Source organism: Rhinichthys klamathensis, unplaced genomic scaffold (assembly GCF_029890125.1).
Source record: "Rhinichthys klamathensis goyatoka isolate OS25496 unplaced genomic scaffold, OSU_Roscu_1.1 h1tg000090l_1, whole genome shotgun sequence".
Lineage (NCBI taxonomy): Eukaryota > Metazoa > Chordata > Actinopteri > Cypriniformes > Leuciscidae > Rhinichthys > Rhinichthys klamathensis.
In genome coordinates, this window is record NW_026606629.1 from 5,599,961 (window position 1) to 5,671,194 (window position 71,234).

The 71,234-nt window shown below is 40.3% G+C and overlaps 5 protein-coding genes and 1 non-coding gene across 10 annotated transcripts; 3 read left to right on the plus strand and 3 right to left on the minus strand.

The window, feature by feature from the left end:
* Positions 1-777: 777 nt before the first annotated feature.
* hecw2a (HECT, C2 and WW domain containing E3 ubiquitin protein ligase 2a) lies at positions 778-28,873 on the plus strand. Of its 4 annotated transcripts, none has more exons than XM_056251993.1 (30): positions 778-1,288; positions 4,435-5,206; positions 7,402-7,509; positions 7,752-7,846; positions 9,366-9,435; positions 9,563-9,732; positions 9,844-9,986; positions 10,519-10,619; positions 10,711-11,468; positions 12,493-12,820; positions 12,934-13,038; positions 13,224-13,374; positions 17,338-17,441; positions 17,593-17,717; positions 18,719-18,904; positions 19,189-19,332; positions 20,229-20,313; positions 20,401-20,497; positions 20,657-20,740; positions 21,451-21,539; positions 21,821-21,941; positions 23,439-23,552; positions 23,817-23,969; positions 24,062-24,160; positions 24,321-24,450; positions 25,437-25,583; positions 25,662-25,776; positions 25,907-25,992; positions 26,492-26,604; positions 26,722-28,873. In XM_056251993.1, the coding sequence occupies exons 2-30, from the start codon at positions 4,900-4,902 to the stop codon at positions 26,831-26,833; spliced, it is 4,440 nt and encodes a 1,479-aa protein (XP_056107968.1). In that variant the 5' UTR covers positions 778-1,288; positions 4,435-4,899; the 3' UTR covers positions 26,834-28,873. The 4 variants fall into 4 exon arrangements, with proteins under 4 accessions (XP_056107968.1, XP_056107971.1, XP_056107970.1 ...); XM_056251996.1 differs by having other exon boundaries at positions 19,189-19,323; XM_056251995.1 differs by having other exon boundaries at positions 12,934-13,032.
* A 1,155-nt stretch (positions 28,874-30,028) lies between these two features.
* stk17b (serine/threonine kinase 17b (apoptosis-inducing)) lies at positions 30,029-36,199 on the plus strand. Its single transcript, XM_056252000.1, has 7 exons — positions 30,029-30,802; positions 33,265-33,477; positions 33,577-33,715; positions 33,882-34,008; positions 34,139-34,187; positions 34,907-35,086; positions 35,694-36,199. Exons 1-7 carry the CDS (start codon positions 30,684-30,686, stop codon positions 35,929-35,931), a joined length of 1,065 nt encoding a protein of 354 aa, XP_056107975.1. The 5' UTR covers positions 30,029-30,683; the 3' UTR covers positions 35,932-36,199.
* A 3,453-nt stretch (positions 36,200-39,652) lies between these two features.
* Positions 39,653-42,169, minus strand: cunh2orf69 (chromosome unknown C2orf69 homolog). Its single transcript, XM_056252001.1, is given in 3 exon segments — positions 39,653-40,889; positions 41,841-42,119; positions 42,122-42,169. Coding segments are annotated over 3 exon segments (1,044 nt in total). The 3' UTR covers positions 39,653-40,172.
* On the plus strand, positions 42,122-45,794 carry ftcdnl1 (formiminotransferase cyclodeaminase N-terminal like 1). The gene is made up of 6 exons (XM_056252002.1): positions 42,122-42,216; positions 43,482-43,598; positions 43,764-43,859; positions 43,977-44,132; positions 44,407-44,595; positions 45,237-45,794. Exons 2-6 carry the CDS (start codon positions 43,484-43,486, stop codon positions 45,674-45,676), a joined length of 996 nt encoding a protein of 331 aa, XP_056107977.1. The 5' UTR covers positions 42,122-42,216; positions 43,482-43,483; the 3' UTR covers positions 45,677-45,794.
* Positions 45,795-65,970: 20,176 nt separating this feature from the next.
* nabp1a (nucleic acid binding protein 1a) lies at positions 65,971-69,494 on the minus strand. Of its 2 annotated transcripts, none has more exons than XM_056252005.1 (6): positions 68,536-69,494; positions 68,157-68,295; positions 67,746-67,817; positions 66,877-66,965; positions 66,523-66,558; positions 65,971-66,201 (listed from the first exon to the last, which is right to left on the minus strand). In XM_056252005.1, exons 1-6 carry the CDS (start codon positions 68,627-68,629, stop codon positions 65,999-66,001), a joined length of 633 nt encoding a protein of 210 aa, XP_056107980.1. In that variant the 5' UTR covers positions 68,630-69,494; the 3' UTR covers positions 65,971-65,998. The 2 variants fall into 2 exon arrangements, with proteins under 2 accessions (XP_056107980.1, XP_056107979.1); XM_056252004.1 differs by having other exon boundaries at positions 66,505-66,558.
* Positions 69,495-70,227: 733 nt separating this feature from the next.
* trnas-cga (transfer RNA serine (anticodon CGA)) lies at positions 70,228-70,313 on the minus strand. The gene has a single exon. It is a non-coding gene; the product is annotated as a tRNA-Ser (tRNA).
* Positions 70,314-71,234: the final 921 nt, after the last annotated feature.

Sequence of the window (71,234 nt, forward strand, 5' to 3'; positions counted from 1 at the left end):
GCCCATACAGCTCATTTACGGCACAGAATTAATGTGAACACACGAGTTTGGAGTGAGAACAAGTGAGAGGGTCTTTGAGTGTTCAGAATAAACCACAGGATATGAATACAAATGCTATCCTCAACAGAGCAGAGTCAAGTGTGCTACAGTCACATCAAACAGAAGATTTATGGAATGGAAATGTGTCTCTAATGCTCCATACCATGGTTTCAGTTTCATGAGTTTTGTCCAATGTAAACCTTTAAAGAATGCATATTTTAAACATTTTTATTAGCATTATTAATGCTAACAATTTGTACAAATGACCATTTATTAATCTTAATTATTAAATACTAAAAATACATTTATTATTATTAGTATTTATACATTAAATAAATACATGAATTAATAAATACTAGCTCATTGTTAAATGTTTATTCAGAATGCATTTACAATTAACTAATGTGCATTATAGTAATATTAGTATTCATTCAATTCAGTACAATTAAAACAAAATGTTATTGCATGCATTAACCAGTTGAACCCTATTGCAAAGTGTTATTGAAATCTTAAATGCCTGATGCAGAGCTACAGTCTTACACAGGAAAAAGAGAACATGTTTGAAAGTAAGTATTTTTATTTCAGTTTGTTTCTTTAATGTTTATGCATTAAATGTGTTCGATATTATAATATATATATATACATATTTTTTTTCCTGGGACAGACACACACACACACAATTCTTTTACATTATTCTTCAAATCAACTGCATAAAGTCTGGATTGATCAATCCATACAAATGTAATCTGAAGACGGTTGTAACCTTTAGCCTGTTCTTTGTCCAAGAGCTCCTGTGTCTGCAGGACAGATGTATTCGCCACTCTCACACTGCCTCCAGCTCTGGAGCGCCTTATAACTGCTTTATTACCACCGCTGCATGCGCTGCGGGGACTGACATGAAGACGGACCGAGCCGGGTGGTCACGACCACAGGGAAACCGAACGCCGTTTTCTGCTATAGCCTAATTACACAGATCTTCAGGATCAGATAGATCGGGCTGTTATCCAGGATGTTATAGCTCATCTGTCAACCTGTGCAGAAGGGAACTGTCCCCTCAGTCGTGATTTCTGGTTCGGGTAAGCGACAAAATCGCGCTTCATTGGATGAAGAGGCCCTGAGTGGATCGACGCCTCGCTGTCAAGGCGAATCTGAGGAAATAGCTATAAAATAGTATTATTAAAGCACGTTACTCGCTTTTGCGCCTCGGATTATGTTGGCGTTTCCATGGACACATCGCGTTGATGCGCAGGTACGCGGTTACACAATCATGTACGGTGTTTTGATGCATGCTGTTGGCTATGCAACCGATATTTTAACACAAAATGTTTTATGATTCAGCAGTTCTAACGCACCACTGCATCTTGTGATTGAGTTTATTTTGAATATCACGCATTTTAGCGCGAAAATATTTTTCTAGATGTCATAAAGGTGCATTATTAGCGGGGCTGACTCGGTGGTTTAGAAATACATATCTGCTGATGAGCGGTTGCGTTAATGCAGCATTGCTGAATATCTGCAGATCATGATGTGAGAATACATGACGAAGGGAATTCCCCGTGTTATCCGATAGCGCTGCTGCATGCTGTCGTGAGGATACAGTCACGGCTCTGTGGAGCTTGTGTGCGCGCATGGGCTTCACCTGCTGATTAATTCATGATAATAACACCTTTATGTGATAAATAGGTTGCATCGCACAAGAAATCATGACGTAATACACACTTGCTGAGTAATAAAAATATATTACACATTAGGCTATTTATTTCATTTAGCCTATTTATTAAATTTTTTCCGACAGCATATCTAGACCAATGTTCAAATTTACATCGATAAACAGATTGGTAAAATGAAATTGGATGGACGATTCAATAAAACACGGAAATTCCTCATTCCCTGATCCAGTGCAAGTGTCTTACGTGTTCTTTTTGCATAAAATTAAACGACATAGGCTACGTTTCAATCAGATTTTTAGTAGCTTTAAAAGTTATTACTAAGTTAGTTAGTGTGTCTTTATAGCAAATAAACCCTAACTGAATTCGCGTTCGCGTGAGGAGGTAACCATAGCAACAGAACGCCGATCTCGATTTTTCTTTTTGAGATCAGTATCAGGCGGTATATTTGGGTTATTATATTGGGTTATACATTTGGATTAGTTATAATATATATATATATATATATATATATATATATATATAGGCTATATATCTTACATAGGCTATATTTAAAAATATATTACATAATTGGCATACATTTAGCTAAATGTGCTAAAGTAGTTGCACAAGAATTTGTGTAAAAAAAAAACTAAAAAAAAAAACCTATAGATATCCCTCAAAAAGTAAACCCTCTGAAAGCCGCTGCATAATTTGCTCCTGATTTTGATATCTTTATTGCTGATGCTGAAGTACTCCCCCTGTCATTCTACATTCATAATGCTGCATCACATTTTCAGATGCAATTGGTGGCAGAGTGAATGTTTGACTGTATTTAAACATTATCTGTGACAAATGAGAAAGACCCCTGTAGTTTATTGCCTACAACCAGTTGCAAGAAACCACTTAGGGTAAAATTAAATAAATAAAAAGTTTTTAATACATTTATGGCATTTGTTAAAAATGGGTACTGATCCATAGAAGAAAATGTTAATCAATCTTTCCAGAAGAAGCTGGGACTTCGGTGATGAGCCCGAAAGTAGCAGACTTCTGTTCAGTTATGAATTGTGCCTTAAATGCTTGCAAGATGCAAGACAAGGCCTGTTACACTGACTGGCAGTAGTGTGCAGTTGCATGTTTGTGTGTGTGAATGTGTTTGTTATATAGAGAGTGGAACAGTAACACTCCTGTGCCATTCTCTGTGCCAGCTCCCCAAGGTGCCCGTTATGTCAAGTAGCAAAGACTGCAGTAACCTCCGCTATAGTGCACAGAGGGGTTCCTGTAGTGATAGCAAACACTGAATTCATGCATAGGTGAACACAGACCTCATTTACTATTTAATGGACTGTAGATCAGGTGTCATCCGCATGCAAACACTGCAGAAACTCTCTGTGCTGACATCACCTCCTGTAATTCGCTCATACACACATGCACGCTCACTCAAGCATTTTTCAGACATGCAATACATTGTCATTCTGCAGTGTAAGACTTCTAATTCAAAGTGTGGCAAACGGCCACTGCACGTATTGCACGCACAATGCAGCGATCCACATTATATGTGGGACTTTTGGAATTCTTCTTGTTTGGTCAGATTTGTTGAATAAATAAGTTCACATTATGTTAGAGAGTGTGGAGTTTGAATGTTTTTATAACCAGCAGAAATATATTATTTAGTTTCTACAATAATACAATAAAACAATACATAATACATGATCAAACATTATAATGCTCAAAAAAATGATCTCCTTTCATCAATTTTATTAGTCTTTTTAGTAACACTATTTTGAAATCTGGAAAAGTTTTATGACATTAATTTTCCCAACTGCCCATGTCTGTGATTTATGAGGTATAAGGAGGATGGCTGAGCTGGAATGTTTTGAAAAACCAAAGATGCTGCTGAGTGCAAAGAAATGACATCCACTAATCCTCCCATTGGTCCTATTTTTACCTGAGGTGCCTTTGGAACTGAAGACCTGTCAAATGATCATAAGAGAGTGTATTTGTGGGGCACACTTTAATAAAAAATTCAAAACTGCATGGTGTCTAGACCATTATTTGGTTAGTGTCTTCATTGGTGCATCGTACTATGGTAGTTAATAAACGAGTTATATCGTTGTATGGGGAACGCATCTCAGTGTACTGCAACCAGTTCAATTCAAACTTCAATTTATGAACAAATGACTCCTATGAACTGGTTCTGTTGAATTCAGATGTTACTGGAATTTTGATGAATCCTTCACTGAATTAACCAGTGTTGTTATTGTTAACTTAATTGAAATAAAGCCGTAATAAAATACAAAATAAATATTAGATGAAAAACCTAAACTAAACATTTAAAAAAAAGAAAATTAGAAATGTTCATTGGCTGATATATTAAAGCAATATAGAAACAAAATTTGGTAGTAGAAATCACAAAAATTACTAAAATGAAAATATAAAAATATAAGCTGATTAAAAATAAAATACTCTAAATATATAATAATAAATACATAAATAATACAAAAATGACACTGGAATTAACTCTCTGAATCGGCCTGAATACTGAACTCAAAATGTAGCAAGTTATATTTACTTAAGGCTCATGAAACTTATGTCTGTGATATTAATGACTGTACATATGAAACTGTTTAGGACTGTAAAAACTTTCTCTTTACTGACATTTCTCTTTCTTTGTTCCTCTCTCTGTCTCTTTGTCATTTTCCTTTCCATTTCCCACATCACTTTCCTATTCCTCACACTTATTTCTTAGCTTATAAAGACTCTTAGATACTCTTCTTGTGTGTTTATCGATAACAATATAAGATTGTTTTGACGATATTCTCTTAGAAGCTGAGGAGTATTGTGTTTGCTAGCTGGAACCCATTGGCTAATCAATTGAAATAACTAAGCTCTTTTAGATTCATTAAAGATTAATTAAATACCTTATTCTCAAACCGTTAAGGTCAATATCCATTATCATAGCCTAGTGCTCTAACAGACGACAGGCCAGAAGAGTTCCCATCTGGTCCTTGACCTATATGTCCAGACAATTACATTTCAGGCCAGGTCTTATCCAGGATTCAGGTCAAGGTTCTCGATCATTCCGGCCTTTTCCTCAAATCCCCATTCAAACACATCCAGTCCATAGACGTGCTTCCACACAGTTGCCACCATTCGCCCCTCTCTCGCCACAGCAGTTCTCCCGTCCAGGCCCCGCTCCAACCCGGCGTCAGGCATGGCGCCTCAGGGGCGGGATCACCTGGCCACACGGGAGACTGCAGGTCGTAGACGGAGCCCAAATGTGCGGCACACACTCAGCCCGGACAACCTTCGGAGCTTAGCTGAGCGTGGTGGGGCCGAGCAGGCTGGAGTTGGACTCCTCCGAGCCAACAGTGATACAGACCTGGTCAGTTCTCAAGGGCGATCCTCACTCACAGCTTCTACTTTAGAGTTCACTATGGGCCGTGGCCAGAACTTGGTCATCTCATGGGATATCAAGGAAGAGGTGGATGCCACAGACTGGATTGGCCTGTACCACATAGGTAAGGCTTGGTGTTATTGTGATCTAAATTCCAGTAGTTCTGGGTTTTGCGATATGAACCAGTCTGTTTGCTCTACCTTACACAAATAAAAACTTTTATGTGCAATTAACTAATAGTTTTCAAATGAGTTTGAATCGATTTAATCCAGTCATGTTGTATGAATTTAAATTAATTTTGTCATGTTTAGATATCTAAGTCCTCATTTTATTTAGTCATGAATTTATCAGTTTTTATATTTGTATTTTTGTTGCTTGTGATAATGTGCCAAGCTGTGGGTTTGTAGTCTCAAAAGGAGACGACATCTTGTAACATGCAGATGGCTTTCAAAACGAGATTTGGGGTCCTTTTATCATGAGGGTGACACTCAATAGCCACATATTTAGAGAAAGAGATGTTAACTACACATGATGCCACATAACTCAAAAGGGGTGACAAACAACACCACCAGTGATATTTTGTCAGGCCAGCACACATACTGGGAACCAGTTAATAAAAAATATTTAGTACATTTTTAAATAATCAAAATAAAACTCGCACAAAAAGTATTCTCGTCGCTTCATAACATTAAGGTTATGAAGGTCATAAAGTTGCAGTCTATGTGGAGGTAAGAAGGCAAAAATATCTTAATTTGTGTTCCAAAGATGAACGAAGGTCTTATGGGTTTGGAACGACATGAGGGTCAGTAATTAATGACAGAAATATCATACTTGGGTGAATTAACCCTTTAATATCTTTGTTAAGGTGTGATACAAAGTTTAAAAATTGCTCACAAAAGTACAGACTACAACAGAGAAACACAATATAGTACAAGTAGAATTTAAATTAAAAGCAGCAGGACTCCACCAGACATGCTGTTAGGCATGTTTACTAGATGATGGCAGACAGATCCAATCACCCTCTGTGCCCTTCAGTCCTCATCCTCAAACACTAAGATCACAATTCTCACTGTCATGTAAAAATATGAGACCGGAGCAAAGCGATACATCTGGGCACAAAGCCACTAACCATCGACTTGAAGGCCAGCAAAACTTCTTTACCTGCACAAGGGTCTTATCTCTTGGGGGCTCCAGGTTTCAACGACTAAGCAAACATTCAGTAATGGCCTCAATGTAATCTCTCCCACTGGTTCATTAGTAGATGACTAATGCTGTGCAATGTAATTTACAGAGCCACTGTATATTATATTCTGCTTGTAAAATTTGTCATCCTTGTGAGGCACTGTTCTGCTAATTTGGTTTATTCTCCTGTGCAGAGGTGGTGGACAAAGTACACAACTTCCTTACTTGAGTGAAAGTACAGATAGGCCTACTGGTCAAATATTACTCTGTTACAAGTAAAAGTTCTAAAGACATATTTTTACTTAAGTAAAAGTACAGACGTACTTCTTTTTAATAGTAGCCTACTTAAGTATCAAAAGTAAATGTCAAAGCATTGTTTTATTATTGTTGCATTGTGTAATACTTACAGTACCTATGCCTCTGATTCTTTGCCTGCCTACCCTCATATCAATATCAAATGTATTTCTAGAACACAGTTCCAGTAGTGGGATTGAATGTGAGATTGAATAAGTACACTCAAAATCGTCCACAATGGTTTCGGACACCTACATGGCTGTTCCCTCAAATAGTGCCCTATTTAAACTTTTTTGGCTTTTAGTATGAATATAGCCTTATAAGTGTGCTCCAAAACAATGACAAAATTCCCATTTAGAAGACCAAACCCAACGTTGAAAATGAAAATGAGGTTGATGTCAGAATCCAACGCCAGATTGAAATTACTCTCCAACATTGGACAGACGTTGTATTGTGGTTGAAAATGAGAATCGGGTTGACGTCAGAAACCAACATCAGTCGGGTTCTGACGTCAACCCGACTTTCATTTCCAACCAAAATGCAACCCCTGCTGTCAAATCATCCCCTGACTGACGTTACTATACCTTCTACTCAAGGACCTTGACAGAATTGTAGTGGAGTAAAAAGTAGCCTACCATATTTGTCTTTCAAATGTAGTGAAGTTAAAGTAAAAAGTTTTCCAGAAAAAATAATAAAGTAAAGTACAGATACTCAAAAAGCGTACCTAAGTACAGTATTCAAGTAAATGCACTTTGTTACTGTCCACCTCTGCTCCTGTGCCACCCATCTGCCACCTTTAAAATGTCCAAAACAGATTCTATAAACCGTTAGACATTTTTTCAGATGAGACCTGTCCATCAAACATGTGGGACTGCAAGAACCGTGGGGTTAACGGTACACAGTGTGGTCACATTGTCTGGAGGCTGGAGGCAGGGTCGTACTTCCTTGAAGGTGAGTGACACAACTTGATGTTATAAAATATTTCATGGACTAGGAGGTTAGACAAAAGTAGAGATACATACTTTTGTAATGGCATGCACTTGTTTTACATTCTTGATGCTCAGACATGTTAGAAATTACTACGGTTATAAATATGAAATGTAATTTTCTTTTTGTTATAAAATATCATGCTGACTCTACAAATATGCTGGGCAGATTTGTTATGCTGGCACTCTTCTGGTTATCTCTTCTAGCTGAGACAAGGATCTGTTTTAAATACTACCATGGAGTCAGTGGTGCGCTGAGAGCCACAACTCCCTGCATCACAGTCAAGAACCCCAGAGCCTCGGTCAGTGTGTGTGTGTGTCAACAGCAGATATTATTCCTGTGTAAATAGACAGCATTATAGCTCACAAAAACACATGGTGTGATAAAGTGCTTGGCTTTTTTTAATCCAATTTAGTGTAAAACAGTTGTTAGTCTGATCAAATATTAAATCATACAAGATATAATAAAACACTTCTGGTGATTCATTACTGGAAATGGAAGGTCAAGCACATGGCATTGTGGGATGAGGTAAACAACACAATGTGCTGTGGTTTTACAGATAATTTCCATTATACAATGCATCATACCATCATACACATGACGTGAACACAGCATGGAACAATACCATTCAAATTTTTGGGTCAGTAAGATTTTTTTTTTTTTTTTTATAAATTATGTTGCACTAAATTGATCAAAATGATAGAAAATGTATTTATAATGTTATAAATATTTTCATTTTAAATAAATGCTGTTCTTTTGAACTTTATTTTCATCAAAGAATCTATATATATATATATATATATAGAGGCCTATATATATATATAAATATTATAATAGAAAAGAGTTTCACAATATTACTATTTTTAAGGCCCGTTCACACCAAGGACGATAAAGATATCGTTCTAAAAATCATTCTAAATAGAATAGTCCACACGATAATGGTAACAATATTGTTGGAATCACTTTTTCAAAACTATTTTTTCCAACTAATAAATTATAAAAACAAGACAGCCAATCAGAATCCATCCTGCTTTAAAGAGCTCGAGCATTTAAAGTGACAAAACTGCAGCATGGAATATCGCCCGTTGGTGTGGGCACTAATATAATAGTTAGTATAGTTAGTTATTTTTTAGTGTTTTTATATGTTATTTTGATCAAATAAATGCAGCCGAGGAGAGCATATTCTAAAATCTTGCCGACCCCAAGCTTTTAAATAACGTTAGTGTTTTGGTAACGTTAGTTTTTTTTATTTCAAACATAGTTTTCACTGTTTTTAATTCAAAAACAATTGTCGTAATTATACTGTCTTTACTGGCTCACAATATCTGTGGAATATTGAACATGTTTACTAGCAGATGATATTATAAACAGTACTACTGTAGCTGTCTTGTTCACTACAGGTCAGATTGGTAAAGGTTACACAGTCTATGAGGTGCTAAGTGCTAAATGGCTATTTGACTGCAGCCTCACATCATGTATGTTTGGAGGTCGGATATTTCTCAGTTCCCATAAGTGCAGGCCATTTATCATGTCGTTGGATGGATGTAGAGGAATCAGTCATATGGGAACTCTCTCCTCAACACCTGCCTTCCTGTAGAGTTTCTACTCTATTGAAACACACTTGAGCCAGATAATCACTCTTGGACAGTATATTTCTGTGTCAAACCTGAGGATACAGGATGACTACAGTGAGGAATTATTAATGATAAACTATTAAGATACTAAGTTATTATTAATTATTATTTATCACTGTAAGTCTATGTTCAGAAGAAGGCTATAGGTGTATGTAGCCACTCATATGTCAACGATATCTTCTATAGGTCGACGGTCAAGATGAAGGACAACAAGCTTCAGAGAGCAGTCGAAAATTGGTCAGCTTTACCCTATCAGGTGTGTAAGAGACAAAGAGGATTTAACTAAATGTCAATGACTTATGACGTTATCCTACTCCATAGATGTATCCGTGCGGTTTACTAATTACTGCAGTTATTACTAATTAGACTGTTGTTTGTTTTAGATATCCGGGCTGTGGGGCTGAAGAAGGGGATGTTTTTTAACCCAGACCCTTATTTGAAAATGAGCATTCATCCAGGCAAGAGAAGTTGCTTTCCGACCTTTTCCCATCATGGCCAAGAGAGACGATCCGGCATTACAACTAACACTACTAATCCTGTGTGGCATGGAGAGGTGACACACACACACACACACACACACAAGAGACACATTCTTGTTCACAGTCATGAACTGAAAGTTGATGATGTGTTTGTTTTCAAATTCTCTCTTTGCTTTTCCATGTAGAAACACACTTTTGTGGCTCTTATGACAGACGTATTAGTGATTGAGATTAAAGACAAGTTTGCTAAAAGTCGACCAATTATTAAACGCTTCCTGGGTCAGTTGAACATTCCGGTGCAGATGCTGCTGGAGAGACATGCGTCAGGGTGAGTGTCATAGTGATCGTCACCACACCACAATGTGTGATCAGTAATACACACTTTGGGGTTAGTAAGATTTTTTTTAAAGAAGTTATTACTTTTATTCAGCAAGGATGCATTAAATTGATCAATAGTGACAGAAAAAGCCATTAATAATGTTACAAAAGATTTATCTTTCAAATAAATAACTGTTTTCAACGTTGATAATAAAAAGAAGTGTTTCTTGAGCACCAAATCAGCATATTAGAATGATTTCTGAAGGATCATGTGACACTGAAGACTGGAGTAATGATGCTGAAAATTCATATTCAATTATATATTAAAATATAACCATATAGAAAACAGCTATTTCAAATTGTAATAATATTTCATATACATATTTTCTACTATTTTTATTACTTTTGTACTGTATTTTTGATCAAATAAATTAAGCCTTAGTGAGCATAAGAGACTTCTTTCAAAAACATTAAACAAATCTTACTGACCCCAAACTTTTGAATGGTTGTGTGTCAATTAATACATGTTTATATGGCTACAGGAACCAATCACTGAGCTTCTCTCTATGCCGTCGTTTGCCCACTGATCATGTGAGCGGTCAAATGCACTTTAAAGTGGATATCACATCTATAGGCCAAGATGGTGAGATCACATACAAACACATTTGGTCTGGCTCAGCTTATAGCTACTAATTTAAAATGGATTTGAAATAACTTGTACCCACCTCTCATAGATGTTTCCCATGAGACGATTCTGGGGGCAACAGCCCTCAATGGAGCTCCTGGAACCCCTTCAGATGATGAAGAGCTGCCCCGTCCTCTCCAGGTCCCATCAGCAGGCCCTTCACCCACTGGCTCCCTGGGTTCCCATAGAAATGGGGAAGGCAGGAGCATACCATCCCCAGACACAGAAATGTATGGAGCCACCCTGGATGATGAGGCCCCTTCTTCTCCAGACCTGCTCCAGGGTTCCTTCAGTGAGCAGCTTGATTCCATTGAGGCCCCTAAGGGCCCGGGCGATAGGCCTTTTGGGGCAGCTTCTCCCAAACTGCGATCCAGCTTTCCCACACACACACGCCTCAGCGCTATGCTGCACATTGACTCTGATGAAGATGAAGAGAGGTCCGCTGTTACGGAAGTCACGCATCCAACATTTAATGGTGTTTCAAGGACTCAACAAACACCTCCAAAACCACCAATTACACAACCTGCATGTGAAGGATCTGTAGAGGAACCCCCAGAAGAGGCTGGGCTGGAGTCTGAAATAGAGACTCTGAATATAGAAGCAGAGGTGCCTCCTGAGCCTGAGGTCATGCCGAGTTCAGTCGCCCCTGAGGTGGAAACTGCCAGTTTGATGGAGAGGCAAGAGGAAGAGGAAGTGGAGGCAGAGGAGGAGGAAGAGGGACTGGCACCCAGTGAAGAGCTGGCAACTGAAGTTGATATTTCTTCAATGGCATCTGACTGCTGCCCGGTCCCTACATCTGCTTCTCAGGTCAGTTGAAGATTTACTGAAAGGAAAATCTGCAATTTAACTGGGTCAATGACATACAGTATAAGAGTGTCCAGATCGTTTATAAATCTAGTTTAAAGCAGTGTTGTCATTGTTAGCTAAAACTAATAAAATAGTTTTAATTCAAAAATAAAATATAAATTGATAAAATATGAAATATAAATAGATGAAATTTAAAATGACTAAAACTGAAACAAATCAAATATATCAAATTATTTAAAAAATAACGAATAAAAATTACAAAAGCACATAACAAATTACTAAAGCAAACTAAACTTAAAATGAATACTGAAAATATAAAAATAAATAAATACTATGATAGTGTATAAATAATAATAAAATTGAACTTGTTGTTAGATCTTTGTGTTCTTGTTGGAACACTTGTTCAAGAAAAAAATTCAGTTTAAAGACTCCACAACTGTCATGCTGTGTAACCATGAAGTAAAAAGTAATAACATATTTATTTACACAATGAATGTGTATTTTAAAATATATCTTATTAATTGCTCCACAAGTTGCTCCACTTGCCTTGTCATAAAAAGGACAAATTCCCTAATATTTTTTTCTGCATTTTTTGTTGGTGGCACCACATGACTTTTAAAGAAATAATAATAAAAGATTGTGACAAACTCCATAATATAGTTTGTTATTCTGAAATGTCATTCTTTTAAGGAGTATTTATTTTTGGATAAATGAGTATTTTTTTATGATATCAGGACTGCTTAACCACCTGATATTTTTTATATATGCCCTAAAAATCTAAATAAAAAAAATAAAAATCATATGATTAGAAATAGAAATCTATGAACTGCTTTGTATTGTACATTGTATTACTGTATTGTATTATATTGTATGTATTTATGATTAAATTAATTGGTAGGGAAACATAATGAGTGTCACATCATCATCAATCCAACTGGTTCTTGCACTAGACCTGAAATGTTTGCTGCTAATAAAAGCAGAGAGAGGTGAAGGTAATCTTTCTCTATGAACTTGATCTTTATAGGAGGCAGAACAGGGGGCAGAGGCAGCCATTGACCCAGGGGGAGAAGATCTTTCAGATGATCCACCCACAATTTATGAAGTTGCTGAGACTGCTGAAGAAACCCACCCAACTAATGAGCAAGTGAGGGACGCTCCAAAACCAGAACCATCAGCCAATGAGGAGGAGGAATGTGAAGATGTGACCGAGGACACAATGTCCAGAAGGTGGAGCCTGGAGGCAACAGCAGGTGTGTCACAGGAGGACGAGGAAGAGGAGGAGTTAATGCCATCAGGTGACGGAGAATCTGGGGATTCTGAGACCTTCGTTACCGAGACTGAATCAGAATCAGGTATTCACCGAACCATTGAGCTGGCCTTCGCTTGACAATTAATTTTAAATGGAAAATGAATCAAATATCAGTTTGGAAATACATCCTGATTCTGTATGTAAAATGTTGCACAGGTGTCCCTCAGATAAATGGAGACCAGCGTGTTAGTTCCCTGCCATCTGTAAGACAAGACGTCCACAGATACCAGCGTGTGGACGAGCCCTTACCTCCCAGTGAGTGTGTGTATGTGTTTCTGTACATTCGCATGTGCTTTTGCTGTTGTTTATGTGTCTGTAGATACTTTGCTTATGTGTGTTTGTTTGAAAAGGCAATTTCGCCAACTAATGTCATTTAGGCTTGATGACTCAATCAGGCACCATCACATCCTACTCTCCATTCTCATTTCCAACCTTTCTTTTCTCAGACTGGGAGGCTCGTATTGACAGCCATGGCCGTATCTTCTTTGTGGATCATGTGAACCGCACCACCACGTGGCAGAGACCCACTGGCCCACCTGCCCCACAGGGTCTGACCCGCTCCAGCTCCATACAGCAGATGGAGCAACTCAACCGCAGGTTAGAGCTCATGAATATTGAAAAAAAAATAATAAGAAGAAATATAATCATTTAAATAATAACAATTAACCTATGGCTAAGCCACGCCCCCTCCACTCACTCGGTCAAACAGTCAACATTTGGTGACAGGCGCTGTGGCAGCTGTCACAGTAGGAGACATTTCATGGCAATTGATGATTTTGGAGACAGAAAGATTATATATCATCTCAAAGTCACCAAAAGGGCCTTAACTATGCATTGGAGGGTTATATTAATATTTGTATTGTTGAGAAGGTCGATGAAAAGCTTCAGCTCCAGGCAAAAATGTACAGGTCACAGTGTAAACGTGATAAACCACATCTCGTTGCCATCACCATCTCAGACAACAAGATAGAGGATCAGCATTGTTCATGCACTGCAGTATTTACATGAATCATTCAGCACAACATTGCTAACATTTGTTATCTCGGTTATTTACATACGTTTATATACGTTAATGAAGGTGTATTCACACCTGCCTTGTTTGGTTCGATTGAATCGAACTCTAGTTCGTTTCCCCCCTTGGTGCGGACCTTTTGGGCAGGTGTGAATACAGCAATCGAACTCGGGTGCGGACCAAACAACTAGTGATGTTAGGTCTGACACCGACGCTCCGAAGCTTGCTTCAAACTCGATCGGTCCTTGCAATGAACCACTGCTTCGGAGCTTGTATCATTACGTCACTAGTCACGTGAAAATGACGTCTGAAGCAAACACACTGGTTCACTCCTGTAGTGAACCACCTGACTGCTTTGACAGCCCAATCCAGTGTTGACAGATTTGAAACCTGGCGGCTGTATTTCTTATAAAAGTGAAGCCAAACCATGGCAACACCGTGGGTTGTAGTAGTCCGTGTTTGGACTGGCGTTATTGTTGAGGAGAGTGGATTTTATTTTTTTATTATTAATTAGAGAACATATGAACATTGTTACATAAAAACATGCATCAAAGACAGAAACTTCAAAAACCCTCTGCTACATTATACAAGTACAACCAGTTACACAAGCACATCCTTTTCAACATACAAAAATAAACATTATGGAATTTTATTGGTTTTCATAGGAATGTTATTGGTTGTAATGGGAATTATAGTGGTCTCTGTGTTGGATTATATTGATAGGGGCATTAAACCCTAATGGAATATGTCCCAAACACACTACAACAAATAAATTATTTTATTTTATTCTTTTATTTATTATTTTATATTTTAATTCTATTATCATTTTAATAGAAACCATTAGAATTTCTGTGATGGTTTCCAACTTTTTTTAAGCTGGTCTGATCTTCTGTCCTTGTCTAAAGAAATAATTACACACACACATCATGCTTAATGTTTTATTCTCAAGGTGAACACATGGAATTCATCAGTATCTGTAAAATTCACCAACATAAATGAGTTTCACAGCACTAAGACTGTTTCAGCTTTAATCGCCTCGGTAAACACGTAATAAACGGGGCGTTAACATAAGCCTACTTGCATTTTATGGTTGTCAGCTTTGTTGCATTACATTTACTTCACCAGGAGATGGTGCTGCAATTTCTATCTGAATGAAGCTTCGAGTAATGAACCATTTTCGACACAATTGTATCAGAAAGCAATAATGCTTCGAAACGCTTCATTTGGCCATCACTACAAACAACCGAAACGAGACCCAGCTGAAGAGGTGGTCTCGGTACGGTTCCAAACGAACTCTGGTACGGTTCGTTTACGGTGTGAACATGAACCGACCCAATTGCAAGAAAGCACTGCGCTTTTGAGTTAACAGGCTTCCGTAGTCGGAGATTTTGGCTTAATGGTTTGTGTTATTGTTGTTCAAGTGCGAAAGAGAATTCCATTCCGGCGCGCTGTTTGGCCACACGCTGTTGCGCGTCTTTCCGCGCGTCGTGTGTGCATCATTGGAATGGAATGAATGAATGAGTGTGTGCATCAGGACATTCACATACAGAGCGTTCTCTTTAGTCTAATCGCGCATAGATGCAAAAAAAGCTTTTGCAGTTCATATAATGTAACGATAGTTACAATACAAGGATGATGCTGCGTTAAACTGGACAAACTTAATCGCAAGCGTTAACATTGACAGCACTTGTCAGCAGTATACAATAAGAATCTCATTATTTGAATGTGTGAACATAGCCCCTCTCTATGAATGAAAACTTTATACCTTATCCGTCTTCTGCGCAGTTTCTTCATATTGCGTTTGTACAGAATAACACAAAATTAGTCAAATAACAAATATTGCAGTACGAAATATCTCCATGCTGAGCCTTTTTTGCACTTCCTGATTTCCCTACTTGAGAATCCTTGTCCAATGAATGGACGGTCGTGTGGTTTTGTTTACAAATTTTGGTTCACTTGCAAAAAGAGCAGTGTGAAAGCGAACCGTACCAAGAAAAAAAAAAAAAAAATGTATTTGGTCCGGACCAAAGCAAGTGAACTATCGGACTGGTGTGAATACACATGATGTAGGCCAACAACGCAGCTAGAAGCTAACGTTACGTTAGAGGTGTTAAAGATTACGTTCAAATACGTTGTTTGTCATCCTTGTTTAAAGCTCCAGTCGGCAAGTCTGGCAGATTGAGTGGATTCAGGAAAATGTTGAATGTTTACAACTCTCATGCCCCTCCCCCACTATCAACGGATACCCTCCAATCCAGTTCATGCTCGTCAGTGCGTGTGCACCAGATTTTCAGTGAACGCCAGGGCTCTCAAGTGTCACGCATTGAGCGTGACAGTCACTCATTTCGGTCTTTTGTCACGCTCTCCCGCCACACATTGTTTTTCTCACGCTGAAAAACTATTTGAAATATATTTAATATGCCGCAGCGCCCAAAACTCTGGCCGCGCCGCTCTCACTGTGGAACCGGCATGAATCAAGCGTGTTTCCTCTGGTGTTGTTCGTCGAGCTACATAATAGCCAATCAGAAAATAGCACTATTGTATCTGGGTAAGATTTAACGCAACCAATGACAAAAATGTATCCAACCCCCCATCGGCTGGGTGTCACTCTTACCTGTCTTTAAAACTTGAGAGCCCTGGAACGCGCCCGTCTCATCAGCATCCATGGAGTATTTGGAGGTATGCTGTCCTGGCTAATCTACCGATAGATTGCAATTGCTAACGTCATTTATACTCTAAATGAGCGTACTTGATTTTCCGCCATCACTCTTCGTTACTGCCGAACTTCCGCGAACTTCAGGCGTGTGCATGTGATTGTAACGTGCGCGAGGGGTGGCGTGTGCCCGATCTGTGATTGACAGTCAGATCTCACACCCCCCTGCGCTGATTGGACATGATGAACCGGGAGCTGTGGATTTTGCAAAACAAATAACACGCTCCAGGTGGAGTTAGAAGCTCGGGTTTTTTTCTAAAACCACTTTATTTATGTTGTTCTGTCAGATTATAGTGTCAATTTAACTGAATATGATCAAAAAAATGTTGCCGACGGCAGCTTTAATTGTTGAGGTTGAGATGTTTGGGAAAGGGTAAAAAATACACACCGTCGCCCAGCCTCTCGGGATAGCTACCGAGTGTCGGAGTTGCATGTACCCCATGCACACCGTTTGACCATTTTAAACTTAAAATGACAAGAAGAAACATATAAAAATGAATGAAAACTGACTAACTGCAATGCATTTCAATGGATGTGGAAGCAGAGAATGTCCGAGTGTATTGGGTTAGCTATGCGCACTGATTGGCTCATCGCGTTTGGGGGCGTGGCTTAGCCATAGGTCAATTGTGCACATTCACTCATTAATGAGAAGTTACTGATCAGATACAATATGGTTTTAGTTGAAAAATATTAAGTTATGACTGTTTTATAAGCTCACGTTCCACTTCCACTGGATCAAAACTAACCCTGGAATAATATGAAAGGTGTATACACTATACAGTAGGAGGGTTAATGCATTACCGAAAGTGTGATTGCTGTATTTTCTTTCTGGCAGGTATCAGAGTATTCGTAGGACAATGACCAGTGAAAGGTCTGAGGAACCGAGAGTGGATGATCCTCCTCCTGAAGAAACAGACCTGCTGTCCCACTCCATCTCTGGTAAGCTGTCAATCAAAGTAAGAACTACAGATTATAGTGTCTGGAAAAGTGAATGAATGCTCTGCTGAGATGAATGTAAGATGACTGAGGCTGGGCAGAATGAGAGGTTGTTGTTCAGTCTGTGTTTGTTGATGTGTCTGTTCTCATGTAGAATACCGGCGGGACGGCTTTATGGGTCAAGCCAGCTCACGTTCTCGTCTGGCTTTGCTGCTTCAGTCTCCTGGTGCAAAGTTCCTCTCCAGTCCAGACTTCTTCTCTGTTCTGCATTCTAATCCTGTGAGCTAAAGCACACAGAGACACAGATATCAGTGCTTACACGCACACCTGAAACTAAGTCATTGATAATGTATAGCCGGGCATTATTACAAAACTACAGAGCCCCGCACATTACATGTAGGGGAAACAACTAGATTGTGGCCAAAAAATCTCTCATTTTAGATCAAATTTGGCCAGAATATAACTAAATTAAACAGAGGGAATGAATTAGTAACTATAGTTAACTAAAACGATTTAATAAAATAATAAAATGAATTAATGAGTCATTGGAGCAAATTCTTAATTTTTTCTTTCCTGTGTCAAATGCGTGGCTCTGTACAAAACAAACCCAGATGGCAAGTGCAAAACCTAAGTAATGACGACGGACTCAACATTATCTAGCTTATTACATGGCTACTTTCCAAAAAAATACAGGGACATGAAATATTGAATTTTTAATTGAATGATGATCTTACTTGTAGATTTGCTTAAAGCTTGTGCTATAAACAAAATAGTCTATTAGAACATAACACTGCCTAGCAACAAGACGGATGCTGCAGCACTATTACAATTTTAATTTATATTATTATTATTATTAATGTTAATGTATTATTAATATCCAAGTAACAGTTTTTTCGGGACTACTTAGCAAACATATTTAGCTACATTGTAAAATGTCTTCCACTATTTTAAGATCTGTCTCACCCATGTCTTTGTCTCTTACATAGTTTTTCTGAGCAATGTTTTCATCTTATTGCTTTAAATGGGGACTCCTGAGCTTCTAGACATCTAGCAAAGGTTTTATGCTCACTGTTTATTTTCAAATACAGAAGTCCTCTCAGATAATTTTTACTGTATTCGGTAGCTGTGTTTTGCCAATTTGCTACTCCAAATTGCTATGAAATTAGCAGTGGCATTTTGCAACAGATAATGGTCAAGTATCCAATGAGAATGAAATATTCAGAGGGGCATGCAATAATTTTGACACATTTCCTGATTAGATCTCTTTATTTCACTTTCAGAGTGCCTATCGCATGTTCACTAGTAACACGTGTCTGAAGCACATGATCAGTAAAGTTCGACGGGACGCCCAACACTTCGAGCGGTACCAGCACAACCGGGACCTGGTAAACTTCCTCAATCTGTTCTCCAACAAGCAGCTGGAGCTTCCACGGGGCTGGGAGATGAAACATGACCAAACTGGAAAGGTGTGTGTGTGATTTCTCCTTCTGTAATTGTGCTCTTGTTCTGTCTTAGGGGCCTTAGACCTGCATAATAGTAGTCTGACAGAACAAACTGTACAGACAGAAACTGAAATCTGAGTTAGTATGTTCATGTAGGGCTGTCTGGTTTTCTTCTTGATGCCCAATTAGTGTTTCTGACAGGAAACAATGAACAGATTCTTTTCTTATTTATTCTTAAGGGCCCATTAGTTTTGTGTTTCATAGACAGCTGTTTGCTCAAAGCCTGTTTATGTGTTTATGCATCACAGGCCTTCTTTGTGGATCATAACTGTCGTGCCACAACGTTTATTGACCCGCGGCTGCCCTTACAGAACTCCCGGTCCAGCGGCCTGCTAGTTCACCGACAGCACCTGTCCCGACAACGCAGCCACAGTGCAGGAGAGGTAAATATGGTACATATTTCAGTAATACATTGTGCACTAACCACATACATACCAACCACTTCCATTCAAAAGTTTGGGATCAGTATGCTTTTTCTTTAAAAATAAATTGATACTATTATTAAGCTAGGAACTAAAGCGTGTCACGTTTTGTCGAGGGAACTAAACAGGAACAGCTGGACAATGATTAACTAATGAGTGACCAAGGTGGAAAACGAGGAAATCAGGAGAACAGGCAAAGTGGAAACAGAAAAAGTCACCAACAGAAACGTAAAACAGAACATGATTGTGACAGACGCATTAAAATGACAAAATTGACTGTTCTTTTGAACTGTCTGCTCATCAAAGAATCATAAAAAAAGGTTTCCACACAGTTTCTACAAAAATATTAAGCAGCACAACTGGTTTGTACAATGATACTAATAAGGAATCTTTCTTAAGCACCAATTCAGCATATTAAAATGATTTCTGAAGGATTGTGACACTGAGGATTGGAGTAATGACTGCAGAAAATTCAGCTTTGCCATTTCAGGAAAATGTTAAAAAATATATGAAAATAGAAAATATTTAGCAATATTACTGTTTTACTGTGTTTTTGATCAAATAAATACAGACTTGGTGACCATTTAAGAGACTTCTTTCAAAAACATTTCCAAACCCAAACTTTTGAACGATAGTGTAGAGTAAAATAAAGAGATACAGAAAAGAATGTTTTGTCAATTTGTCAGTTGCGTTGTTTCTATTTCTCTCCATTCGCACTGGGTAGGCCTATCTCTGCCCATCTCATTGCTCCTGCACGTCTTTTTAATGTGCTGTCTATTGTTTTCTTACATCTAATAAACTCAAATGGGGGCATTGTCGTTAGGAAATTACACTATGAAATTGTGAAACCTCCTCTGATGTTTCAGGTAGCAGATGACTCTCGCTCTCCGAGTCCTCCTGTCCGGGGCCGGTCATCAAGAAACAGTCAGTACCAGGACATGGTGCCTGTGGGTGAGTGTGTGCGCTCACATTTACACAGTGTGACACTGTCATATCATCACATGAGTACAGACACATTACACATCTGTGTTTTCACAGCTTATAATGAGAAGATTGTCGCCTTTCTGCGACAACCCAACATTTTTGAGATTCTGCAAGAAAGGCAGCCAGAGCTCGTGAGAAACCACTCCCTTAGGTACATATTTCTGCAGTTTTATGTTTCATCCACAGATGGCAACAGAGAGCCCAGAATTTCATACTGCACCTTTGAGAGATTGTGCTGTAGTTATTTATAATTTTCATGCTACAATAGCTAAATGCTAAAAGTTTTTCATATGTTTTATGGTTGTTTCAGAGAGAAGGTCCAATTCATCCGCAATGAGGGGCCAGCTGGGTTGACCCGTCTGTCTAGTGATGCAGACCTGGTTATGTTGCTCAGGTTAGTGTGTGCACCTTTTGCAACATGTTTAATTACAGCTAACCGTGTGCCTGCCTGTTTCCCTTTGCCTGAGATACGCATGCATTTGAGTGTGTATGTACAGTACACTACCATTCAAAAAAAAAAAAAAAAAGTAATACTTTTATTCCACAAAGAAGCCTTACATTGATCAAAAGCTACTGTAAAGACACTTATATTGTTACGAAAGATTTCTATTTAAAATAAATACTGTTCTTTTGATCTTTCTATTCATAAAAGAATCCTGGAAAAAAAAACGTATCACAGTTTCCACAAAAATATTAAGCAGCACAATTATTTTCAACATTGACAATAGTAAGAAATGTTCCTTGAGCACCAAATCAGCATATTAGAATTATTTCTGAAGGATCACGTGACACTGAAGACTGGAGTAATGAGTCTGGAAATTCAGCTTTGCATCACATTAATGCATTCAAATAGAAAACAGTGATTTTAAATTGTAATAATATTTTTGTTTTGTACTGTATTTTTTAATTAAATAAATGCTTCCTTGGTAAGCCTTGATTTCCAAAATACTGAACATATTTTCAGACCCCAAACTTTTAAATGGTAGTGTATATGTACAAAAAAGAGAAAAAAAAGCGGTGTACATATTTTATGATGGCCTGACTTTGTACACCTAGCTCAGGTTAGAATACACATACCTGTTACCTGGCCCTCTCTCCTTGCAGCCTGTTTGAAGAGGAAGTGATGTCGTATGTGCCGCCCAATGCCTTACTGCTCTCCAGCTACTGTCATGCCTCCCCACAGAGCTCCCCTGGTGAGAGGTCACATGACCCGGACTCGCATCTAAATACATAATTTCCTTTCCCCCCCTTTTTCCTGCCTTGTGTCCTCCATTACAAGACAAAATAATGAGAAGTGGAAGACCCTGTGGACTAATTTGAATGTTTACCTGATCACGCATGTTTAAAACAGTTATTCTGGTTATAATATATGCTTTTAAATGTTGGAAGAGCCTTGCATTGTGGATACTAGATTTGCCAAGTCTGTTTCATCTCAATTTTCGTTCCAGTTATTCACATCTTCTCTTGCTCATAGGAACTCCACGGGCCAATGCTCGAGCCCCTGCACCCTACAAGCGTGATTTTGAGGCCAAACTAAGAAACTTCTACCGCAAATTAGAAACCAAGGGCTATGGGCAGGGGCCGGGAAAAGTGAAGTAAGTTCCATTTTAATTTTTTTTGAGGAAATAGAGATAAATCTCTACTATTCTCTCTTATATTCAACAAGCAGCTAATGTTCACTTCTCATTCTATCCCTAATCTTGTGTGTGCAGTTCAGTGGTTGGTTGAAAGCATTGAAATCCTGTCTAATTGAGTTAGAGCCCAGCTAACAGGGAACATTCTCAGAACTTTGGCTAACTTTTTGGCAAGGTTCTCTCAAAGTTATGAACAAACATTCCACCAGTAACAGACTTTCTTGCAAATTCAGAGTTTATAATTCTGACTTCATTTCTTGCAATTCTGACTTTCCACAACAGAATGTTCTTTCAAAGTTATCTGATGATTTAATTATGTTCTCAAAACATGAGCACAAAAACCTTTTTTTCGTACATTATTTTCATTGAAACGTTTTAGTTGGACATTCATCTAAAAACTTGTTTTTAATACTTGTTACTTTTGAATGTTCTCTGAACAATCTGAAATGTTTCCATAATGTTTGCAAAATGATAAAATGGAATGTTCCCTTAATGTTTGCATAACCAAGAGAAAAGGTTTTAAAATAAATACTGTACCTGTCAAAATGTTTTTCAAAGAAATCTCTTATGCTCACCAAGGCTGCATTTATTAATCAAAAATACAGTAAAAAAAGGAATCTTGTGAAATATTATTACAATTTAAAATAATTGTTTTCTATTTTAATACATTTAAAAATGTAATGTATTTCAGCATCATTATTCCAGTCTTCAGTGTCACAGGATCCTTCAGAATGTTAAGCAGCACAACTGTTTTCAGCATTGGTAATAATAATAATAATAATAATAATAATCAATTTTTATTGAGCAGTAAAGCAGCATATTTGAATGATTTCTGAAGGATGATATGACACCGAAAACTGGAGTGATGATGCTGAAAATTCAGCTTTGCATTACAGGAATTAGGAATCAATTACTTAAAAATATATTCAAATAGAAAACAGTTCTTTTAATTTGTAATATTATTTCACAATATTACTGTTTTTACTGTATTTTTTAATTAAATAAATGTAGCCTTGATGAGCTTAAGAGACTTCTTTCAAAAACATTTAAAATTGTAATGTTTCCAAACTTTTGGCAGGTACTTTATATGTAAAAAAAAAAAAAAAAAAAAATGTTCAGAGAACGTTCAAAAATAACCTTTTTATAACTTAATGGGAACGTTAGCAAAACATTCTTAGAACATATTTTTGTTAGCTGGGTAATATTAAGTAAAACCTTAAGTAAAAAGAAGTAAAAACTTCTCCCAAGAAATAAAAATTGTAGATATTAAATACTTGGTTGTTTCTAAAACTCACTTGAATTTGTTTTAGATCTTTAGACGCAACAATACGGTGCGTCACAATGTCAATGCAAACTGTCAGCACTAATACAACATATGGAGGCACTTTTGTTATGATTATGTTCATCTGTACTTCTCTAGAATCTTTGTGTCCTGATATGGTTTCCATCACTTTCTAGGTTAATAATTAGAAGAGATCACCTGCTGGAGGACGCTTTCAATCAGATCATGTGTTATTCCCGCAAAGACCTCCAGAGGAGCAGGCTTTATGTCAGCTTTGTTGGAGAAGAAGGGTTGGTATACATATTTTCTATCAAAGTGAAATATGTTTCTAATTATTTTGACCTGTATATTATTGAGATCATGTCAAATCTCTACATTACAACAGGTGTCTTCATCTCATTGTAAATGGCAAACTTAATTCAAATGAAGATGCCCCTTTAGTTCTATCATTTTACATTTTGTAATTTAAACCACATCACTGTATTATTACATATATGTGTGCATTGATTTGAAATGATTAGTGCATTAAATATACATGTTTTTTTCTTCTTCAGATTGGACTATAGTGGTCCATCCAGAGAGTTCTTCTTCCTGGTTTCCCGAGAGCTGTTTAACCCATACTATGGACTATTTGAATACTCAGCTAATGACACTTACACAGTGCAGATCAGCCCCATGTCAGCCTTTGTGGACAACCATCATGAGTGGTAACCAGCCGATGGATGAATGGATGGATGGATGGATTTCATTCTCAATCAATGTCCAAAGGGCATTTTTAGACTTATGTTGTGTTTCTTAGGTTCCGGTTCAGCGGACGCATTCTGGGTCTTGCTCTAATTCATCAGTACCTGTTGGATGCGTTCTTCACCCGACCCTTCTACAAAGGCCTTCTTCGCATGTGAGTCTTCACATTGAGCACTGAAGGATGATTCATATTTGCTTCATGAAGTGTATCACAGCTTTCTCTTTTTCTTGATTGAACTACTCCAGACTTTTGATTGAAATTCCAGTTGTTGTATAATTCTGTCACATTATATGTAATGTATTTCTCTTTGTAGCCCATGTGATTTGAGCGATCTAGAGTTTCTGGATGAGGAGTTTCATCAGAGTCTGCAGTGGATGAAAGACAATGACATTGAGGATATGCTGGACCTCACCTTTACTGTCAATGAGGAAGTGTTTGGACAGGTCCGAATGGCTCATGTTTGTTTGTGTGTGTTTGTGTGGTTCAGGTAAACCCTACATTTTTTGGTCTCCAAGAGGAAAACAGATTATAAATCACACTAAGTGACGTGTTTTGAAAATGTTAAAATGCAGTAAGTTTTCTGTGGTGTTTAGGGTTAGGGGCTAGAATATACAGTTTGTACATTACAAAAATTATTATGTCTATGGAGTGTCCCCATAAAACATGAGAACACCCTACACAACGTGTGTGTGTGTGTGTGTGTGTGTGTGTGTGTGTGTGTGTGTGTGTGTGTGTGTGTTCAGTATATTTAGAGTGCTAAAATGGGATTTAGCTGATCTCTCAATATTTGATGGTAAATATTTGATCACTATTCTGTATCTAGAAAAGTCCTAAACCCTAGCAAGAGTACCATATCATCAACAATGTTAATTTTATATTGTTATAGTGTTTTTTAAATGATTAATATTAATTATTATTAATTATAATATTTTTGCATTTGTGTATGTTCAGCTTTCATTTCAGTTTCAGTAATTTTATGTGCTATTGTCATAAAAAAATATATTGTTTCTATTTAGCTTTATTTTTATTACAGTTTTAGTAATTTTAGTACAGTAACTAGTAATACAACTTTTTATTTATTTCATCTCAAAGCAACATTTCTAAAGGCCATTATTTCTAATAACAAAACTGGTCCACTGTTAGTGGTGTTTGCTAAGGCAAGCATCGTTGTTATTAGTCCTAATATTATTCCTAAAAATATCTTCATCTGAACATCATAAACACGTGAGAGTAGGGTATTTGGATGAGCAAATGTCCTAGCAACAGCTCAGAACACCTTAGCAACACCCTAACAATCACCCAAACCACGCTAACAACACCCTAGCAACCAGAAATGTAAATCAGACATGTAAAATCTATTTTAGTTTGTTAGCCTATTCATTGTAAAGTTATATAAACTTAGAGTGAACTGGAGGATTCTTTATGTCAGATTACAGAGCGTGAGCTAAAGCCGGGTGGGTCTGGCATTGCTGTGTCAGACAAGAACAAGAAAGAGTACATTGAACGCATGGTGAAGTGGAGGATTGAGAGAGGTGTGGCCCAGCAGACCGAGAGTCTTGTGCGAGGATTCTACGAGGTATGATGTTGTCTGAATCTCTGAAGATTAATGACTTCTAGTTTAACTCCGTTGATCTGAGACCATGTGATTGTGCAGGTGGTGGACGTCCGACTCGTCTCAGTGTTTGATGCCCGAGAGCTGGAGCTGGTCATTGCTGGAACAGCGGAGATTGATTTATCCGACTGGAGAAGCAATACAGAATACAGAGGAGGTATTTTTTACTGAAACAGATTCAGGTGTTGTTTCACACCAGGCAAGAATAACACAGTGACAGAATGTGTAAAAATGTTACAGCAGGATATCATAATGTGACTTTTTTTTTCTCATCTCTGCCTTTGAAGGTTATCATGACAACCACATAGTGATTCGGTGGTTCTGGGCAGCAGTGGAGCGTTTCAATAATGAACAGAGACTACGACTCCTTCAGGTACACTCAGATCTCACTATCACCATGGGTCAGATACACTACCATTCAAAAGTTTGGTGTCAGTAATTTTTTTTAATAAGAAATGATGTTTTTTTTTTTATAAGAAATGATGTATTTTTTTTATAAGAAAGTATTTTTATATAAGAGATGAATACTTTTATTCAGCAAGGATGCATTCAATTGATCAAAAGTGACTGTTGAAGAAAAAATCTATATCAAGTAAATGCTGTTCAATGCTGAGCAAGAGACTTTCAAAAACATTACCTCATAAAGCTAATGTAGCTCAAAGAGTAGAGCATGTCGCTAGCAACAGCAAAGCTGGGGGTTTGACTCCCAGGGAATGCATGAACCGATACACATTTCACTTAGTGAGTTCATACAGTGTAAAACAAAACCTCTAAAATTTGCATTCTTATCTGAGCTCCCATTTAAACCAAAGCTCTTCTCCTGGTAGATCAGTGAAATTAGCCAAGTCAAAATGTGCTCTGCTTTCCTCCAGTTTGTTACAGGCACTTCCAGCGTTCCCTATGAGGGCTTTGCCTCCCTGCGGGGCAGTAATGGCCCACGTCGATTCTGTGTGGAGAAATGGGGCAAAGTGACCTCCCTCCCACGGTATTTCTGAGCTTTTTATGTTTAGTGTCTCACACACATCTTACTGTGTCCGTTATACGTTATCCCACAACGATGTTCAATCAGCTAATGCCATGTTTTCTTTATATGTTTGTATAGGGCTCACACCTGCTTTAACCGCCTGGATCTCCCTCCTTACCCCTCTTTCTCCATGCTCTACGAGAAGATGCTCACTGCTGTGGAGGAGACCAGCACCTTTGGTCTGGAGTGAGCTCCCATCACAGCAAAAGTGCTACTGATTTTTTTTTTTGGCTCACCATACAAACTTTATTTTCATCCCTCACTCTTCACTACGACCTTGGTCATCAGACAATTACATAACCTTTTTGACAAAGTCTACGGAACTGGAATATATGCCATCAAATGACTCATTGGGCATGTGCCAACTCCTGCTCTATAGTGTATGAACTCAAAGCCTGTGATAACTGCAATCAATTCTTCACACAAAGAGACTTAAGCCCAAAGTATACTTCGGCTGTCCGCGTTTCGCGACAGTTAGCGCACTGTCCGCGTAATGTAATTTTCATCATCTGGAGGGTCCGCGTGCAGCCCAATTTTAGTGTCCATGCGAACCGTGTGCGTACAGCAGTGCATGTGCGAGTTGAGCGCTTGAAAACAGAGTCCACTAGATAGTGCGCACACGCCAAATGTGTCTTTTCGCACTCACGGCCAAAGAAGTATACTTTGAAAGGCTCTGAAGACGGAGCGGAACGCGGAAAATGAAGTATACCTGGGCCTTTACACATTCACAGAAATCAGAGCTGCAATCTTTGTTGTCTGGTTTTGGCCTTCAGATTGGTTTAGACCAGTACATTTTGATCTGGGTTTTAGGTCTTTGCCTTTTGTTCTTGACTGAGCTGCTTTTTTAAAAGTCAAAACTATATCTATGGGGTTTAAAGGAACAAAGCTGTTGATTTTTGATGCAGGTCTTTGTCATGGAAAGTTAATGTCAGTTAAAAAAGGACTTTTTTGGTTTCACTTATGGTTGGCATTCTTTGTTTTGAAGGGTCTAAATGACATTGATCTTGGCTGCAGTTCTGAAAACTCATTCTTTTTGCCATCTTTTAAGAGAATGAACCCATGAAAACAAACAGCATGCACTCTCTCTTTTATAGAGATCCTTGCACCAAATGTAGTGGTTGTAGAATAGCAACCTGAACGTCCTAGGTTCAAACCCTGAAAAGAATGACCCATGAACTAGAGTTCCTCTATCACCTCTTGTGCCCTTGAGCAAGACATTTATCACCAGACTGTTCCAGGGGACTTTAAATGTAGTAATTCACTTTGGTCGCTGGTTAACTAACAAACACTAACACTCAGTACTTTATATAATGCACACATTTTTTTAAATCCACCTCTCAACCTTTTATGCAACCCGCAAATGTAAAAAAAAAAAAAAAAACTATGAATGTATAAACACTGATCACCATGTGCAATGTGTGCAACAGATATTTGTGTATCAGGAATGGTAGATTTGTTCTTAGAGTTAATCATAAGGAGACCTATTGTTCTAAACTGTGGTGACAGACACAAACAGTGGCCTTGAAATCATCTTTATTAGTTCGGTGTAGTTAATATCATGGTGATGTGTGCAGTTCACTGGAGTAATTTAAAACCAGGGCTCCAGTGGTTAAACCAGTACAAACAGATTAACAAGTTTCTTCTGCTATGGAAAAAGAAAAGAAAAGTGAAAGAAAAAACACATTTTAGCATGTGTAGGGAGTAGCAAACCAAACTGTATCACCCTTGCACACGTGGTATGAAGTGTTTTGAAAATATGACAAAAATATGGAACAATCTCAGTGCAGGAATTTCCATTTAATGTAACTACAGATCGAAGCTAAACGTAAATAATGGATGAAAAGTTCCTTATTTTTGGGTGACAAGTTGCACCCCTCGTTTACAGACATGTCGTTTCCGTCTGTGGTCCCTCCACAAGCCCTCACAAACACACACACACACACACACACACTCAGCATTACATGGAAATCACGCATTCACACCACACAAATGCAGATCTGGCCAATGCTCAGATCCTTGGATATGGATTTGTCTTAAAACAGCTCCTTTCTCTATGTAATGGATCTTTGGATAAAATACTGCATGCAGGGTCGAAGAAGCAGTACCTGAGTTTGACCCTTAGATGGCGTTGTGTCATAGCTTGATATTGCATGCTGGAATTAGTGAAACAACAAATCCAGATTATCTGAATTTGCATGAGAAGTTGCTGTTACTAAGGGGTGGGGTGGGATGGGATGGGATTGGGGAAATAAGTAAATGAGAAAATAGAAAATATCACTTCCATACTTTTCAAACATCAGCTGTTATGTAAACTTTGTGGGTCACTGATTATGTAATATGCTGATAAAAGAGCCATCACTTGAAACCAGTTGGTGAAAATGTGAACCTGCATGAGTTCCATGATGTGTCCATTTTTGTATATAGCTGTAATATATGTATGTCAGTCAGTCTTGTCCTGTGTTTAAATTATATTTTGCACTGAATGTACCAGTATATTTGAGTGCTGTCTGGACTCTTTTGTGTTTGTCTTTGTGCTTTAACACATTCTCTTTTTATTGCAAATACTTTTTCCCTTGACACAGGACAGGCAGCTTTCTGAAGTGTTGTTAAAGCCATGATTTACATTTAATCTTTCTGCTTGGCCAATCATACTCCACCTGTCAGCTTACTCATTGAGTTTGCATTTCCATGGACTAAAGTCCAGTTGCCTACTTCAGTTCAGTTGTCTACTAGGGACAAGAAATCCAAAGCAGACCTGCAAAGTTCCAGCTCCTCTGCATTTCACATTTGATGACAGTATTATAAGCTACAAAACAGATAAGCAAACACTGAACACTTAAATGAAAGCAAGAATGATTACTGTAAAACAAAATAATTACTTTGTTTTTACCAAATGTATTAGTATAGCCTACAATCATTATTTAAAACAACCTTATTTTAAGAATGCATGATATAGACACCATATTGGATACACTTGGCTACGCGTTTTATTTTTATTTATCAGTAGCCTATCGAATATTTAAATTTTCCCACTTTATTTTAAAATTGACATACTTATCTAGCACTAATTTAAAGAGAGTGGCCTATATTAACTTTAAGTGTTTAACTTTAAGAGCGCTTACCCGAGTGAAAAGTTGTAATAGTAGGCTACCCTAATATCTCTAGCCTGCCATTTATCTCTAGCCCATTTATCGATTATCGGCCATAACATTAAGAAGCCAAATTATTGATTTCACTATCTATCTATCTATCTATCTATCTATCTATCTATCTATCTATCTATCTATCTATCTATCTATCTATCTATCTATCTATCTATCTATCGCACAATGGGCGAATTCTAACGACCGTGATGATGACGAAGGTGGTGACGTAGTGCCTCACTTCTCGTATTGGCATCAGAGCAGAATTTGAAACTGAAGAAACACCGGTGGACAAGATCTGAATCGCAGAATCCAAAACCGACTTACCTCAGCATGAACTAGCCAGACGAGCGTGTTTACTCTTCGTTCAGCTTAATTCAGGGTTTATTACCGATAGTTTGTCAGTTGAACTACAGCTGATGTTGTTCCCGTGAGAAGAGGAAGAGGGTGTCAGTTCTAACTTAGTGTCGTGATTTTGTCCTGCGTGAAAGGAAGCGCTGTCTGTTGGTCGGTTTGTATTTTGAACAAAATGAGACGAATCTCCATGTACGTTCGTCTAAATGAAGGATAGAGTTTAATCCAGGAGTTTTGCGGAATCGTTTAGGGCTAACTTAAATGAGCTAATCTGCGCTAGCTAAAGGCTCTTAGCATCAGTTGTCGTGTTCAAACTCAACTGAACTCACTTCAGTTAACGGTAAGTGAATTCATTTATTGGCAACACTTTCTGGATAACCGCGGCGCGAACTAAAGTCTCGTTCTGAAGGCGTTTCAACGTTTCAAGAGGCCGGTGGCAGTGTGTGTTTTTTTTCCTGGTGGTGACTCTGAACATGAGCAGAGTGTTGTTGAAGTGATAAAAGCAGTCTGCACTCTTCACTGGACACTCACTCGCTGGTGGTGATGGCCCGGAGGAGACTGGACAGTCGCAGTGGATCCTCGGTTCTGCTGTCAGAGATCCACACTCACATCCACACGGATCCTCTGGACACCGTTTTTGACATGAGCCACGAACTTGGCAGGTGTGTAAATATAACGTTACTCCTCATTATCTGAAGTCTGTGTCTCTTTAATTGTTTCCTTCTTAAAATGCTTTATTTGATTTTATCATAATGTCTTCATATGTTGATAAACAATACAGTGACTGCAGAACTGATGCTCAGTGCAGTAATGTAAATATGTATCGGTATGTTGTCCGTGAATGTGGTTGTTCTGTCCTATTTCTTGTAATTCTCTGATACAGAAGTGACGTTACTACTGTCAGATTACAGAACTATAGCATGTTTTTGTCCTCTTATATCCTGTTAGTCTTATCTTTGCTCTACATGTTATAATATACGTGCATGATATAGTTAGAATATTTATCATTACAGTTTAAAATAACTTTTTTTATTTTAATATATATGTTAAAATGTAACTTATTCCTGTGATGGTAAAGCTGAATTTTCAGCATCATTACTCCAGTCTTCAGTGTCACAGGATCCTTCAGAAATCATTCTAATATGCGGATTTGCTGCTCAAGAAACATTTCTTATTATCAATCTTTGAAAATAGTTGTTTTGCTTAATATATTAGTGGAAAACCTGATTCATTATTTTTCAGGATTCAACGTTGAGTAGAAAGTTCAAACCACCAGTATTTATTTGAAATCTAAATTATTGTAAATGTAAACATATTTACTGTTACTTTTGACCAATTTAATGCATCTTTGCTAAATAAAAACATTAATTTTCATGTTATTTCATCTAATTGCTAATGTGCATGTAGTTCATATATTGCCATTTTGGGAAGTATTGTGGTCCCAGATTATAAGCAGAAATATAGACTTTAGAATAGAGGTTTTCTTGGTTTATTTTGTTTGTTTAGTCTCAGGGTGAGTAGGACTGAAGGTTGTCTGCTGTATGGAGTTGGAGTCTGTCCTGCTTCTGTATTATTCAGGATTGGAAAGGCCTTGCTCACTGAACTGTGACTAATATGTGTGTGTGTGTGTGTCATTGCTAAAGCTCTACAGCAAGGCTTTGGAGCTTTTAGCAGGAAGGAAACCCATGTGGGAACCAGACCCAGTTTTGTGTTGTGCTGTAGATTGTACTGTGAATACTGAGAAAGAGGAAGTAATATTGGTCTCTTCCTCTTTCTCTCATACTATTTGCTTACAGCCATATTCGGGCTGTTTTTATGCTACCGGCTGTGCTGTTAACAGGAAATCATTTCACAGTTCACTTATATTTTAACTTGTCAGTGTGGAGGAAGGTGCAGTGGAGGAAGGCAGTTCTGTGGAAAGAAAGTTTGAATACTGTGATATTTTTTATGGGTTTTATGAAAAGATGACTTGCAAAGTTGCTCAAAGAGCAACCTGGTCCCTGAGCAAACCTTTCCCCTGGTCTGGGAAAGTCATATAAAATATTAAGAAATCATAAAAATATCAATAGTGAATATTAATTCTACTCATGGGTGGGTTTTCATTTTCTTTATCATATAGATATATACACCGTTCAAAAGTTTTGACGTTTTTTTTTTGTTTTTTTTTTTAATAAAGAAATGAATGCTTCTATCAGTAAGAAAACATTAAATTGATAAAAAGCGACTTTTTATTAAAATATTATTAAAAATAATTTTCTAGTTTAATTTCTATTTCATTCAACAAATAAATGCTGTTATTCTGAACTTTCTATTCATCAAAGAATCCTGAAGAAAATATTAAGCTGCACAACTGTTTTGAAAATTAATAATATTTGATTTGATTTTGTTTCTAAAGGATCATGTGACACTGAAGACTGGAGTAATTGCTGCTGAAAATTCAGCTTTGCCATCACAGGAATAAATTACATTTTGAAAAATATATTGAAAAAGAAAACAGTTCTTTTAAATTGTAAATAATAATATTTCACAATATTATGGTTTTTACTGTATTTTTTGTCAAATAAATGCAGGCTTTGTGAGTATGTAAAACTTTGTTAAAAAATGAGCCTAAACCATTGACCGGTAATTTGTGTATATATTGTAAATTTTACTATCTACTTTGACTTGGTTCCAAGATCTAACTCGATACAGTATGCAATATGCAGTCGGACATTAGAACAAAATGGTTTTTATAAAGGTGATGGTCTAGTGCAAAGAATTGTGGGATTGATTTTGAGTATATGCTTGCTTGTGGCCTAATGTCTCACCTGTTCATGCTGTGACAGTAATTGCAGTTTCTCAAGTAAAGACTGGCTCACATCAGTCATCTAACCTGATATTAAACGGTGAGAACATCTAATGGAGGGTTTGACTCAGTTAGTAACTATCTGTGTCAGAAAGAGCTTTGAATGAGAGAACTGCTATAGGTGTGAGTCGTGACTGAATGCGTGCACACTGTGACAGATATTAAAAATGTAGGTACTTTATTTATCTCTCAAAATGTCACATTTAGCTTCCATTGCCCTCATTTGAATCTTTCTCTACCTCTTTTATATTCTCTGTGTTCTCTGTTTGCCTCCTTCAGGGGGAAGTTTGCAGTGGTGAAGCGGTGTGTGGAAAAGGCCACAGGGAAAGTCTTTGCTGCGAAGTTCATCAAGAAGCGGCGACGAGGTCGCGACTGCAGGGCGGAGGTCGTTCATGAGATTGCCGTTCTAGAGTCAGCGAAGAACAACCCTCGTGTGGTGAACCTGTATGCTGTATATGAGACCGATCACGACCTCGTTCTAATGCTGGAATAGTGAGTGCTGTGACTAGAAGCATCAGTTGCATGTCCCTGTTCACAAAATGATCGTTGGGTTCAGTACTAAGAATAACCCTGAATGTGTGTGTGTCTTAGTGCGGCGGGTGGAGAGATATTTGATCACTGTGTGTCAGAGGAGCTGCTTCCTGAAGGTCAGATCACCCGTCTGATCAGACAGATGCTTGAGGGTGTTCATCTACTCCACCAGAGCAGCGTGGTCCACCTGGACCTGAAGGTTAGATGCACGGCTGCTTTTAACATCTTCATTGGACACATTCTGTCCTGAAATTCCAGCCCTTTAAACTATAATCTGCCTGATGCTACTCTTGTTCAATTTGATTCTGTGCATTTCTTCTTAAAAGCACTAGTTGTATTTATTAAGACTGTATTCTCTCATTCAGCCCCAGAATATTCTCTTGACCAATCTGAGCCCACTGGGGGATATAAAGATAGTGGATTTTGGGTTGGCCCGCCGGTTAGGCTCTGCTGGGGAGCTCAGAGAGATTCTGGGAACCCCTGAGTACGTAGGTAAGGTTTATTCAGTGTCATTCATCTTCAAATCCACACATATCTCTGTTCATGGTCTCATTATAGCAGAAGAGTTCATGCTCAATGAAAGTTATGCATTTGGTCGTTTTGCTTTTGATCATATATGCAGCCCCTGAGATCCTGAACTATGAACCAATCACCACAGCAACAGACCTCTGGTGAGTCTTAATCTTTTTCATCAGGTGTTTCAATATACAAGGTTCCCACTGGCTGATATCCAGACCTGGAAATGTCATGGACATTAATAAACTTGTAGAAGGTCATGGAAATTTCAATGGTCAATAGAATTTGTGGAAATTCATTTGTTGGGAGATGTGAGAATTGTTGTCTACTATATTCTGTTAAGTAAAGACAAAAATAGAACAATCTGAAAGCCATACACTACCATTCAAAAGTTTGGGAAGACTTTTTAAAATGGCTGTGAAAAGGCTCACCAAGGCTGCATTTATTTTATCAAAAAAACAAACAAACAAAAAATAAATTGTTGTTAAACGTTATTCCTGTGAAGGCAAAGCAGTCTTTTTTCAGTTTTCGGTGTCACATGATCCTTCAGAAATCATTGAGTAATATTTCAATATGCTGATTTAGTGCTCAAAAAAACATTTCTTATTATCAATGTTGAAAATATTTGTGCCACATGTTTTTTTTCTTCAGGATTCTTTGATGAGTTGAAACAACATTTGTTTGAAATATAAATCTTTTGTTACATTATAAATGTCTTTACTATCACCTTTGATCAATTGAATAATAAATCTTACATCAATTTGATACTAGAGTCAAACAACTTTGTGCTATTAAAGGAATCTCCATGTTCATAGATGTTTTTATTGACGTGTCAAAGATGGTTTTAAACTGATTGTGTATCCGTTGACTTCAGGAGTGTGGGTGTGATCGCCTATATGCTGGTGACAGGAGAGTCTCCCTTCGCTGGCGAGGATAAACAGGAGACCTTCCTAAACGTATCCCAGGTGAACGTGGACTACAGCATAGAGGCCTTTTCAAGGGTGTCTGAGCTGGCTGTAGACTTCATCCAGAAACTGCTGGTCAAAGCACCAGAGTGAGTGACTCTCATTTCAGACACTTGGAGGAAGCCAAGCTCAGTCATTGTACTGTGCAAAATGATGTACTGCTTATAAATAAAGAGTCATATAATAAGTGCTATGTAATACCCTTCCCCACTTCCAAAACAGTAATTATTCTGGGTGATATGGTTGTATTATGCATTACAAATGAAGTGTTTTAGAAATGAAGTCATTGCAAACATATAAATAGGCTTACAAATTAACTTGTCCAATGATCACTCTTTTATGGCTCAAAGTTTTCAGATATTGACTTTCTCCATTCCCATAGATTGTATAACTGTTGGTTATCACAAAGTATAAAGTCCAGGTTTCATTTTCTTTTCGTTTGTTTTCAAACATGCATTCACAATTGTAGAAAAGACAAAACAATTGAGAATAAATGAGGTCAAAATAGACTGTTTAGGATTAATGGAAAGAAAAAGGTTTGTTTCTATATAGAGTTAAGATTTTACATTTGCACTTGTTGTCATAAACTAATTGATGTACTTTGGTTTTATTGCTGTTCTTAACGATAGTTTCAGATTAGTTTCCACTTAACCACATATCAAAGTCCTGGACATGAATTCTCCCCTCCTTTTTCAGGGATCGTCCCAGTGCAGCCGACTGCATGACCCATCCCTGGCTATGGATCCACTTTCCAGGTTCTGATCCAATCCCTGTGACCCCACGCACTCCCCGGGAAAGGAGTTTCGGGGGGAAGTGGTCCGCGCCACCCGAGGATCCTGAAGACAAAGAGAACATTCTGGACTCGCCACATGCCAAGAGGTTTCGTTTTGAAGAGGACATGTCAGCCACGGCCGACAGTGACCACTTATGCTGATCCTAAAGGGAAATGCACTTGCACCGAATAGCATTATCACAATTTTGGTCCTTGAGTACATTCCCCCACAAACATGCTTCTTTTTCACCATCCTTTGGTTGACCAAAGATGATCTTTTCACAAAAGGGCCAGATCTGATGTAATATTAATACTATAGTAGTGAGAATCTAAATATCTATGTTGCTGTCCTGTCTCAAGATTTTTGTTTTTCTTGTCATATTTGGATTTTAAATTATTAATTTGAATATTTTTTTTATTTGAATCTCCATTCAGTGTCAATTTAATTATTCTGCATATTTTAGCCCATATTAATCTAGACACTAATTCCATTACTGCACTTAAAGCAACAAAAAGGTATTTAAAAAAGACACGCTTGAGAGCAGCAGGGCATTCAGCGGTTTTTAATTCTGCTTAAATGAAAGATGCGAGTGTTTAAGCAAACTAATGTCAGTCTTTGTTCTCTGTGTCTCAGTGTCAGAGGGAGTTCTGGTTGTATGATTAGACCTTGTTCATTCAAAAACACCTCGTGAGACTGTCTCTGTTGAAAAGGTTCAGTACTGGAATGCCCTCGGTGTATGGGTGTGTGTTTTGACTTACATCCTCTCCTTTCGTGTGGTATTGACACATTAGTGGACTCTTTAAAAATGTGACTCAACACACACACGTACAACACACCCTGGATTACACAAATATGTGTTTGTATTGGTCACAGAACTTCCTTCTAGAGAATGACTAAAGAAAATCAGGAAAGCACTTAAACCCTCTTTTATATGTGTTTCTGTGACAAAAATATGAGAAAATATTTGTAACAGCATTATTTAGTAAATCGAGTCTTTCTTTTGTTTTTAAAATCATTATTGTTTTAAATATTCCCTTTTCTCCTGCCAACATATTGTATAATAAACTGTTAAGTGGTACCATTCTAGCATTCTCCTATGGCAGGCGCCTAATATCTCAATGCATGTGATGGCTTATGATATACATAATTTTAAAATGACAGTTTTTATCTATGCACAAATCTGAGGTAATTCAGGGTTTTGTTACCTTTTTTGTACAGGTGTTTTTAAGCTAATGCCATTAACTGATGGAGGTTTCTGTACTCATTCATTCTGAGCCTTATTCTCAGGGTTAGCTGTAACTGCAGTTTACCGGTGTATATTTCTCGAGTGCCTTTGTGTGCATTTTTTCCCTCTATGCTTGAGCCGTACAGCCTCACTTGATCTCATGTAATACCAGTGCAGCACATTTACGTGTATGTATTATTAATGTTTGCCCTGTTTTAATTGAGATACTGGTACACCCTTTAAACTGATGGCCTAGTGTATTTAAAGTAAATTATTTGTATGGACTTAATGGGGATACATATATGCAATGCGTTTTAGAAAGGAAAACTGTGTTAAAGTTATATTTATGGTCTTTGTTTATGTAGGGCATGAAAAGATGGGTTGTTAATGTTGGCTGTTATTGTTGAAATTATATGGTTGTGTCAGATAGTGAAGCATGTTTGGTTGTAATGAAAGTACGGAGTGTGAATTCTGGAATGAAGGGCAAGTGAATGTTATTGTGATGGAAAATAGTTTGGAAGAAGATTTGTGCACATCAGAAAGTGTGCAGAAATGCAACATATGAGGGTTAGTGAAAATATAACTAGAACAGCTGAGGGTTTATTGGTTTAATATAATTGACAGCTTTTCTGAGTGGCTGTTTAACTGGAAATGTTAATATTGCAGAATTTAGTCTTGACGGTCGAGCCCTTCAGTTATTGTTCTGTTTAAAGAGGTGTGTGTGTGTTTGTGTGCTCAGGGCCTTACGGTTTCCCAGAGATGTCACCAGTCTGCAATCATAATAGAGCTATTGTCTCCGAAGACGAGAGGCTCTTGTCACGGTCGTGTGCTCACTGTATGCCGTCATCTTAAAGGAAAACACGAATCTATTCCTTGCCTGGGAAACGACCTCAATAGGGCCATGAGGTATTTGAAGCTGCAAAATAGGCCAGACTTTGGAGTGCATTTCTGAGCAGTTACTGGGGTATTTGCAGAAAGCTTGTGACAAACTTTGTAAAGTCACTTTACGGGATAACTTGGTTGATTGTCTTACTATCTTAGTGAAAACTGATAATGGAAGATGCCCACGATGAAAACTGTATTTTGAGTTATATGTACCATAATAAATGACGTTCAATTGTATTACAAATTCTAATAAAGCCATTGAGAGTCTAGAGTTGTAGAGTATGCACCCTTAATATCGATGTTTTATGACCCATAACGAAACAATTTTTTTTAATTCATCCCTCATTCTATTACATTGATTTATTGAATTAATAATAAAAGGATAGTAAAGCCGTAATCTGTGACTGAAAATCATTAAATAATCATTTTAACTTTAAACATTCTAACATACTAATTTTATATATTCCTTTTAACATCTTGAACCTTGATGCCAGCTGTGGATTTGATTGACCTTTTCCTGTTGAATCAACTTGAATTGCGTTATTTAAAGTTCACGTTTCTAATTAAACAGATCACTGAAACATTTCAACATTTTTATTGGATTACATCAGCATGGAATGACTATGAAGCAGGAAGTACATTCACTGCATTACATTGAGGATATTACAAAATCCGCATATTCATTAGTATGTGATATATTCAATACAGCACATTCCAAATAAAGTGCGCCACCTAGAGTGTAGTCTTCTGAGACTCAATACTGGAAGCGTTTTGGGTACTTACCATTACAGTCAATAAAACATTACAGAATGAGTCAGTAAATAAAATATTTTTAAAGTTTTAGGTTTTTGTTTTTCATCTAACCAAAAATATATTCTATACATTTCATTTCAATGGAAGATCCTTAGATTCTTTGATTTGATTTCCAAATAAAAGCAGTACCAGAACACAAACACAGAACACATTTGTGATATTAAACCAATGTAATCGTATATGGGACAATGCTTATGAAATACAGTTTGGAGCTGCAACTGCTCTTAAGTAAATTTGCCTGTCTGCAAGGTTTTTAATATATATTCCTTAGCAGGGCCAGGAAGTTTACAAAGTGTTTTTACATTCAAGAGTATCCATATATCATTGGGGATACAAATACTTAAAATGAAAATCCAAGCTTAATAATTTATTGTAACAACATAAAAACAAATTAATTTAATAACCACTTTCAGATAGTTAATTTTTCCTTTCTTAGGAAATGACAGCCCTTTAAACACGAAGAGATGATGGTTTTACGACGCATATCTGCATTCCAAATAAACTATGGAAAACAAGTATCCTAGTATATCGGACAATGCCTATGTAAGTAGATGCAACAGGCAAACAATAAGGCTTAATGTCAGGCAGCTAAATGTGTTACAAGTTTGGTCATTAAAGGGATAGTTCACCCCCAAAAATAAGAATTATGTCATCATTCACTCACCCTCATGTTCCAAACCCATAAGACTTCCGTTAATCTTTGAAACACAAATTAAGATATTCTTAATGAAACCTGAGAGGTTTCTCTCCCTCCATTGAAAGTCCAAGTAACCAAATCTTAGAAGATCAAAAAAGTTAATAAAGGTGCTGTAAAATGAATCCATATGAATAAAGCAGTTTAATCCAAGTCTTGCGAAGAGATATGATTGCTTTATATGATGAACAGATTAAATGGACACACATACATGAAGCACATCACAGAAGCTCAAATGTGCGTGTGTGATGCACGAGAACCAATGAGGTTTGTTCTAGCACATGATGAATGCACGTTATGCGTGCATGAGCTTCCGTGTTTACCATGTGATGTGCTCCATGTATGTGTGTGTATATGTGAATAAACGCCTAAATGAAAGCTGTTCATCATATAAAGTGGTCGTATCTTTTCACAAGGTTCAAACTGCTTGCTTCATATGGATTCATTTTACGACACCTTTATGACCTTTTTGGATCTAAGTTTTGGTCACCTGGACTTTCAATGGAGGGACAGAAAACTCTCAGCTCTCCTTAAAAATATCTTAATTTGGGTTTTAACAATCAACCAAAGTCTTACGGGCTTAGAACGACATGAGGGCGAGTAAATGATGACAGTATTTCTCTATTTCTGTGAACTATCAAGCTTCAATCTTCTCTCCTATTTATGAGTGTTGGGTAGGCAAACCCAAAGCTCTTTTTTAACTAATACATCAGTGCAATACAAAGCTGTCTGCTCTACGAAGAATACACTCCGTGTTAAGACTTGAAAGCATAGATCAAGAATAGTCAGAACTCCTGAATGACTCTGAAGTGATTCTCAATGGACGCCGGCTCCTCCTCGAAGTGCAGTTTCTGGCTCAGACAGGCACCCAGATCCTCCAGAGTCTTTATAAAGCGCTGGTGCTCTCGCCCAACCCATGCCCTCATCGGGTCCCTTACCTCATACGGAGTGACATGGGCATGGACAGCCACCCCACTGGAGGCCAGCTCATCCAGAGCACATTTATTGGTCACCCACGTCTCACTGCCTCCAGGGTGTCCTCCATCCAGCCAGTACATGTCTGAGACACTGTCCAGAAACAGCCTCAGTTCTGGATCCGCTCGAGCTCCAGCCAGCTCATACACGATTTGATTGAGAACAACACATCCTTTACTGAAGCCCACTATGGTAAGGGTGAAACCTGCAGGAAGGGGGCCAGGGGTGGCTGTACCACTAAGAGGAGGTAAAGGATTTGGGAGGCCAGCCCGCTGCATGCCATGACCCAGGAGTGCCCTCAGGTGGCGAATGCCTCCATAGTCTGGAGAGTGTTCTGGTGCTCCAAATAGGTTGCTCTCTACAAAGTTCTGATAGCAGCTGAACTTGTGTAGGTACATGCGGGATGCGCGGACTACCCAGATATGGCAGCCAGGAAACCGGTGGCCCAGGTTGAGGGCGACACGCTCCAGGCTCCAGGACTGCCATGGGGCAGCGTCAGGCTGGAGGGCCATTTCCTGCTGGAAGTTCTGGATAGTAGATGAGAATGAGAAGTTGCATTATGAAGAGAGGAAGATAGAGAAATTTAAGAAATTCAGCATATATATTTAATGAACACTAACTATCGAAAACAGGGTTCGCACACCTTTTGAGAAATGAATTTATGACTTTGTCATTTGTAATTCGTTTAATAGAGATTAAGGGAAGTTTCTCACAATGAACGATGCACATAACTCACACCTGCACAGAAACATATATTTGCTATAGTAATTTCCATGACTTGTGAAAATATTATTAATTTCTATGACTCTTACAGGCCTAGAAATCACCATTTTAAAATTCCCTGATAATTCCTAGTTTTCCATTAACATGATTCAAGTATATTCAAGCTTGAACTAATATTCTTCTAGAACAAAACAGCAGGACTAAATGTGCATGTCTTCACTTTATCTAAAAGAAAAACGCTCCATTTATTCAGACACATTCAATAGCTGTGAGGCATGCATGTACTATGGTTCAAATGTTTTATGCCAGTAATGTTTTTTAATTTTGAAAGAAATTAATATTTTTATCCAGCAAGGATGCATTTAATAGATCAAAATTGCTGCAAAACATTTCTGTTTCAAATAAATGCTGTTCTGCAGTATGATGTTAAAACGTGTCTTGGGTCTGTTTTCAATGTCTATTGAAAAACGAAATAATAGAGATTCCTTATTAGTCGCAACAGAAGCTAAACTGTATCAAATTATTTTAGTGAATAATCCTAGAGGTTCCTTACAGGGGGTTCACGGTCCCTATATAACGCGCAATAGGCATATTTAGTCTAATAAGAGGATTACATCATACACTGCATAAACAATATCTAATTCCTGACACAGGATCCTGAGAGCTTTATTAAATAACCCATTATTGTTTAGAAAGTAATTTAGGAGGGCATGCAGTCGTGGTACCATGACAAGACATTGATGACCTGCACCAACCTGAATGTCTCCAGGAAAGAAGACTACGTGATCGTTTCCATTCTGCCGGTTCTCTGTTTCGTTGTCGCATCCTCTCTGCGTTTCCGTGGCGGGTCGTAAGAGCAGAACATCGTTTACGCGGTTTTGATCATGACCGGGTACTGAAGTCAGGCGGAGCAGCCCGGGCGGAGCAGCGGATGTCCCGGGGACGCACAGCCCCGCTGCGGCGTTCATTTTCCTCGCTGTAGTGACTAGCGATAAACAAGCCACAACTGATCGGATACTTCTCATGAGCAAAAGGGATTATGTAGCGGCGACTGCACGAGCTGCAGCATTAAGATCGAAACCATCACTGCAAACCAGGCGCAAAAAGCAACGCATGATCCAGGATAATCCGGTAGGCATTCGGGCGTTAATTTTGCATGGCAGCCTCCCCATATAGAACGGTTCAGGCTAATGATATGTGTCTGGTTTATGATTTGTTTATATTAAAACGCCACCAAGTGGCGCTTTTGGGGTGCGTCATAGCTTGAAAACGATGCGCATGCGCGGAGCCAAAAAGCATTCATGAGCAGCGGTAACGTTAGTGCTGATACATAACGCATTTAGATTGACTTTGACTGCATGACTAGAACACTGTAGTGATTAATGCGGCATGACCATGTTTAATCTAATGTCCAAAATCTAAGTTTCTTTTTAAACTTCAGGGGGCGGAGTATTGTGATTTAATCATGACTCGGTTCAGTCGGTTCTTTTGAACAATTCGCGTCAAAGAACCGGTTCAAAAAAGATTTATTTACAATATGATGTCCCTAACTTTCTGACGTGGCATTTTACATGCAATAAATGTTCTATAGGCACTGTTTTGTTAACGTTTTTGTCTTACTTTATTTGTCAATTTGTTATAGCCATTTAGATCATAAAAGTTTTGAACCTAAAAACATACTTAATACTGAATTAATTGTATTATCTTTTGCTAAATAAAATTATATTTATAACCAATTGTGTAAATAAGCCTAAACAAATTTGCAATACGGTTTTTTTTTTTCGTTCAGACAGTTTTTGTGAAATGGTTTAACTGATTCATTGAGAAGTTTCGACTCAATAGAACGATTCGTTCACGAATCGGACGTTATAGCGGAAACAGCTGAGAGCATGTGTGCTTCTGGACTGAGTCTCACGCCTTCAAGTAACTTTGTGCATGAATGTGATTACAAGTCAGTCAGTTAAGAGTATTAGTAAAAAAGTATTAGTAAATAATATACGATGCCTCTTTGTTGTATCTACGAGTATGATAAACTTTGGACTGTTAGAAAGAAACTGATCAATATAAAGCTGTCGAGTGTTTACACAACTATTCAGCCTTGAAAGTTCATTCCTTTTGTGGAAAAGATTCATAAAACCTATATAACTTATATGTTCATGACTTTTCTTTCAACTAATTTTAAATGTTATATATGTTAAATATAGTGTTTAATATTACTATATTTGGTTATGTTCATGTTGTTAATGTTCTTAAGTAATGTTATTATGAAGTATTAACAAGATTCTTTTTTTTTTTTTTTTTAAATAGGCGTTCTTGAGTTGGCTGATAGTCATCATAGGTTTGGGGTCTGTGGGCCTGTAAATGTGTTTCTGTAAAAGTGTTTCTGCTCTCTTGAGGGATGTCCGGCTCTGCTCTTGGTCGACGGCTGGTTGCATGTCTCCTGAACATCTCGGAAGCTCGGAGAAGAGACCTGGTGGAGACAGTGGCAAGAGCAGCCATCACTGACACACATGGTGAGAAACTCAATGCATGGAATGGATCTATAAAATTTGCCTTTATTAATTACTTCTAAACCAAATAATATTTCAAAGTGGTCATTAAACTGTATCTGAAGACATTAGGAATATTTTTGTTGCATGTTATTGTGACAAAACTGTCCGAATCTGTCCTTTTATAAGGAAAAAAGCGTGAAGGCATCACAGTGCTGAACATCTTCAATGATGTTGACTACAATCGCTCTGTCATCACTATTGTTGCAAGCATTGACCTACTAAGTGAGTTGCCTGCTCGTCCTTCCAGTCATTCTTAATACATGTCCAGTTGCTGAGAACAATTGCTTTGTAAGTAATTGTACAAAAGAGGCCAATCTGTATTGTTGTTGTAAATTTTAGGTGAGGCTGTATTGTCGGCTTGTGAGCGTGCTTTCTCTCTGATTGACATGAATGTCCACGAGGGCACCCACCCATGCATGGGTGCAGTGGATCTGGTGCCTCTCTATCCACTGGGGGAGGAGGTGGGCCTTGAGGATTGTGGAAAAGAGGCCCAGGGTATGTGGCCATGCATGCCCAGAAGAAATGTTAAAATGCATTCTCTGAATATTCACTTTGCAAAGTACAGAAATGGTTTCAATATAGTATTAAAGTATAAATAAAATAGGAAAAAAAAGCTAATGGAGCACAAACAGCATTGAGTTTTTTTTTGGGCTCAGCATACCATTATTTAAAGGGCACTATTAGCATTCTACAGATTAAAAAAATATATTCTCAAATGTGAACTTGTCATTTTATATGCACCTCAACTGCTGTTTTCTTTCTCGTTTAGCATTAGCAACAGCTCTGACAGAACGAGTGGCAGGTACCAGTGCTTTTTTGTTCGGATGGGCTGATTCTCCTCAGCGTCGAGGTCTGGCTCAAAGGAGGAAGGAGATTGGCTGGTTCAAAAAGGTCAAAGATATGTCAAGCATTCAGCCAGATGTAGGTCCACAGGCCACAAGGAGATATGGCATTACAGGTTATTTTTCAAATCTGCATTCACAAAATATAGAAACAAAAATGAAACCGCAAGGTAGAGATTGCTTCACAATTAAGCAACAGAGCAAAATTGGGTTCCGGAAGTTCTTTATTTTTATTTTATTTTTTATTAAAGAAATTTTAATTTGAGAGTATATGCTTCTCTTGCAGTTATCAGCAATTTCAACTTTATTGTTAAAAAAAACTAAATTCTGAGGGAATTTAACTCTGTACATTTGTATATATTTGTGTATATATGTACATTTTGCAATATATTTAAAATATATATATTTGATATTGTTTGCAGTGCATCATTGTAGTTTATTCCCTCATAAAGTTGATTAGTTTGTCATAGATCTGTTTATTTAAGTTTTTTTTATATCCTTAAAGAGAAAATGAATGGGGAAAAAATAACAACACTGCTGAAAAAGTTTCTTTAAAGTTTTGGTTACCTGTACTTGCAATGTAGGGACAGAAACCTTCCAGGTTTCATGAAAAATATCTTAATGTGTTTTGAAGATTATTATAGGTTTGAAACGACATGTGGGTGAGTAAATGATGACAGATTTTTAACTTGTGCGAACTCACTATCACTATTTGAACCTCACTAAACTAAACAAATAACAGCTATTTGTTCTGCAGGTGTTGGCGCCAGCCCCTACGTCATGAACTGTAACGTGACCATCGATACCCAGGATCTGGCCCTGGGCCGGATTGTTGCTTTAGCAATCCGTGAAACCAGTTCTGGTGGAATCCCTGGAGTTCAGGTCATGGCCCTGCCACATGAAGGTGTTATGGAGATCGCTTGCAATGTGGAGAGTGTTCAGGGTGGTCCTCCATCATCTTCATCTTATAGTGTGGAACAATGGCCAAGCTTTGTCATTGGAGGGCAAAACTTTTGCCATGCTCCAGCCTCGCTAATCACAGAACGTGTAGCAGAGCTGGCTAGACACCATGGAGTGGCTATCAAGGGTACTGCCCTGGTGGGCTTTACCCCACGTGAGTGCCGGAGACTGGCAGAGGGAGCGCTCTCAAATGGCATTGGAGAGTTCTGGAAAGAGCTGCAGCGTGTACACATGTGAACAAGCCAACAACTTTCAACACTGTGTTAACTAAATTGCAAAATAATCAATTGTTAATTATAGGGAATTTGTTGAGCCACCAACAATAGATAATCAGCCCTTATTACTATATATATATATATATATATATATATTTAATTATATATATATATATATATAGATATATATATCTTTTTTTTTTTTTTTTTACAAGTACAGTCCTTAAAGGGATTGTTTACCCAAAAATATATTTTTTCTGTCATCATTCACAAACCCTCATGTTGTTTTAAACCTGTATGTCTTTTTTCTTCTGTTGAACACAAAGATAATTTAAAGACTGTTGGCAACCAAACAGTTTTGGTTACCAATAAATTCCATTGTATGGACAAAGCACAGAGACATTTCTCAAAATATCTTCTCCTGTGTTTCACAGAATAAATCCATACAAGTTTAGACTGACAGGAGGTTGAGAGTAAATGATGACAGAATTTTCATTTTTGGGTGAACTATCTCTTTGATGGTATTCATTTTGATTGCAATGTGATTTTACTGCTGCTAAGGGGTCATTAAATGTAAAAAATCGTGTAAAATTAAACATTTTGTCAAGCTATGATAATTGCCTTAATATTTTAAACAACAGAGAGGATAGTATTCAATCTACATTTTATAAAAATCACCTTTCAAGGTAATAATATATATAACAGCAGCGTATGAGAGTCAAATTGGACGACTACAGGGACTCAATTTCACTCATTTAACAGTTCATCTATTGCCACATTTATATATATATATATATATATATATATATATATATATATATCAGTCAAGAATAGAAAATTATTGAAAATGTTCAAATCGAGAGATCCTCCAGTCTCAGGAGACCATGGATCACGTCGGATGAGGATCACCAGTGCAGCTGCAGCGTCATTTGTGGTGTGGCAGTCTCTGCCGCAAAACATGCAGGTGAAATCTGAGGCAGGTTGGATAGCTTGGCTCCTCCTCGCCTTCCTCTGTTTGCTTCAGTCTGCAGATTGAAGGTTTCCTCAAAGTTGGAGAGGCCTTTCAACACAACCTGTCTCTACTGAGGTCTACTGCGGCGGTAGCTTCCCAAGAATCCGGGTTGATTCCGAGAGCCTTAAGATCTCTTTTGTAAATGTCTTTGTACCTCAGGTGGGGTCTGCCTGTTGGTCTTGTTCAGTTCGCCATACAGGAAATCCTTCAGAATGCACCCATCTTCCATTCAGACTACAACCAACATGGTTGTGATAGCCAGGGTGGTTCCCCAAGAACTAATGGTTCCCCTAGGAACGTTTCCTGTTGCATTCGCACCGCCAGTAGGAACTCTGTAAGCTGCGCTCGTTGTTGTGACTTTTATTTTGACAGCGCTGACAACGCCAGAGCCTGAGCAAACAAACAGTGCTCGCATTCTTTGTGTTCATTAGGTTATGATCTGTCTAACAGTCCTGTCTAATACGTTATTAGATAGAACTGTTATACATAGAAAGTAGACCGTATATGAAAAGTTATTAGCGTATGGCGTGTGGTTGATGTCCAGTGTTGCTAGCTGAGCAGAAATACATAATGTTTAGCTTGGTCCCTTCAAAGTTGCGTTGGATTTTCTCCTCAGCGTAAAGGTTAACAAGCCAATCTATCACTGTTTTCCATGTTCGTAGAGTTCGTTTCTGGAGTAAATTAATAGGCTATAATATGTGTGTTTACATAGCTTTTTTAAAAATGGCGGGTGCTGGTGTTTCGCATGCGTTCGGCAAATCAGCGTACACTAACATCACTGTAGTTCCTATAGTGCTGGTTTAGAACCTACTCTGAAGTAGGAGCTAATTTAGTTCCTCCAAAAGAGTTCCTATAGAACTAAAATTGTTCCTAGTTCCTGGGGTGCGAACACGCCGATATCCGGGTACTTTCGCCAATAGTTCTAGGAACTATGAAAAGGAAAAGCCCCTATAGAGGATCCCAGGTACACAAAGTCGTGTACAACCTCAAGTTTATAGTCAGAGATTGAGATGCTGGATGGATGATTTACATCTTGTCCCATGACTTGCATCTTCTTTAGGCTGATGGTGAGTCTAAATTCTTAGCATGCCTTGCTGAAGCAATTCATCAGTTGTCGCAGATCCTCAGCGGAATGTGTGGTGAGAACTGCATCATCGGCAAACAGGAGGTCCCTCAAACACTTAATTCGCACTCTGGTCTTTGCTCTTAATAAAGATATTATATATAATATGTATTACAGCAGCAAATGAAAGTCAAATTGAACGACTACAGGGACTCAAGATCACTAATTTTAACAGTTCATCTATTACCAAAATTATTAAAAAAAACAGTCAAGAAAAGAAAATTATTGAAAGTGTTCTTATCAGGAATGTCAGAATCAGAATAGCATAGTTCTTACATAAAAAAATGTCTGTCAAAACCAACACATATTGAACAATGTTCTCTAACCCGGTGAAGTTTTTCAGTTGGATTGGTGTTTATTCTCTTTAGCATGCAGTGTGAATCATTCCGATTCAATTTCAGCATGTATGCTGAACATGCTGAATGAATGTTGTTCATTCATTATGCATGTTACCGTCTCTGACAGACAGCATGTTGAAGCCACTCAGGCCACCATTCTCCCTCTTGTGATGACGCATTGAAAACATCAGGTAGTATGGGTTTTCCAGGAATGGCATGTAGGCTACTCGCTGGACCTCTGCTTCTCGTGAATACTGCCGTGTATTGTGCACGTTAATTTTTGCCAGACATTGATGTGATATTCAAATTATGTGGATTTGAAAACCGATGGATCATAAGGTAAGACTTTATTTCTTAGCCGGTGTAAGAAAAAATGATGTGGACATCGAAGATCTCAAAAATGAAGTTAATTACAGCATAGCAGTGGCAAGGTAGCCTACTCGAAGCACCTTGGGTTCACCGGTGTCAGAATGAACCCAGAACATCTAAATCTCAAACCTTTAAACCTGTTACAGTTTACACTCTTAATGTAAATTAAGTTGTTCTTGTTGTACCAGCTGTGTCTGTATGTTAATGAAGTTGAGACACCCCATTGTCTGAGAAGGTTCTCTGTGTCCCACACCCATTCCCAATTGATGATGATCATTTGCTCAGGATGTGATCAACCCAAATGGTGAAGAAACAATATAACTTCACTTCCTTCATCTCTATGATAATTAAGCCATTTTGGGGATGAGCTTATTCTAAAATATACTTTGGAGTGGAATCTGGGTCGAGGCAGACTACCATTTCTTACACCGGCAAGTATTCAGTGAAGTGATTGATGCCCATGTTGCAGTATGTTGATGTTTTTAATTCTAATATCCCAACCAACCAAAGTTTTTGACGGATGTGACGTGCGGAAGGGTTGACCTATGTTTAATTTTTGGGAAATGATCACTGACCGTTTATTTAATGGCTTTAATAAATTACGTTTCTCAGAGACATGTTTGGACCGGGTCCGTGTAACGCTTCACAATTCAATTTTCAGACCATACAATGCAAATGCAAAAATAAAACATTGAAACCAGACGTTCATTTTTCTTGTTTTTCCAGTTACGTTATAAATGGATAGTTGCCTTTTTCTCCCTTTTTTCAATTTTACTTGTGCTAAATTGTGACTTCAGAAACAAACATTTGAATAAATGAAATCGAACTGATTTTCTGTTTTTCTAATTTTCGTCTTGTAATTTGCGCCGTGGGCGGTACCATTAGCACGGGGGTGTGGCCGTGGACTAACTTTACTATCATTTCATTGATGCAACTGCTTTATTTACACTGCACTGAATGCACGTTGAGGAGAAGTTTAAAAGACGGAACACAGGACGACATTTTTCACCCGAGGTGACAGTTTTTATTGATAATAACTGCACTGTTAACCCTTGCTGTAAAAAAGGGCCAAATTCTGACAATATCAAACCATTTTCCATTAAAACAGTGTTGCTTAAATTATTTGCAAATAGTTTAAATAGATTACTTAACTACAATTAGACCTACCTTTTACCATTCTTATTCCTTTAAATCCATTTTAAAAATGTAACTCGATTGTCATTATTTTTTAAATAATAAATCCCCCACCTGTATATTAAACAGCGAAAGCTGCATAGCAACACCACATATGGTAGCAAAGCTATTAAATCATACAAAAATACTAAGACAGTCTATACAAGAAAAACAAAATGAGCCACTCAAAGTTAACAAAAAATTATAAAAATTATTATTATTAGTGCAGTAAGCCCATTTGCAAATCAGAACTTGTTTATTTTTAATGAATAGAAATACTGAAAACCATAATCAAGTAGCCTATCCGGAAATGACAATGTCAATAAAGTCAAATTAAAGTCATGTGAAATAATACTTCCTACAGTAAACTATGCCCAAAAAAGATTGAAAGTAAAAGCATTATCTTAAAGTAAAATAGTGTAATAAAAAAACTCTTTGTGATGATCACATGTAAGCTATATAGCACAAGTCTATTTGATGTGATGTTTACATCTGGAAGATGTATTTTTAAGAGTGTTTGCTCATCTGCAATACGTCTATAGGACGTTTTCTGTCAGATGTCAAATAGACGTTTAGAATATGTCTTTAAGATGTAATGATTTAGAATGCATGTTAAACTGACATCTTCTAAACGTCTATTTGATATCTGACAGGAAACGTCCGTATTGCAGATGAGCAAACACTCTTAAAAATACGTCTTCCAGATGTAAACATCACATCAAATAGACTTGTGCTATCTGGGTAGATACAACCCAGCGGGGCAGCGGGCGAAATAAGTAGCCAGGCCACCGTTTCTCCCGCTACTCCCAATGGCCAGACCTGAATTCTACATTTAGCACACTCTGTTAGACCTTACCAGATTTTTTTTACAGTAAAATACTGGCAACACTTTTTAATGGAAAATGGTTTGATATTGTCAGAATTTGGCCTTTTTTTACAGCAAGGGGTTAACAGTGCAGTTATTTTCAATAAAAACTGTCACCTCGGGTGAAAAATGTCGTCCTGTGTTCCGTCTTTTAAACTTCTCCTCAACGTGCATGCAGTGTAAATAAAGCAGTTGCATCAATGAAATGATAGTAGCTAAAGTTAGTCCACGGCCACACCCCCGTGCTAATGGTACCGCCCACGGCGCAAATTACAAGACGAAAAATAGAAAAACAGAAAATCAGTTCGATTTCATTTTTGTTTCTGAAGTCACAATTTAGCACACGGAAAATTTAAAAAAAGGGAGAAAACGGCAACTATCCATTGATAATGTAACTGGAAAAACAAGAAAAATGAATGTCTGGTTTCAATTTTTCATTTTTGCATTTGCATTGTATGGTCTGAAAATTGAATTGTGAAGCGTTACACGGACCTGTTTGGCTTGTCAATTCAGCTGTCGCAAATTCATTGACTTTTAAAAATCAAGGTCTTTTTGTAATTTTGGAGTGTAATTTTAATGCACAAAGTTGTTTTTATTTTCTTATAGAAAAATTATTATTTTCTTAAACCCAATAAATTATTGTAAATAATTCAAATCAATTTTTAAAACTGTTGTTCCATTATTACCCCCTTAGCAGATTTTGACTCAGAAACTGTGATTTTGACTGTGAATTAATAATTTATCTCAGATATTTTGTTTCTGTCAGTTAATGTTGTTGTGATGAAAAGAAAATAGGCTACATTTTGGGAATAATTACGTTTTGATAAAATAGGATGAACATACTCGCTCAACTACTGTATACTATTTTTATTTTGAGTGCATGTTTAATGGGTAATATTCAATTATGCTTGCTTCCGATATATTTTTTGTTGTTTTTGGAGCAGTTCTATAGCCTGGCTAACGCCAGACCACGTGTCATTGAGAATGATACGTGGTCTGGGTAACGTCTCGGTTACGGATGTAACCCTCGTTCCCTGAGTAGGGAACGGAGACGTTCCGTCGGATGACGACGAATGGGGTTTCGCTTAGAAAGCCAATCGACTTCGAGTACTACAAAACGAGCCAATGGCAAAGAAATGCCATGGGTCTGCGGAATTTGCATAGCGTAACTCCGCCTCACCTCGTGGGTATTTAAGGAGAACGCTGGCAGCAAATAGGCATGTTTTCTTCGCTGAGGAGCCAAGACTGAGCTCAGGCGATCCCCGCGGTACAGCGGAAGTGGCAGGCAGACGGAACGTCTCCGTTCCCTACTCAGGGAACGAGGGTTACATCCGTAACCGAGACGTTCCCTTTCGTTGTCACTCCGAGTTCCGTCGGATGACGACGAATGGGGATACCAGTCTAATCACGCCACTTCTCAGCTGTCTTCCAGTGCCCTGCGTAAATCTGAGATCCCTGTCGTGAGACTAGCACGGACGAAGGACTCCTATTTAACACAGGAATACCAAGGTACACTGGGAAGCATATCCCAGATCTTTTAGGGAAGTATGCAATTACTGCCAACCCAGAGGGGGGGGACTTAAAAATACACATATGACCCGAGGGATGCATATGGGGAATCACTGGGGTGTCCAGCCGCAGGTGGAATATTTCAACCCCAGGGGTGGCAAGGTGGCTTGCCGAGGGAAAGACACATGCTCAAAGAGGCTTACAGTGGAAATACACATGTGGGGGTAGCTCAGAGGAGGTACCATGCACACGGAAGGCACCTAGCCGACGCGCAGGCAATAGACACTGGCGCCAGCGTCAGCAGTGCTGGAGGAGCTCAGGGCTTTCGGGGAAGCTCACCTGAGGAGAATATCGCACGTATCCAGTCCGTGGAGTGGCATGGCGAGCAAGCGAAGACACCTAACGGATCCCATGTTAGCTTGAAAAAGACAGTACACGGGAGGAGACTGGCTCCACTCGAAGATTGTAAAATCTGGCGAATGTGTTAGGTGTCGCCCAGCCAGCAGCTCTGCAGATGCCCAAGAGGAAGCGACACTCCGGGTGGAGTGGGCGGTCACACCAAGGGGGCACGGTCGACCTTGCTGCTGGTATGCCAAAGCAATGGCGTCCACTATCCAGTGAGACAACCTTTGCTTGGAGAGAGCCTTCCCCTTCAGCTTCCCACCATAACAGACAAAGAGCTGGTCTGAGGTCCTGAAACACTGCGTTCTGTCTACATAGATGCGAAGAGCACGTACTGGACAGAGCAGTGCCAAGGCTGGGTCTGCCTCCTCCGGGGGCAGCGCTTGCAGGTTCACCACCTGGTCCCGGAAGGGAGTGGTAGGAACCTTGGGCACATATCCAGGCCGGGGTCTCAGGATCACGTGAGAGCCACCCGGCCCGAATTCCAAGCACGCTTCGTCAACGGAGAATGCGTGCAGGTCCCCTACCCTCTTGATGGAGGCCAATGCAGTCAGAAGCGCTGTCTTCATTGACAGGAAGTTAAGCTCGACTGACTGCAAAGGCTCAAAGGGAGCGCTACGCAGGGCAGTTAAGACCACTGCGAGGTCCCAAGAGGGTACGAGAGGAGGGCGAGGAGGATTCAGTCTCCTCGCTCCCCTCAGGAACCTGATGATCAGGTCATGCTTCCCCACCGACTTACCTTCTATCGGGTCATGATGTGTGGCAATAGCGGCGACATAGACCTTGAGGGTGGAGGGAGACAGCCTTCGCTCCAACCCTTCTTGAAGAAAGGAAAGCAGAACACTGATCGAACATCTCTGGGGGTTTTCTTGGTGAGAAGAGCACCAGTTGACGAAGAGGTTCCACTTCAACGCATAGACGTGTCTCGTGGACGACGCTCTAGCGGAAGTGATGGTAGCCACCACCGCTGGTGGTAGGGTACTCAAACCTACCTCGTCCCGTCCAGGAGCCACACGTGGAGGTTCCAAACATCGGGACAAGGGTGCCACAGGGTGCCCCGTCCCTGAGAAAGGAGGTCCTTCCTCAGAGGAATCGGCCAAGGAGGTGCTGTCGCGAGGAGTATGAGTTCGGAGAACCAGGTCCGGGTGGGCCAGTACGGCGCGACCAGAGTGACCTGCTCCTCGTCCTCCCTGACCTTGCGCAGGAATTGCGCAAGAAGGCTCACTGGGGGAAACGCATATTTGCGGCCCTGCGGCCAGCTGTGCGCCAGTGCATCCGTGCCGAGCGTGCCCTCGGTCAGGGAATAATACAGGGCGCAATGGGTCGAGTCGTGAGAGGCAAACAGATCTATCTGTGCGTCCCCGAACTGGTCCCAAATCAGCTGAACCGACTGGGGATGGAGTCGCCAATCTCCCGGGAGGGACTGAAGCCGTGAGAGCTCGTCGGCTGCACAGTTCAGGGCTCCGGGGATATAAATGGCACGAAGCGACCTCAGATGCTTCTGACTCCATAAGAGGAGGTGGCGGGCGAGTTGCGACATACGGCGGGAGCGCAGACCACCTTGACGGTTGATGTACGCTACGGTCGCGGTATTGTCTGACCTCGGGACTCGGTCGCGAAGCCAAAGCTGAAGTGGTCTCATATGAAGTAATCCGAGCGGCGTTGCCACGGCTGCGGATGCCATATGCCTGCGGACGCACACATTCGAAAACGCGTTTGGCGGTGAGCATCTTGAACGGCAGCCTGTGAAGGGAGCGGTTCAGAACGCGCAGGTCCAGGATTGGCCGTAACCCACCGGTTTTCTTCGGGACAATGAAATACGGGCTGTAGAAGCCGGTCTTCATTTCGGCTGGAGGGACAGTCTCGATCGCACCCTTCGCCAGCAGGGTGGCAACCTCCGCTCTCATGATAGGGGCATTGCCACCGACCATAGTGGAGCGGACTCCCCTGAAGCGGGGAGGAGACCGCGCGAACTGAATCGCGTAGCCGAGCCTGATCGTTCGTGCGACCCAGCGGGACAGGTTGGGAAGCTCTAGCCAGGCTCCCAAGGACTGAACCAGCGGGGTCATGCGAACCACAGACTTCCCGTCGGTGGGGCAGCGAGGCGGTATGGCTGACCCCGACGTGGTCGGCATAGCGGCCCGGTGTGGGGGTACAGCCATGGACCGCGTCCTGACAGAGGAGACCAGGGAAGGACGAACGTTCCACGGGGGTCTGCTCTGCCAGGGGTCTGGCGACAGAGGAGGATGAGAGAGGCACGGTCCGGGGACGGCGCGCACTGTCATCCGGCTCTGGGACAGAGGAGGACGAGGGGTGCACGGCCCGGGGGCGGCGCACCGTGTCGTCCGAGAACTCTGTGTGCTCAGGAACGAATGTGTCACTTCTTTCTTTAACCACATTAGGGTGCTGCCCACCCGAGGGTGAGCAGCGGGGAGTGGAGAACAAAAGATTCTCCCCCGGCCCTCCACCGGGGGAAGGAGTGGTCCTGCCACCATCTCCTGAGAAGTGCACATCATTCCTGAGCAGCCCGTCTCAGGAGCGCCGCTTGGCCCGGCGTTTAGCGGGGGGCGGGGCTGGAGAGGGCTGGGGCGCCTTCTTACGGCTTCCTCCGCGACCGGGCCCAGGTGAAGGCTGCTGCTTGGGCCGGGCGGGAGGGGCGGGAGCCGTAGGAGGGCGCCCTCGGCGGCGAACAGACTGAGTATTCTGCCCGGTCGGCTGGGTGGAGGCAGCAGCGGGCCGTCGGGGCAGAATATGCTTAATAGCCTCAGTCTGTTTCTGAGCAGTCGAGAACTGTTGGGCAAAATCCTCGACTGCACCGCCGAAAAGGCCGTCTTGTGATATGGGGGTGTCGAGCAGCCGGGACCGCTCGGCATCCTTCATATCAGCAAGATTCAGCCAGAGATGTCTCTCCTGGACCACAGCTGTGGACATCACCAAACCCAGGGAGCGTGCGGTCACCTTCGTCGCTCGGAGAGCAAGGTCGGTGGCGGCGCGCAGCTCATTGAAGAGCCCTGGGTCTGTCCTGCCCTCGTGCATGTCCCTGAGCATCTGGGCCTGGTAGACCTGCAGAATGGCCATGGCATGCAAAGAGGTGGCTGCCTGTCCCGCAGCTCTGTAGGACTTCGCCATTAGCGTAGACGAGTACCTACAGGCTTTGGATGGGTGCTTAGGCTCACCACGAGAAGAAGCGCTCTGAGGACACAGTTGCATCGCAACAGAGCGTTCAACCGGGGGGAGCCCAGTGTACCCACGGGCAGCGGCCTCATCGAGGGGAGGAAAGGCGGATGAAATCATCGAGCGGTCACGGGAAGACATGGGTGTCTTCCAGGACTTCGAGATTTCATCATGCACGTCCGGGAAGAAAGGTATCGGGGCCTGACGGGGACGGGGATCCGCAGCCCGACCCAAATACCAATCATCCAGCCGCGAGCGCTCGGGGCAGGGCGGAGGGGTCCACTCTAACCCGATGCTCGCGGCGGCTCGAGACAGCATGGCCGTCATCTCTGGATCAGACTCTGGCACAACTGTATTCACACCCGAAGGTGGCAGCTGTGATGAGTCTTCACTTCCAGAAGACTCAGACCCACCTTGTGATGCCGCGATAGACATCGCGTCCTCCTCTGGAGCGCCAAAGGAAACCCGCGGGGCACCCGAAGATGATCCCGCCGGAATCCCCTGAGCACTCACGGGTTGCAACACTGGAGAGGGTGCGGCTGGGCACGGACTGATAGTCGGCGCTTTGTTCCTAACCGTCACCCTCAGATCACCCTGGCCACCAGCCGAAGTACTAGCTCTATTTCTAGAGTCAGTAGATCGGGGTGTGGATGAGGGGGCTCTCACTCTTGCGAGATCACTGAGTCTTGATCGTAATGTTGCGATGGTCATGTTCCCGCAGAGAGAACATGAGTCATCCACGAGCGCTGCTCTAGCGTGATCAATGCCCAAACACACTATGCAACGCTCGTGCCCATCAGAGTCGGCAACGAGTCTACTGCAACCAGAAGTGCACGGGCGAGGCATCTTTAAAAAGACGTGCCGCGTGCAAGCTCTTTTGTGAGAGGAAAAGAAACTCTGACTGTGTTGAAGCGCCCGGGGAGAAACACACTCGCTGTCAAACCACAGACAGATAAGCAGGAAGTGCGCGCTCGCCGGAGATCGCCGTCACACCAACACCAGAAAATCTCGCTCGTCTTGAAGAACTGACAGTACAGGAATGGCTTGTGGAACGAAGGATCACCTTGTCTCCGAAGCGAAAACATGCCTATTTGCTGCCAGCGTTCTCCTTAAATACCCACGAGGTGAGGCGGAGTTACGCTATGCAAATTCCGCAGACCCATGGCATTTCTTTGCCATTGGCTCGTTTTGTAGTACTCGAAGTCGATTGGCTTTCTAAGCGAAACCCCATTCGTCGTCATCCGACGGAACTCGGAGTGACAACGAAAGGGAACACATGTTCATTTTCTCGTATTTGAGGCGTGGTTTACGAATGCCCAGAGCCGTTTATTGGGTGCTACGAATGTCTATCAAATGCGCCTGTACGTAGCTCATAGCCAATCTCTTCAATTATACCAGATGACGTATGTAGAGTGACAGAAATTCGACAAGGAAGACGACGATGGGTCAGAGATTTATGTGTACACGAAACTACCATGAAACTACTTAGAACACTATCTAATTAAGGCTGCATCGAAAGGTAACTTTGCGTCTGCTGCCATGTTGGATCCATAGATATAAACAATGCTTCGGTGTGTCGTCATCGTCTTGCTGCTCCCTCCCCGTTCTGTGATTGGTTCCCTTCCCTAGATGAGGCGAAAATCTGGACCATGGTATCCATACTGCTTTGCAGTGTGAATAAAATCGCGCTGCAAAGGCAGTATGGGGAAACCGTACTCGGTTACTAACGTAACCTCGGTTCTCTCTAGAGAGGGAACGAGTACTGCGTAAATAGCTTTACGCTATGGGGAAAACCTCTTTTCCACGAGATATTGAAGCCAAAAATTATCCTTAAATTTTTATTAATGTAAAACGCTTTGCAGCAGCAAGCAAACATAGGCGAGACAGCTCGCGCCCCTATTGGCTGCTCATGCGGCAAATGCAGCAGCCTATCGAGAGAGACTCTGCGTGACGTAATGACCAATGGGGGCAATTCGCGCCCATATCGTCACGTCCCGCCAGAAAAGGCGTGGTCTCGCCCTATAAATAAGCTCGGTAGGCTGGTACAAGCTGGTTTTCATCGCCGAAGCGAACCAGAGCGTATTCCAAGCACGGCAAGATACGCAGTACTCGTTTCCTCTCTAGAGAGAACCGAGGTTACGTTAGTAACCGAGTACGTTCTCTGACGAGAGTATCTCTCGTACTGCGTAAATAGCTTTACGCTATGGGGAACACAATGCAACACGCCGTGCGTACAGGGATCCAACATCAAAGTCCCAGGGGCCGAAACCCGGGGCTCATATAGTGCATAATCACCATAAACTCACATAGAGTGGAGGAAGAGAGGCTGGAAGCATCATTCCTTATAAAATAGCACCCAGAGGGGCTAATCATATGACAATAAAACGCGCAGCCAGGGTGAAAGCTTTCAGCCTGATCTGGGTGGCCATACGTGTGTCACACTCGTGGGGCTCCAGTAAACTCAGTATCTGGGCCGCACAGCGGGGCAGATAGCACTGAATTCTAGACCGCCAAAAGCTTAGCTTGTAAGGCGGGTACCTCCAGGTTATAGTATTTTACAAATGTAGACGGCGAGGCCCAGCCCGCGGCCGTACAGATATCTTGCAGGGTAATCCCGCTAGACCATGCCCACGAAGAGGCCACGCCTCTCGTGGTGTGCGCTCTGACACCCAAGGGGCACGGCAGGCCCTTTGCAGTGTAAGCGAGCGTAATGGCATCCACTATCCATCTGGATAGGCTCTGTTTTGAGGCGGCAAGTCCCTTGGAACGCCCACCAAACAAAACGAAAAGCTGCTCAGTCTGTCTGAAAACAGACGAGCGCGACACATAAGCTCTTAATGCCCTGACGGGGCAAAGGAGACTCGCGTCTTTCTCCACATTGAGAACCGGAAGGGCAGACAGGGAAATTACCTGGGCCCTAAACGGTGTATTGAGGGATTTCGGCACGTACCCGTGCTTAGGTTTGAGAATGACTTTCGAGTCATTAGGCCCAAACTCCATACATGACGCGTTTACTGAAAGCGCCTGCAAGTCCCCTATGCGCTTCACTGAAGCGAGAGCCGTGAGAAACACTGTTTTGAAAGACAGATGTTTCATGTCCGACAGCTGGATTGGCTCGAACGGGGCGCCTTTCATGGCCTCCAGGACCGTGGAAAGGTCCCACGTCGGGACTGAAGGGGGCCTGGGAGGGTTTAGCCTCCGAGCTCCCCTAAGGAAACGCACGACTAAGTCGTTCTTCCCCAGCGACTGGCCAGACACCGGTTTTGCAAACGTTGCTATGGCCGCCACGTATACTTTGAGCGTGGATGGGGTCCTGCCCTTATCCAGTAGCTCTTGAAGGAAGGAAAGCACTTCCGAAACCCCGCAGTCCACAGGTAAAAAGCTCTGGGCTTGACACCACGCAGAGAACACAGACCATTTCGAGGAGTAGAGCCGCCTGGTAGACGGAGCTCTAGCCTGCGCGATCATGTTTAACACTCCCTCTGGGAGGCTAGCGGGTACCCGTTGAGGGCCCATGCGTGCAGGGACCACAGCTCCGGGCGAGGATGCCAAATCGAGCCCTCCGCCTGAGAGAGGAGGTCTCTCCTCAATGGTACAGGCCATGGGGAAGTGCTGGTCAGCTGCATCAGGGCAGGGAACCACGTCTGGTTTGTCCAGAGCGGCGCCACGAGCAGCACTGGGCATCCGTTTTCCCTGATTCGTTCCAACACTTGAGGCAGGAGCGAGACGGGAGGAAAAGCATATAGGGGACAGCGGGGCCAAACATGAGCCAGAGCGTCCTTGCTTTTCGAGAAAAACTTCGGGCAATGAGCGTTTTCGTGGGACGCGAATAGGTCCACCTGTGCTCTGCCGAACGTTTTCCACAGCAGCTGGACCGTCTGCGGGTGCAGCGACCATTCCCCTGCTGGGACATTGTTTCTGGACAGTCTGTCTGGTCCCACATTCAGGTGACCAGGCACGTGCGCTGCTCTTAGTGAGAGCAGTTTGTGCTGAGCCCAGACCAGGAGGCGTTCCGTCAGCCTGTGAAGGTTTCGTGACCTGACGCCGCCCTGGCGATTTATGTACGCCACCACCGACATGTTGTCCGACCGGACCAAGACGTGGTGGCCTGTTACCTGGGGACAGAAGCGCCGTAGCGCTTTGTCAACTGCTATCATTTCCAAGCAGTTTATGTGAAGGAGCTTCTCCCGCCCAGCTGGAGTACAGAGGCTGCTGAGGCCATTAGACCCAGCATTTTCTGAAACCTTTTGAGCGAAACTATCGAGCCGTGGCGGAAGGATTTTGCGACGTGCTGAATATTTAGTCCGCGCTCCGGTGACAGGCGTGCCGTCATGGATAGCGAGTCTAACACTGTTCCCAGAAAGGAATTTTTCTGACTGGGAGACAGTGAGCTTTTCGCCCAATTGACTGTGAGGCCCAGCTCCTCGAGGTGCTCGAGTAATGCGGCCCTGTGTTCCATGAGCTCCGATCGTGATCGAGCTAGAATCAGCCAATCGTCCAAGTAGTTCAGGACTCGCATGCCCTGAAGTCTCAGGGGTGCGAGCGCCGCGTCCATGCACTTCGTGAATGTACGAGGTGCCAGAGACAGGCCGAACGGCAGGACTGTGTATTGATATGCCTGGCCCTCCAAGGCGAATCTCAAGAATCGCCTGTGATGGGACGCTATTTGTATTTGGAAATAGGCGTCTTTCAGATCTATTGACATAAACCAGTCCCCGTGGCGCACTTGCGCGAGGATTTTCCTGGTCGTAAGCATTCTGAACTGGCGCTTCACAAGCGCTCTGTTCAGCTGTCGCAGATCTAAAATGGGTCTGAGACCCCCATCTTTTTTCGGTAGCAGAAAATATCTGCTGTATAGGCCCCCTTCGCTCTGAGCCTGAGATAAAGGTTCTATAGCCCCTTTGCTCAGTAGTTTCGCTATCTCGGCACGAAGTAGATGAGACACTTCGTTTTTCACCGTAGTTTCGACACGCGCCGTATAACGGCGAGGGCGTCGAGCGAATTGTAGCGAATAGCCTCTCTTTATAGTGTCCAGCACCCATTCTGATACCCCGGGAAGCTTTGACCACGCATCGGCGTGAATAGCTAGAGGCAGAATGAAATCCGGGCTCTGGCCGCGGCAAAACGGCAGCTCGAGAGCCCTGGTATACTGGGAACACACCACCGTGTTTACAGTGTTTGAGGCGGGGGGGCGCGCTGATCACAGCGGGCAGCCCGGCCGCGCTCAGCTTCTCTATGGCAGATTGTGCAGAGAAAGTGAGCGGGTTCGTCGAACTCGTGGACGGACAGGGCGGCAGACGGCGGCCGTTGTCCGTCAGTGAGCGACTCGAGCGAAACCGGCGAAGCTGGCAGGCGAACCGGCGAGCTTTGGCGGGCTGGAGAGAGCTCGGGAGCGCGCTGGGCGCGGCGCTTCTTGCGGCGCGGCGCCATGGGGGGCTGTGGTGAAGGCTCGGAGAATGACGCCAGGCGAGTCCTCAGAGTCACCATAGACAGAAGCTCGCAATGAGGGCATCCGCCGTCTGTGAGCGCGATAGCCGTGTGATCCTCACCCAGGCAGGACACGCAGATGACATGACGGTCCTCGTCGCTGAGTGGGGCGCGGCACGAGCCACAGGATGGCATCTTTAAAAAGACGCAGCTCTTTTTGTGATGAGAAGTGCAAGTCGCGTCACGTAAGCGAGCTAACACTCTCACCAGAGTAAGGATACAAAGGATATAGAACGCCGGAAAGCGCAGCAGGTACGGCAGTTGAAGGCGGCGAGGCCAGCGACTCCAGAAGCTCGTCCCGCTGAAAGGCTTGCTTCGACGGCGCGGCTTCTCACTCCGGATCCAGCGATGCGTACGCTTCGCTGAAGAGATGAAAATCAGCTTGTACCAGCCTACCAAGCTTATTTATAGGGCGAGACCACGCCTTTTCTGGCGGGACGTGACGATATGGGCGCGAATTGCCCCCATTGGTCATTACGTCACGCAGAGTCTCTCTCGATAGGCTGCTGCATTTGCCGCATGAGCAGCCAATAGGCGCGCGAGCTGTCTCGCCTATGTTTGCTTGCTGCTGCAAAGCGTTTTACATTAATAAAAAATTAAGGATAATTTTTGGCTTCAATATCTCGTGGAAAAGAGGTTTTCCCCATAGCGTAAAGCTATTTACGCAGTACGAGAGATACTCTCGTAAGAGAACCAGGCTAGCAGTTCTATGTAAAAGGTAATTTAATGATTGTAAGGGATTTAATGCCATAATTTGGGTTTATACTGTGTCTTTCCTTGTTCATCACAAGTGTGATGGCGTGACGTTCTGCTCAAAGGTATTTCCCAGAATTCGGGCCTATTTCTGTCCAGAGGGCGTAATTCTATTAAAAACTAATTCAATCTAATACATTTTAGCACCACTAATTAGTATAAACAAAAACAAGCCTAGACTTATTTTATGGCTGCTCTTACTAATGATTTTAACACATTTTATTGGTGTTTTGTGGTACAATATCTGTGTTTTGGTGTTGTCCGCCACCAGAGTTTTCACTTTCACTTTTTTTTTGGTCTGAAGTCACTTAGGCTCTTAAATTACAGTAGGTTATGATCAGTGATTTGTCATCACCGCAACAAACTGTCATTACCAGAACTGCAATGTCATCACCATCACCATTACCATACATATTTTTGCCAATAAATGATGTATAAATTACAAAAACATCCTACAATTATATATTTCTGACAAAGTTGGACAGTCTAAATTATCACTGTATTAAAAAAGTTTTGATACATGGCATTCACTTAAAATAAGCTTATATTCCAAGCCAGGGTAGATTGATGAATCAGAAATGTAGACACTTAAGTGACTATAATTCATCTTGCAAGTAAAAATCAACAATCCCATTAAGTTCAAGATAAAATAGATTCCATGTGAAACCACAAAATGTTTTAAAAGCACTGATTTATCATTTAAGTTTTATTATTTTACATACATTCGATGATGTGATGGTAATGACACATTAACTTGACATAGTTACAATGGCAAAAAATCATAAATTCCCTTATCTTATGCGCTCAACCAAGCTCATAACATTGTACCTGACTTAAGGACTGATAATTTGATGTATACCAATTAGTCAAATTTGGGATTTTAATTTTCAAAATTGCAGCAACCCAATTTGGCCCTTAATCTGAGAAATGCCCAAACAAAGGTTAATCAGGCCAGTACAGTTTAACCACCCCTTGATGATGTCATTAAGAGAATTACTGATGTCAGATCTGGAACATTTAGGAGATTTAGTGTTTGAGGAAGGAACCTAGGAACCTTTAGTATGGTTTAAACATGCTAGATTACACATACTGTATATGCATTGAATATGCATACAGGAGTAACCACTGTACAAGCACAGACAGCAAAAGGAATTCTAATTTCACAAGTTCCTTACTGAGATGTTTTTAAGAGGAACAAGAATTTTGGTGAACATGTTTTGAAATCATTCACGCAAGTTTGTGCTTGACTGGGCTGATGATAAAGCCTAAGCACATGTTTCCTGATCTTATCTGCTGTAACCAAAGTATTACATTTTTAAGATTCACAATTTAAAGAAGATATGTCACATTATGACAACACTATTAAAAAATAATAATAAATGGTATAGCTTGTAATCAGATATCAACGCTATGCATTGATGTCAGTCAAGTTTAAGAGGTGGACAGTAACACAGTACATGAGTACTGTACTTTAAGTACACTTTTTGAGTATCTGTACTTGAGTATTATTTTTTCTGGAAACTTTTTTGAAAGACAAATATTGTACTTTTTACTCCACTACAATTCTGTCAAGGTCTTTGAGTAGAAAGTAGTATAACGTCACTAAGGGGATGATTTTGGTTGCAGCTATGGGGTTGCATTATGGTTGGAAATGAAAATCGGTTTGAGGCCCGAACCCGACGTCGGATTTTTGGTTGGAAATGAAAATCGAGTTGACGTCAGAACCCGACTGATGTTGGTTTCTGACGTCAACCCGATTTTCATTTTCAACCAATACAACGTCTGTCCAACGTTGGAGATTAATCTGGCGTTGGATTCTGACATCAATCTGATTTTCATTTTCAACGTTGGGTTTGGTCTTCTAAATGCGAATTTTGTCATTGTTTTGGAGCACACTAGCTTATAAGGCTATATTCATACTAAAAGCCAAAAAAGTTTAAATAGGGCACTATTTGAGGGAACAGCCATTGGAAACCATTGTGGACGTTATTGAATGCACTTATTCAATCTCACATACAATCCCACTACTGGAACTGTGTTCTATAAATAAATTTGATATTGATATGAGACTGTGTTGGAGCGTAGGCAGGCAAAGAATCAGAGGCATAGGTACTGTATTACACAATGCATTGGCATTTACTTTTGATACTTCTGTACTTTTACTTCAGTAAAAATCTGTCTTTACAACTTATACTTGTAACGGAGTAAAATTTGACCAGTAGTATCTGTACTTGCACTCAAGTAAGGAAGTTGTGTACTTTGTCCACCTCTGTGTTTAAGGATAATGATATTTCAAGTGCAGAGAAAATCTGAGCATGATCAGTACATGCTTGGATCATTTTCACAAACATTCATGAAATAAACTCACCTACCCACCACTACAAAAATAGTGGTGTGCATTTTACATTTTAAATAATCCAGCTATTTTTCCTGACAATACAACAAAGACAAAACTGACAAAAACATGGATAAAAAGCAATGCTAATAAAATATTAACTTTTAAATGATGGTATTAGACCATGTCTTAATACACTAAATCATATATTGTACAAGTCGTATGCAAGGGATTCAACTGATCTGGCATACTGGATGTAAAAAACACTTATAATGCATAATATGATATAACAGTTCTTCCAGAAAAAGAAGTTGGGTTCTTTCTCAATTGGTGAGTCTCAAGTCGTGTCTCTGCTAGAAATTATTTTCATGCAGGTATGTTTATTCTATTAATCAGGAGCAGTTTCCATGTTTCTTTAATAGTACATGTGATGTTAATGTGTATTTACCATGGTAACTCATTTCCATATCCACAAAATGCCACTTTATTTTCACTTTGTGTTGTTTTGTATATTTTTAAATGACCAACTTACTAACTTTTATTGTATTAACAAAAAATAGTTTAGGAGTGCATTTTAATAGCCTTACCTCTTCATCAGTATTAATCATATTAAGTGGGACGGTACTTGTGTGTCAACTAATTTTGTGGAATATATTTACTTGTTTTATTTTTCAAAACAAATTTATAATAATTTAAGGCCGATTATATATATATATATATATATATATATATATATATATATATATATATATATATAGACACAATAAATAGTGTCACAGCTTGATGACCATGGAAAATGTGGGCCCGATGGTCAAACCAGTTGAGAAGCACTGAGCTGCACCACACACAGGGGAAACTTTCAAATCTCCTGTCAGGGTCTAACTCATTAGCTTTCCTTACCAGGCGCATTACGCACTCCGATCATGAAATCTTCAGATAAAGCAGCTTGAAATGTTTACAGACAAACAAGAAAACAACACTGGCTATTTGTATTAGCTTCTCTCTGCAGCAAATGTTAAAGAATATTAAAACTTTTAAGCTAATAGAAATACACATTTGGCTGAATAACAAGTATCCCTAAATTGATATGCATTTTATATACAACATTAAATGTCTATATAGCAAAACAAACACAGTGGTGTTACAGTATATAAGAGAAGGCAGAATTTTTCACATTGATTGCACTATATAAAAGGCAACAATCTCATTCAATGTAAATGACACTAAAAAGATCAAGTAGAACAAATTACAACAATAACCACAGGGATCAATTTCCCAACATTTTGTTCTTCATTTATTCCTAATTAAATAATCCTAAGTGTCCAATCAAACTATCACCTTTCCTTTCACATGGTCACTTCTGGCATTTTCTTTTTTTGGCCGAGGAGGGGGAAGAACCCATTTATTCAGTCACTTTGAAGTTCTTTCCTCAATTTGCAACAGCAGTTAATCATTCCTGAATCACGACAATGCATTCACTATAAATTAAGAGAAGAAAGTGCATCAAGTGTTCAAGTAGGGTGTATAGTTTAACACATTTAGGGAAAGGAAATAAATGGTGGGCCACTGAACCGGCACTTAACGGGCGAAGGGTATGCCAACCTTTAACTGTAACAAGTTGAATTTCAACCTTTTGTGATAGATACTACGCAAATATTGGCAAAATGACAAAGCAAAAGCACAGGTGGCAAAACAGTAGCATTTAACCTCGTATCTTTTGATTGGCAGTATTGTTTTGTATTATAAGGGTGGTTTGTGGAAGGATTTTAGGGAGGAGTGGGAACATGGAAGTGGTTTTGCGGTCTCATCTCTTTGAAGCCCTTCTTGGGTCCCTGCCATTGCTAATGGTGACTGTGGGTTTGGGGGGAGCAGGGGATCCCCCTGCAGTTACTGGGGGTGGTCCATTGCCTGGAACACGCCCGTTTGGTCTTCCTGGAGCACCAAAGTTGGGATCCCGAGGCACAGGTGCAGCACTGTTATTGGAAAATACTGGCCCAGTACCATTTCCTGTTGGGCAAACAAATAAAACAAAGAGTGGCAAACTTAATCATACCAGAAACATACAAAAGACACCATACTGAGGGACCAGAAAAAGCTATTACTTTGTGTCATTAAGCAGACACTTATCAAAAGCAACTTACAGTATCCTAACGGTAAGAACAGGATCTCAGTAACTCCAATTTCAGAGACTGAACCTGCAACCTTCGTTAGCAGCCCAGATTCCAAACCATTAATCCACCACTACAAAAATCAGCATCCGTCACTTTAGTAGGACAGATTATGTAAAGTACTAGTCATACATTTGTTCACCTGTCTGCACAGGAGTACCTGAATTTTGATTCGGTGGAGAATTTCCGCGCTGTTCTTTACCCTATTGAGAGGACGAGAGATAAGACACCATTGTGTTGACTTTGTGCATAACAGGAGCTTTACTGGTTAGGCAAGTTTAATGGCTTGGTATTTGAATGTGCAGAAGTAAAACCAAATGTTTGCTTCTGCATTAATAACTTCTACTTTCCAAGTTATGTTCTAAACAAAGACTTTGAAATGAGTTGGAGTGAAAAAAGCCCTTTTTTTTTTACATTATAACTGAAGCAAATTTAGACATGCAAATGATTAAAGGGAAGTATAATCATTGAGGCGTCACACTGAGGTGCCATTTTGCATAAACATTGATTGGACTCACCATCTTGTTATGCTGGTTAGCTTGTCCTAGCAGCTCTGGATTTGGCTCACTGAAATTAGGAATCTCAGAATACACCATACAGAACCTGTGAAAGACAATGTACTGATGTAAAATGAATGCTCCCCATTTTTTACTAAATGCTTAAACGTTAAACCATTTGTTTTACTTCAGTGGCATGTTGATGTCAATAATTCATTGCTGATAATCCATATTATGCAAATATATTGTGATAATATATAAGTGACATCCAATGATATAATGGCTAACAAATTATGGCTGAAATTAACAGTTCCCAAACCTTTTGCCAGGTACATTTGCTAGAATTCTTTTTGGTCAGTCATAAAATTTTACAGCAATCTCACTCACGTAGAACAATTTCTCGACAATTAAATAATTTAGAGCCAAACTTAGATTCCACTATAGACCAGGGGTGTCCAAACAAGCTCCTAGAAAACAAATTTCCTGCAGATTTTAGCTCCAACCTGCTCAAATGCACCTACCTGGAGGTTTCTTAATCCTCCTGAAGACCTTGATTAGCTGGTTGGGTAATAAACGCTACAGGAAAGTTGCCCTCCAAGAACAGTATTGGACATCCCTGCTATATACTTTTCAATGAAATGTTCAGGCTTGGAAATAAAGATATATAAAATCCAGATTTCACCATGAGAACCCTATTCAATTAATTTTAGGCAGTTACTGAACCAAAGCATTTAAAAAACAGAATTCATGAATCTATTCACGGATTCATGTGCCAGTAGATTTCGAAACGTCACAAGGCCAAATTACCATGGTTATTGCCAAATGCTGATAAATCACAAAATGAAAATGGAAGATGATATTGTGAGAGGCAACATTTAATACTCACTCTCCTATTTTTTGTAAGTCTCCTCCTCTTCCAGTGTACAGTGTAAGGCACCCCTTCCACATTGAAGCATACCTATCCAGACAAAAATATATTTCCAAAGTTAAAACACGTCATCTGTACTTGAAACAACATTTATGAGCCTTAAAACAAATATTTGTACTCTGCAAGTTTTTATAGCACATACATGGTTGTCAGTGACATTAATTTCACATACATCCTTGTTATACAGCCTTGCAGGATACTCAAAGCAGTTTAGGTCAGTTTGAAAGAGATAGTTGCCCATTTACCGTACATTTGACTGACAGACCAATAGCCATAGTGTGTTTAAAGCGTCAAAGGTCTGACTAAAACACACACACACACAGAGAGAGAGAGAGAGAGAGAGAGAGAGAGACAGCATGTGTCTCGTACCCTCTCGTAAGGCGGATGATGTCCCCGGGCTGGATGAGGCTGCCCAGCTCATCCCACACAGAGATGGCGATGCTGCCGCTCTTGTCCGCCACTCTGCACGAGCGCACCTCGTGTCCGTCCTTTGTCTTCGTCACCCGACCTGTGCGTGCACAGCAAAGTTCAGTAAAATCTCAACCGTTACAAAACTACTGAAAACACACTAACGATTGCGATACATGATGGGTGATGCGTGAAAAGTCAAAGCTACAAGAACACGAGAAGAACAAAATAGACGTCGAGCGTTAGACATGTTATTCATGAATGTTAGCTGTGAGAAATTAGCTCTAACTGTTACTGGTGCTAAAATGCTCGTGAGGGGCACAGCAGTGAATTCACTTACCGATTTCCAAAACTATAAAGACGATATTAAGGTTTTTAGATCCGGCCTTTACATCTTTAATCAAGATCACACCTTCGTTGGAGATATTCGACATTTCTGAGAGCTGTGGTGAAGGCTAGCACACCGGCTAACGAAACCACAGCTGTGTTGGAGGATTTCTTGATCTAAATCTAAATCTGTGCTCTGAGTGATACGTTTTATTTGCCAAATAAACTTTATTTGGCGAATAAACTTTGCATGCAAAACCCTTTTTGGAAAGGCTATGGTGTTGCTAGCGTAACATTTGAGGCAGTTTTTCCACACTTGACGAACGAGCTAAAGGAATGGAAGTAAAAGCAGGAAATATTTCCTCATACACGATTAAAACGACTCGTTTAAAAACACTCAATTCGTTTTCCAGACAGATATTTTAGACTTCATCCTGCCCTAAACCTGGAAAAACTACGACTCAAGAAGACTTCAAGTCGTCACTGCTCAAAATGTCTAGCATCCAGATTCATACTCAATCACTTTTTTGTTGTCGTTAGCCTACACTGTCAATTCACGACGTCAAGTTAACAAACAGCTGTTAAAATCTATGTTTTCTTCACACATATGCCGGTTATATTGCGGGTTGCTTTTAAAACCGTGTCAGTGAGTTCAGACACACATACTGCCCGGTCAAACTGAACATCGCGTCTCTTCATGTAAGTTAACCTTCCACTCGAAAATCATTCATCTGGCGTCTATTCGACATTTAAAATGCTAAAGCGACGAGACAGTCAATTAAAAAAAACGATTTCAGCCGAGATAACTATAACTGGTTAACTTGTACGTTATGACCAGTTCGAAACTTCCTGATGGCCGTTTAAATTGTTATAATTATAGTATGTTTTCTACTTGTGACGTACTGCAATTTTACCAAGAAACAGAATAAAAAAAAATAATACTTTCGCAAAAGAGGGGAAAATCTCTATTTATCTCTATTTCACAGTGCTATCTCTGTCTCTCCCTCACTAACAAAGCGTCTGATCTGCGCAAGTGTGTGTTCGGTTCTTTAAATTCTACCGGATGTACCATCGCACTGTTTCGCGGGGGTGTTCACAGATGTGTTATTGTTGTTTAATACACACATGCGATTTGAATACACGCACATTTGTTTGAACAGGGATCACAAATAATTCAGCATATGTTGTCCAGTATCATGGATATTACACGGGAACGAAAGCTTGAGAGACCCAAGTGTTTTTTTTTTTTTTTTTTACATTGAGCTCAATCTGATTGGACACCGTGAAGAAAATGTGTCCACATGTCATGGATAGGAAATATATATCCACACTCCATTTCCTCGTACGATTGTCGACGTTGTGTAATATGATTTGATTACACGCTCCAAAATATTTCCAAAGGTAATAGGTTGCATCATCACCTTGCGTTGTTTTGCTGTATTTTAAGGGACTATCCACGAAGAGTAGTTAAACATGTGTTGATGTTCACATCAAATAAATAAATGTTAAAGACTATGTAGACAAGTACATAACATTTGCTTTGTCACAATGATCATCTTTCGAATAGAAATTTGAAAACACGACCGGTTGACTAGCTGGTCAGATTATAATTGTTTTAGTTTACATCCTACATTCTTTGCAGGGGTTTAGCAACAATAATAATTCACATGCAGTAAAGTCTCGCGATCACACATGCAAAAAGAAAACCCGTCACGAACAGGATTCGAACCTGTGCGGGGAAACCCCATTGGATTTCGAGTCCAACGCCTTAACCTCTCGGCCAAAAATGGGGCAAAAGGGACTGCTATGAGGGGGAAAGAAAGGGAAAAGAGAGGAGAGGGGGAGGGGGGGAGGGGGGAGAGAGAGAAAAAGAAAGAGAGAAGATGAAAAAAATCCATCAAACTGAATGAACACTCACAAAGGATTTAAATAAAGGGTTTAATTGTTTTTTGACTATTTAAAAGTACCATTTAAAACTAAAAATACTGATCTGACAAACACACCACACACTCTTGCCAGGACTTGCACCTGGAATCTTTCACCCAAAGGATGAATGTGTTACTATTACACCACATGAGTTGTGTTTACACCACCAGCACTGCAAACACAGCAACTAAAAACAAAATGTTCACAAGACAGCAAACATAATTATAAACTGAACTATATACAAATATAGAAAACAACTATATGAAAACATAACTATATGCATAACTACGATATACACCAATTTAAAACAAAATCAAGGTCTTCCCTTTACATTCTCCCTCCACTGCTCTATAGAGAGGCCTGAGGCTGGACAATACCACCGGCCCTTCAGCTGAGTGTGGCCATTTGTCTTATTTTTTTGCCAGAAAACTGTTTGTGAGTACAGAAACATAAAAAAAAAAAAAAAAAGAGGACAGCAACTCAATCGTACAGGCTGCGTTTGGTTGTTAAAAAGCAAATGTTTCCCACTTAACCCTTTCGCACGTACGTTCTAAAATAGTCAGACTGGCAGCCTGGCGTGAGTTTTTTTCTGCGACCGTTATTTTGTAATCAATCGCGTTCTAATTTCCATGGAGACGCATGAACCTTGTCACGTGAAATTTCGCAGTCACAATGGCGCACACGATGGATAACCGTCTGCAGGTGAGTAGTTTTAATGTTTCGCTTTATTTTTTATTCAAAACCTCTCAAATAATTTGTTAGCGTGTACCGACTATGGTTGATATT

Excerpts from the sequence above, each read along its gene's own strand:
- hecw2a (XM_056251993.1), top strand. The coding sequence starts at position 4,900 with ATGGCGCCTCAGGGGCGGGATCACCTGGCCACACGGGAGACTGCAGGT. Across the intron at positions 23,970-24,061 it reads GTGGACAACCATCATGAGTG|GTTCCGGTTCAGCGGACGCA; the intron begins GTAACCAGCCGA and ends TGTGTTTCTTAG. Across the intron at positions 26,605-26,721 it reads AAAGTGACCTCCCTCCCACG|GGCTCACACCTGCTTTAACC; the intron begins GTATTTCTGAGC and ends ATGTTTGTATAG.
- ftcdnl1 (XM_056252002.1), top strand. The coding sequence starts at position 43,484 with ATGTCCGGCTCTGCTCTTGGTCGACGGCTGGTTGCATGTCTCCTGAAC. Across the intron at positions 43,599-43,763 it reads AGCCATCACTGACACACATG|GAAAAAAGCGTGAAGGCATC; the intron begins GTGAGAAACTCA and ends TCCTTTTATAAG. Across the intron at positions 44,133-44,406 it reads TTGTGGAAAAGAGGCCCAGG|CATTAGCAACAGCTCTGACA; the intron begins GTATGTGGCCAT and ends TTTCTCGTTTAG.
- nabp1a (XM_056252004.1), bottom strand. The coding sequence starts at position 68,629 with ATGTCGAATATCTCCAACGAAGGTGTGATCTTGATTAAAGATGTAAAG. Across the intron at positions 68,296-68,535 it reads CTTTATAGTTTTGGAAATCG|GTCGGGTGACGAAGACAAAG; the intron begins GTAAGTGAATTC and ends GTGCACGCACAG. Across the intron at positions 66,202-66,504 it reads AGGTACTCCTGTGCAGACAG|GAAATGGTACTGGGCCAGTA; the intron begins GTGAACAAATGT and ends TTTGCCCAACAG.
- stk17b (XM_056252000.1), top strand. The coding sequence starts at position 30,684 with ATGGCCCGGAGGAGACTGGACAGTCGCAGTGGATCCTCGGTTCTGCTG. Across the intron at positions 33,716-33,881 it reads TGGTCCACCTGGACCTGAAG|CCCCAGAATATTCTCTTGAC; the intron begins GTTAGATGCACG and ends TCTCTCATTCAG. Across the intron at positions 35,087-35,693 it reads CTGCTGGTCAAAGCACCAGA|GGATCGTCCCAGTGCAGCCG; the intron begins GTGAGTGACTCT and ends CTCCTTTTTCAG.